This window comes from Lygodium microphyllum, chromosome 16 (assembly GCF_053477565.2).
Source record: "Lygodium microphyllum isolate KBCC chromosome 16, Lygodium_microphyllum_v1.1.10, whole genome shotgun sequence".
Lineage (NCBI taxonomy): Eukaryota > Viridiplantae > Streptophyta > Polypodiopsida > Schizaeales > Lygodiaceae > Lygodium > Lygodium microphyllum.
Genome location: NC_141150.1, coordinates 125,082,199 through 125,154,287, shown reverse-complemented (window position 1 = coordinate 125,154,287; position 72,089 = coordinate 125,082,199). Strand labels below are relative to the sequence as shown.

The 72,089-nt window shown below is 40.5% G+C and overlaps 1 protein-coding gene and 1 pseudogene across 1 annotated transcript; one reads left to right on the top strand and one right to left on the bottom strand.

Moving 5' to 3' along the window:
• The first annotated feature begins 42,748 nt into the window (after positions 1-42,748).
• Positions 42,749-50,371, top strand: LOC148023389 (uncharacterized; annotated as a pseudogene).
• Positions 50,372-52,781: 2,410 nt separating this feature from the next.
• Positions 52,782-60,951, bottom strand: LOC148023388 (uncharacterized). The gene is made up of 6 exons (XM_087695394.1): positions 60,628-60,951; positions 60,445-60,533; positions 60,147-60,345; positions 59,523-59,584; positions 59,193-59,406; positions 52,782-53,060 (listed from the first exon to the last, which is right to left on the bottom strand). The coding sequence occupies exons 1-6, from the start codon at positions 60,949-60,951 to the stop codon at positions 52,782-52,784; spliced, it is 1,167 nt and encodes a 388-aa protein (XP_087551520.1).
• Between the last annotated feature and the right edge of the window lie 11,138 nt (positions 60,952-72,089).

Sequence of the window (72,089 nt, the reverse complement as noted above, 5' to 3'; positions counted from 1 at the left end):
TTATGGACGCCCTCGCTCCGTATTGGCCGATATGACGCGAGGGGGAGGTTACGAAAGCCTGGAACGATCGTATTCGCTCCGTATTGGCACACCTCATTTTGACCAGCGAAGCAAGGACTCAGCCAAAAGACCACCGATACAACGCGAGAGATTAGAAACGGAGAAGACGCAAGACTTGTATCGCACCGTATCGACAAGCAAGGCGGGAGAGCTCGAGAAATGAAAAGTGTACATGTATAAAAAATTACCCCTTATATATCCACGTCAATCATGACGCGTGTCGGACACGTGTCCGACGCTGATTGTGCCACATGTCTGCATATATGGTCCGTATGCTACATGTCAACTAACGACCGGTCCACGTGTTTGCCACGTGGTTATCGCCACGTGTTGGCCAACGGCTACTGCCACGTGTCGAAGAAAAACGGATAGTGCCAGGTGGCATAATTCCACACCTACATAAGGGTGTGTCCCTAATCCGTACGACTTTTTTTGGTTTTTTCGGGACCTCTGTCTCTTATCCTAATACGGCGCGAGAGCGACTATTTGCCTTCTTTGCTTTCCTCTCTTCGTATCGTTTTGGAGGTTTTGCAGAGTCTTCTTTCAGCTTTCCTCCCAAGCTCATAGTGCCTAAGGTCGTGTGACCACCGTTGTGGCTCTCTTGCTTCTTGCTGGAATCACCGATACGGCGCGAGGGGGCACATCCATCTAAATCATTTCTCTCTTATCGCGCCGTATCGGCAGAAGCTGTGAACATGTCTGAACCCATAGAATTCCTAGGATCCAAGGTTCCTCTAGGAACTTGTAAAAGGAGAAGGCTTTCAAAAGGCTCAAGGGCATCAACATGTGATGAGCCTGTGCATTCTTTTTCTTCTCCATCGTCTGCCACCAGTGTGAGAATGCCAAGTACATCTCCAAGGAAGTGAACGTTGGTAATGAGAGGTCAAGGAGTATCAGAGCTCACTGATATCACTCCATCAGAGAGGCTACTTGATTTTATCCTTCAGAATGGAATGGATCTCTCATTCTATGGAGTTGTGAAAAATGTGTTTAATCCTGATTGGACCTTGACAAAGTTCTGAAATCTTGTGAAAAATATATTTTGGAGGACTTTTTGGAGTTTGAAAATCTTGCAGATCCTTCTGTTGAAGTTGGCACAATTGAATATGTCCATGTTCCCATTGGGTCAACAGGAAATGAAAAGTCAGTATTTACTAAAAAGTGTGGTGCCCACTCTCTGGAGAGGTTTTATTCAAGAGACATATTTTGCTCCACTCATTCCAAAAACTGCAAGATGATGAGAAAATCTGCTGCTTTTATTGTTTTCACCCTTGTCAAATACCCTGTGAAAGCTGAGGAGCAACAGTTGGAAGGAGCAAAGTTTGCCAGCTTTTGCATGTTAGATGATCTGGTAGATGAAAAGGAAACAGAGGAGGTTGTAGATACATATTTTGAGGCTTCTATTGCTGAGAATTTGGATATTGCTCACTTCAAAGCTGAGACTATCATTGAGGAGAGCCAAGGAGATACAAATCCTCAACCTGATGAGAGTTCTCACCATATTGTTCCTTCTCTACCATCTATACCTTTCAAGGACAAGGAGTATATTTTACTGTCAGATATTCAAAAACTTTTTAATCTCAGGGAAGATTATTGTCTAGCAATTATTGCAGAGGCTTCTGATGCTACAAATGGGATAGTTGACATAGAAAATGAATCAAAGGAAGAGATTCTCAAACTTGATAAAGAAACTCTAGACGATAAGTTTATTGATGCTGGTGAGGCCCTCTCTCTTTATTTTGAAAAGGCCAAAGAAGCTGAGAAAGAGTTGAGTATTACTGATGAGGACTTCAATCGCATTCAAAGCAAACTCGGGATTTCCAATTTTGGAAGAGAGGAGTTTGAATATGTTAAAGAATTGACTAACACCAATGAGACAGCATCATCAATTAATTTATGGAATCCATTTAAATTGGAGTACGATGAAAATCAAGTGGTAAGATAATTTTGAATTTGCTTTTACACATTGGTAGGTTTACATTTCATGCTCATTCAGTATGGGTTTTATTTGCAGTTGGAGATTGCTGATACAGATTACTTCTTGGGGTGTGGCAAAGGATCGAGAGCTGCTAGTAACACATTCAAAGACATTGCACTCGGCCACTACTTGGCTAGGATTGACCCTGATTCCTTTTTTGTACTTCATAGTAGCTTCTTAGAGGATGCAGCATGGCCCATACTTTGTATTAAAGCTCTTACAAGGCTTCTAGGTTTCTCAGGATTACAATATAATGCCCACAAAGTAATATTATTGGAAAAGACTGCAGCAATTAGGATTTTTGGCTATGGTCCAGGTTACTCTGCTTCTAGAGCAGGATACTTTTTGACATTTTCATCCTACGCCTTAACTGCAAACCGAAGTGATATAAAATCTATAGCTGGCTACAAGAGAAAAAAATTTCTACATTATAGAGGAAAGATCCTTGAGGAGGAAGAGAATGTGAGAGTTTTGGAAAACTAGCTTTGTATATATTCTTTCTTATATATAAAAGTGTGATTGCTCATGTGTCATTGCCATCTTTTATCTGCATTCTTTGAAGTTGTCGTCGAAAAAACCAATTGAATAGCTCCTCCAAAGCATTGCTTTTTGTAACTCCTCCCCCATGCCTTGTGCTTCGAAAATAACTTGTGCGTGCTTGATAGTGGGATTTTTCCATGCCTTGGTTACTATAAGTTGCTAAGGGGCCATGCTCCTCCACAAAGAAAGTTCCATGAATATGAAGAATATGCTGCAATACAAAGTAACACTAATTTTATACCAATTGAAAAACCTATCAAAATAATCCCATATTAAATAATTATTACTTTACCAGATAAAAAGTGATATATTTTTCTCCCCATGCCTCTTTTATCGCCTGAACAAGCTTTGTGATTGATCTTTTGAACTCTTCCGCATATGTATATGTTGTCTTATGTTGCGTGAGGAGTTTCAGAAAAACATCAAGGTGTATCCAGACCTCCATTCTAAGAAACGCAAGCCTCAGCGTGCTTGCAGCATTTGTTGTGATCTCACATAGCTCTCTCCAACACTCCCAAGCCGCATTCACCTGCCTTCTTGAATGGTTTCCTAAGAATCGTCTAGCTTTTGAGCCTCCCATAGAGACATCGGCCAAGATATCTCTTGTTTTTCCTGAAAGTATTGGATCCTTTCTCAAGTGAACTTGGCCCCCATGAAATCCCATTTTCGATAGCAATGCCTCGCATTTATCAATACACTCATCTGATAAAGATAATGGCTTAATGGAATATGCGTAGTCAAGATGCAACCTGAGAAGCTTATCGATTATTCTAATCTCTGCATGCAAAGTAAAAATATGAACATTCTTAAGAGAGATGGAAAGAATGGGATCCCAGATGTCTTCTATGTTTTTAAATTTACTCAAATCTATAGAGTCTCTATTTGGGGCTCTTCTTACTGGTTGCAAACTACTCCAATCTTTGGATCCAATACTTTCCATGCAATAAATGCAAGGATATTTTGCATTTGCACCATTACATATTCCAAGCATACATTTGATAGTTTTCAAATCAGCACTCATATGCCATTCCACATTAAATTTACCAACCCCATCAACTACCAACATTTCGGCTTCACTTTGAGACTTAATGATATTTGGAATACCTGTATGGTTGAACAACCATTTCAACGTTTGATGATTTTAAATTGGTACTTGGGCTGCACCAATCCACCAAATCTCCATCTTGGATTGGATCTTATGCAATGGAGCTTGGCCCTCACCATTGCCATGGTCCAATGCCATGTTTATGAGGCAAATGCTAATTCTTTCCATCTTCTATCCCTTTTGAATCTATGCTTCATCCAACTTCAAGGCAAACTTTAGAACACCATAACTTTCTTCTACTGTGATTTTATACATGTGAACCATTGCAATTTGCACTTTTTTTAGATCAACCCATATATTGTTAAATTCATTGTAATAAAAAATTGCCTGTTTTTTTGTTTTTCATAGGACATAGACCTTTCGATGTGAATGTAATCTCCAAAAACATGTGGAATCTTGCGATTCATGGAAATTCTTGCAGTCGAAACTGCAAGGGCTCGGGGCAATCCAAATATAGTTACCCTATTGCGTTTAAGATTTTTAAACCATAATCTAGAGATAGCACGATAACGTTTTCGACTTATACCCACAGTATCACATGTCTCTACGATTTCATTTGCTTTCACTATGTCTTTTAAATCCTTCACTAACTCTCTGAGAGTTGGACCTCTCAAATCCAATTTTCTGGTGACTTAAGAATCCTCAAAATATCTTTCTTATTCATGGTTTCCTTCAAAAGTTTGATTCTTTCCTCGTTCTCTCGGATATTTATGCCTAGTATGTAAGAGACATATTTCTTTGTAAGATTTAGTCTCCTTTTCTTTGCTCTCTCACACAAGCTGGTTATATTTTTTAATGGTCTCTTCCTCTCTCTAAATCCTACTGGAGTTTCTCTCAAGCGTGTTAGCTTATCCTGCAATGACTTGTTAACATTTTTCAAAATATCAATCTGACTTGTCAACTCTAAAATATTTGTTTGTGTAGTTTCTAGTGCTTTTTTCATTTCGTGCATTTGAGCTATATATGTGTAAGATGTAGAGTATAACCTCATACAGTAGCCAAGCATTCCATTGTAACCTTCTCCAGCATATCATATATAGTCATGGACATTCAAAAAAGGAGGTGGTTTATCTGTAGAAGGATCCCTGGGATAGATATTTCCATCCACCCACAAATCTATATGCTTCATTCCTTGTGTTCGCAACCTGTTGGCTTCAATCTCATCTATCAATACTCGATAATGTATACTTCTCCAAGATGTGTAAGTCGGATCTAGCTGAATAGATAGCTTGTATTTACGTGTGCTTGTGCCTGTGTTATTTGAAGTAGTATTGCTAGACATTCTAGCAAATGAATCGAGCAAGAATCTCACAGTGATAGGAAGCAAGTGCAACAAAAGGAATGGTAAAAGAGAATAGTGTGTAGAAAGAAAACGCGGGAGCAAACAAATGCGAAGTTTGTATGAAAATCTCAAAAATACAAAATCTCTTGAGTTCCAAGACAATAAACGGCCGAAACGGTGACCCTTGACCTGGATTAAAAGATGAGGGCAATTAATGGCCGACCTCTTCAATGAACCAAATATTCTCTCATTAATCACATCTAGACAACCAAATTTAGAGGTTTTATTCTTCCTAAACCTCAACTAATTAGCAACTTAATCACTTTCTTACAAGTGCCATTTTTGAAGCGTTTTTGGCTCTAATGAGGGATAGAGGTTATAAGTATCTTCCCATTAACAACTCAACTCATGGAGAGAACTTTTTCATAGTGCTTTATGAGGTGGAATGGAAAGAAAAAAATATGATAGCAATCATAAATGATAAACTTTATGCAATTTGTAGTGCAAACATGTCATCGGAAAGCTAACCATTTGTGAATAATGTGAATGTTTTAATAAGTCATGATGCGAATAATATCCACATTTTTAACTCATGATTTTCCTTTCCAAATAGGAAAAAAGAAATTCTATTTTCATGGGTAGTCATGAAGGCAAAAGATCCTTCAATGTCACATATGGCAAACCCTAAGGAATTCCAAGTGTATATATAGGTGTATTGATACCAGCTTCTTGGGGAGTCCTTATTACTTATCGGATCATTACACATGGATGGCATTGTTTTGTTAGATGGGTTTGAGGCATTTTCTAAAATACAAAGGCACCTCCATGCACTAAGACATTCTCACATTTTCTTGTGGACGTAAAGAATGTTGCCGACTCAGAGAATATGACAAAGTTGACATAATCTAGCAAAGCTTCAGTGTACATATAAATCCATTTTTTTGAAAGTTCTAGAGTAAAATCTTTAAATATTTGGTGCATGTTCATTCAATTCAAATAGTTGTTTGATATTGTAGATAATTGAGAGGCCTCTTGATAAATGGAAGTATTGTGGCCCTCCCTCCTCTCTTGGTTGAGTGGCTTGATCTTCATAATAACAATTGTATGTTTTATAAGATGGTGATAGAATGGGGGCTTATACCATCGGTGTATCAAGAGTGCGCATGATGGTTGAAGTACCGATTGAATTATACATCCAAGAAAGAGATTGATCTTTGGGAAAGTGAGTTATTTACCGTATTGAATAGAGGTGTTGTAGTCATGCATTAGCAAACATATTGCTTCTCTAATAAAGAATTTAAATCAAAGATAGGTCAACACATTGTGCCTCAAGACACAACGAGGTCAATTGATGTAGTTGAGGCTCCCAATGCACGAAAGGTGCTCATCATGAAAAAGGACCTTTAAAGAGGTGGATGCAAAACCAAGATCAAATGGAGCAAAATGAGCTCCATATTATTGAAAGTAAGTGTGTTTCCTTACAAGTATTCCATATTATTTATATAAGTGCATTGGCCCATAGTGGGTACTTAAATATTACATTGTCTTACATATGGCTACTAGCAACATTCACCAATGGAGCTAGATTATACGTTGGATATTTTTGCAAGGTGTGGAGGGCTAGGAAAAGCATGCACAAAATTGCATTGCACTATATGTGTCTAGAAGGACTTTATTGTATGTGTCCAAAGGGGAACTTTAATGCATACAATGAGTGCTTGGTATATGTGGCATGCCAACCATCCTTGGATCATAGCATCGATGTGAGTAGTGCCATGAATAGATAATGACAATCAGAAGACAAGAATAGAATAGGAGCACTATTTGCAATCTTCAATAAGACCCCCCAAGTATAAAACACATTGCGGATCATTGCACATGGCTATTAGAGCTGTCTGCTAATGGGCCTATTCAAAAAGATACAACCATCAATGCACATGACAATTGTGAAAACATTGTGACCCTTTCGAACACACTAGGATCAGTTTTCAAGGTCATGTGAATTGTCCAAAGGTGCAAACTCATCCAGAAGTAGTTGCACTTTCAACGGACTAACTCTTGCTCCTACTCCACTATGTCCGCCCACCCCTAAATAGGAACTAGAACAAGAGCGGGGGACGTATTGGAGTAGGAGCAAGGGCTAATGCACACAACATGACAATTTTATATTGTAAGTAGTGTCAACATGGTTTAACAGTGAAAACTTTTGTGTGGTATCTTTTTGACACACCCATCTAAAAAAGTTTACTAGAGAGCACAATTGCAACTTCCAACCTTGGTAAATAAATACTTAAATCCTCATGTAACCAGATACAAATGTTATGATAGAATAGAATAGACCCCATATACAAGATACATTGCAAATCATTGTGCATTGTGGTTAAAGCTACCCACCAATCACATTAATGTTTTAAAAAAGGTACAACCATCAATGCATATGAGAATTGGGAAAACATTGCAACCCTTTACAACACATTGTGATTAGTCTTCCATCTCACTTGAATCGCCTAGAGCAAGCTCATTTGAAGCAGTTGCACATCAAGGATAAATGTTGCTTGTGTGCACGGACTTCTACTCTTGCTTCACTACACCCTCTTGATTATAAATAGGAGCGAGGGCACGTGGTGGAGAAGAAGAACGGGCCAAATTCATCTAGCATTTGTCCCTGATGTGCAAGTGCTCCAAATGAAACATAGAAAGGTAGTACGTGTACCCTTTGGACTGTACCGAAAAATACGTTATGTATGGGCTATGCGGTGAATCCTTTCACGTATGTTTTCTAAGGCTTTTCAAAGTGTGGTGGATCCTCTTCCAAACAAAGTTTGGAAGTCTAAGGAGCTTGCAAATCCTGATTTAGATTTCTGTCAAGGAAAGCTAGCCACTCGGTGAATCTTAGCCCTGCAAGGTCAGGAGTACCCTCCTCCGAAAATCTGAAAAACATGAACGGGGAAGGGACGTGGACTTTCTGAAATATTGGACGAATGCGTAGGATGATTGATTCGTCATTTCCCTGCTCGAGAGCCTCAATCTCTTAGACATTCGCGGGGCTGCAGTATCCGAACCCTACAGATGCGTTTCACATTAACATCGTTACAAGAGCACGAAAACATTCAAACCTCTCTCACGTCACGCTAATTCCACCAGCATCACTCGCGTGTACAACCGTACTCAAAGTGTCACACGGCATTCCTTCACTACGGCTCTCATGCAGGATTGGAATTTCGCCCACAAGATGACACTCGCAAGTCGCAATTCAGGTTGAATTCTGTACACACAAGTTGTAATTCAGGATGAACCACATCATCGAGAGAACGTCTTAACTGAGGTTGCCTCCGAAGGGGGCGCTGGCGCTTTTTAGTGTTTTTTGGCCTCTTCCTCTCCATTTTCAAGGAAAGAGCGCGTCACTGCTAATAAAAGTGCAATTAGCTGCTGACCTTTCAAGTTTTAGGCTAGCTCGGTTCAAAGCGGCCAAGGCGCCATGATCCTTATCCACAGCAGCACATTATAATAAACGTTGACTGACTATCGAAGTTGTAACTTGTCTCTCTGATCACACGCGCGCGAGAAACACTCTCCAGTATGAAAAGCCGTTTGACTGATGTCCGTAGGCCATCGGAATTAATAAATTAACGCGTGCCCATCCATTACATACAATTGGAGCCAAGGCCGGAAGTCCAACCGACGATCGTCATTGATGAGTGCGACTATGTATTAAAATAATACCATTACATACAATTGGAGCCAAGGCCGGAAGTCCAACCAACGATCGTCATTGATGAGTGCGACTATGCATTAAAATAATACCATTTTGAATATGGCGGTCTCGCTCCTTAGAACTTCCGATACAAACAAAAATGCCAAAATTGACTTGTAGAAACCTCTTGCAAGCTCCCAATATAGAGTTGGCCCACTAAAGCTGGTCACACACCGCCATTGCCCGCCCAATCTCTGCACCCAGTTGTTTGGTGGGCACAGGAAAAGTTGACTTGGGTGGCGGTCCGACCTACCTACATGCTGCGCAGCAGACGTTTTTCATTGTCAACAAGTGTCTGTCCATATTCCGTCCACAATCGTTTACGCACTGGCCAACACCTACACACCAGACACTTCCCGAATCGCATGTGAATGAAGGGATGCTACAGATGTTGATCATCATTCTCATAATTATTATTATTAGAATACTTGATTAAATACTTGAAAACGACTAATAAAACTTTTTAAAAAGTGACTAGTAAAACTAGAAGCATTATAAAACTTTTTTTAAAAACTGACTAATAAAATTAGTAATGAAAAAGAGAGCAGGGGAGTTGAACCCCTTCACCATGTTGTTGAGGCATGGCTCTACCGAGCTCTCTGTGGAAAGGTAGAAAGAGGGAAAAATTTTTAGCACATCACCCCTCTTTCTACCTACGCTGTAGATACTACAGATGTTTACTCACCGTTGTCTTCGTCGTCGTCAATCTCCTCCGCATAGTCAGAATCACCAAAGACTGTTCTCACATTTGCATTCTCCCTCTCTAAAAAACATGGCTCGAGCAATGTTGTCTCTTCGAGATGCCCCACCCTCCCCCGGCGGATGCCTCGTCTCCTGTGTTGGCTCTGCTGCTCAAGCTCTTCATATTGCTTGCGTGGTACCTGTGTTAGTTAGCGTGGCAACCTCTGCTAATCCATTCCTCAAACTATTTTGTTGGTCCATCTCTTGACGAGGTGCATTACTTTCTCTCACAAGTTCCGCTGTTGCTTCACATATCCATGTATCATCAAAACTATCTCCGTGCACAATGCATATATTATGTAGAACAAGGCATGCTGCCACCATTTTATAAAAGCATGTTACATCTCTTCAACAATATAGGAAATCACACTTTAAGGATGTCAAATGCCCTTTCAATTGGCATACGAGTACTTGATTGTATGTAATTCCAAAAAATAACGTTCCAGAGATAGCCCATCCTTATTACCCTTGAAAGGAGGAAGCATCCAAAAGCATGCAAGATAAGCACAATCGCCTAGTAGACGGTATTGTCCTGGAGCTTTGTTTGTGCATCCTTTTCCTAGGTTTGAACCTCGGGGAAGTTACTATATGTATATCCTTATCTACATCATGTGCATTCAAGGCCTATTTATAAATATCCTTATCTATGAATTTCTCTTGAATAAAACATAACCATTTTCTATTCAATTTGTAAATAATCTCTTTATATAAGACCCTTCTGTATATAAAAAATGTATAAAAATAGTATTTTAAAAACACCTTATTTTGAATCCACGTGATGCACACATATATTTATGAGTAACTTGCTCGAGGTCAGAACGTTGAAAAACATTCCAATCATACATAGAACCTGCCCAGTCAACATCATAGTCCCAAACAACACAATTGGCTGCCACTCTTATTTGTAGAATAATTGAGTGGAAGCTTTTTCTATTAAAATAATCTTCATGGTTTTCTCTTGGGGAAATGATGGGTATATGAGTACCATCCACTATAGCAACAACATACGGTATACCTCAAAGGGCCTGAAATGCATATGTATTTTTTGCATTTGTTGTGATGTTGGCCACTTTATGTGCATACCATGCAATCCAGATGCAGCCAATGCATTGCAAAAGTCCACAACAGCCAACTGTGTAAATGAAGTTGAGACTCAATAAAAATCAGCTATAAGTCCCAAATTCGAGCTGCTCGCTAGGCGTTGCAGAGCCATATAGGCCCACTTCTCGACATATATTGCTCTTCTATAGCTCGTGTTCTTGCATCGCATTTGTGGTGCTAACTTCGCGACGAGATATATCAAATCTACTCCTGCTAACTCGTACCCTACTTTTAAACATTTAGTTCGAATAACTCCCTAGAAGCCCCTGCTCCATAAAAGTTTATAGTCTTGGATAGGCCTAGCATGACCATCGATTGTGCTTTCGCTGACCTATCCTAGCTCAACGTGCAACGTAACCTCGAGCCATGCACTCCATCAAAGTATGCAATTGCATACTGTCATCATCTGCGTCATCCAAATCCCTTAACAATAGCTGAAACATTGCCATAACAGCAACTACAACATCGATGACACACGTTATCAAAAGACTTTCGTCGTCCATTCACCTATCAAAAGATTTGATGAAACTTTATGAGACAATTGAAGAGAGATGTATAGGTAGACTTAAAAACATTTTTTAAAAAAAAATTTCAAATTCATCTATAGATGAAACCATCATTCCTTTTTAAGACTTTGATTATATCTAACAGACCAGATACAAAGGAGGCAACGAATTGATGCATATTGCATATTGCATTATTGCAAATTGCATATTGGCTCATTTGAAACACGAATTGATGAAACTCCTCCATGTGAGTGCTCTCTTGAGAATCCATCAAGCTTCACCTTACGCATGAAAATCAATCCATCATTTACAATACGTGAATGGACAAACAAGATTATTGTTCTTTACATAATTGATCCATTATTATTATTTATGTAATAATAATTATGACAGCTCAAATAGACAAGTCCCTACAAATAGGCACCACATTCGCATTGGTATTACGCTAATCAAGAGAGCTCAAACATACTAAATTTTGAAGCCATGCATAAACCATTTGTATACGCATGACCCTACTCTATGAGAGTAACTTTTGATCAACTGCAAATTCCGTATATCACCACTACCACATCATCCGAGAGGAGCCTCATCTCATGACTGATACCAGAAGGTCCCGAACAAGTGGACACATGAAGCCCTAAGATAAGCCCATCCTTACCTAGCACCAAAAACGAGCAACTAGTGCATGATGGAGAAAAATCATCAAACCAGTAAGTGCTTCACATTTTGATGGAAAGAGCCCATTTTCCACTATTTGGATGTCTTCTTGGACATATGTGTGTTTGGAGTCGGACGAACGTAAAATTGCACGCTTGCCCTCCTTTTCTTTTCGAAGCAAAGATGCGAGGAAAATTGTGGAGTCCTCAGAATGGAGGTAACGAGAGCCTCATCACACCAGGGCCAACAAGGGGGGGAGGGGGGGTATGAGGAAGCGTTTTTGCAAACAACATTTCTTTGTGGTCACACCTGCTCCCTGAACACAAGGGTTTTAACAACAATGACAAAATCAACCCCATCAATATGGTGTCAAAGTGTCGTTGTCACAATTGATTGAGGTTCAAAGTCAAAGTGTCGTCACAATTGATTGGATATTGAGCCCCACAGACCCTCCATGGATGAATCACCTGCATTAACCCTCTTTGCAGCGAGATCGTGCTACTTCTTGTCAACCGTGTATGTACTAGGGCCAATTGAGGGGTATGAAGAAAACCCCACTACCCCTGTTCTTGATGGGCGCAATCAAGGAATAGTGGGGGGAATGGGATCTCGCTACCCCCGTTCACCCTAGACACGAATTACAAGCCCTAAGAGAACTCAAAGGTTTGAGCACCTCCATGGACGAATCACTTGCATTAACCCTCTTTGCGGTGAGATCGTGCTACTTCTTGTCAACGGTGTATGTACTAAGGCCAATTGAGGGGTATGAAGAAAACCCCACTACTCCTGTTCTTGATGGTCGCGATCGAGGAATAGTGGGGGGAATGGGGTCTCGCTACCCCTATTCGCCCTAGACACGAACAAGCCCTAAGAGAACTCAAAGGTTTGAGCACCTTTTTCAATCGATTTACTTGAGCCCCTTGCTGCGCTAGAAATCTTGTCTCATGAGTTGTGGGTGAGGCGAGAAACTCAAGGGATCGAGTTGATTGTGGGCTCCAGCCTCCCCCACAACTCGTTGCATGACTGACTGGGAGCATGAGCCGTCCCCCCAGTCGGCATTTCGGGCTGGCATTGGAGATTCAAACCTACGACTCCAAGTCTGTTGAAGCTATCCATAATTTGTTATGACGTCATGAGTTGAGTGCATTCAAGAGGCTGGCTATCTAGTAGGATGGTCATTGGTGTAGGGAGCCTCGAGAGTCGAGAGCCCAAGTTTGAAAAGGAACTGTGCGAGATCTTATTCCTCTCAGCTCTGGTCAAATTATACGGGCTGATGATTGCTCGAGTCAGAAGTGTGTCGTGTGTACTATAAAAGGGCATGGATATGACAAGTGCCGCATCTGCAAGTACTGAGATTAAGCCCACTACACAGTGTCACAGACACACGCACCCACTCTCTCTCTCTCTCTCTCATATTGTTGTACGTATACTACGCACTACGCACACTCTCTCGAGTTTCTCACTCATATTTCTAAATTCTAATATTATGCGTAATCTCGTGCACAGTATGACGGTCTCCGTCCTCATCATTTTGGCGCTCGGCGCGTACTGTTCTCCACTGGTCCGCGGTATAAGTGGGAGCAGGCGCAGCTTACTTGCAGCCCACCCGCTCGCCAATCAAAACTTGACATTTGGCGAGCGCCAAGCCGAGTTCACCGCCTGGGTTGGTTACGTGGCCTTCAAGCACCGCAGCGCCAGCACTACTACCACTTCTTCTTCTACTACGTCGGTCGATAAGATTCAGGATGCCACGTCATCGTCGGCAGGAGGAGCAGTTCTGACGGTGGGCAAGAGCGGCCAGTACGGCACCGTCCAGGCTGCCGTGGACGCACTGCCCAATCACAACAGCCAGCGTGTCACCATCCGCATCGCAGCGGGCACCTACACGTGAGAGCCCCAACTCTTAACGCTCCCCTTAATCCTTCTGGCAATATTATTCACTACCATTAGGTTGTCGCTTCGCATTTTCACCAGCAGCCTGGATTCGTATGGGCCATCACCCAGCTCGCCACGATAAAAAGATTAGATTTTCATTATCCCCAGGGACGTTGAGCCACACGCATATGGGGGCTACGAAGTTTGGAGACTCTATATTAGCCCAATTATAAGTAATTTGTGCTCCGCGATCATTAGCCGAATAACCTGCAGTACCTTGGCACTCTTGGTGTCATAGTGCTTTACTGTTTTAATCCCGAGGCTATCGATTTACACAAGGAACTTTCAATCGATCCCCATATAGGAAAAAAAGAGAATTCCCCATGGAATTCCCTAGTTGAAAATACATATAAGTGGGGAAAGTAAAAACTAGGGAAAATGAGATATTTCCTAGTGAGAATAAGTAGGGAATCACATAAGACCTTTTCTATGTAGGAAATATTTCCTACACATAGAAAATATTTCATACATAGGAAAATATAGAATTTTCTATGTAGGGAATAATTCCTATATAAGAAATATTCCATGTGATTCCCTAGGTACTCTCACTAGGAAATCTCTCATTTTTTCTATTTTTTACATTCCCTACTTATATGTACTTTCAACTAGGGAATCCATGGAATTCTCTTTTTTCCTTATCAATTTATCTACTTTGCCCTTACTCTTAGACATACTAATGTCAAACAAGAAATTACACAATAAATTTTTAACTAGAAATTTATATAGAGAATGTCATCATTTCTAAGTAAGGATCAATAACATACATCTAATGATCAAAATAGATTAAACAAATTAAGACATCAACATCTACTTCTAGCAACCAAATGAAAAATGAAAATACTTTTAAAGGAGCATAGAACTAAAAACTAATTAAGCAACATGTGTTTTGAATGTTTTATCCCTTAAATCTCCAATATGTTCCAAAGTAATAAACGTTTGAGTAATTCCTCAAATCTCCAATATGTTGAAAAGCAATAAATTCTTAACTCAAAGTAGAAGTTATGCTAAAACTTCCACATCATCTAGACTAAGCACATTGCTATTTTTGTTTAATACAACTTTGCCATTTCCTAGTAGCCAATAAACAATCTCCTTAATCATATCATCACTTGTTGGCTTCTTTGTATCCTTAATCAAGACTCGAAAGCTAGCTTCAATCTTTTTGAGATTCATGTATGTACTCTTTAAAGAAAAGTACATATCATGAATTGTAAGCACACCAAGTTACTTCAAAAGTATGGTTTCCATGTTCTCTTTTGTCATATTAACCTGCATTGAATAACAAAAAGAGAATAAGTAACTTATTATACTATGTATAGATAATTAAATGACACGAATTATAATATGAAAAGCTGTAAATTTAACTACATGACTATTTTATATATATATATATATATATATAAACTATAAAGCTACCCTTTAAGCATCATTTGAAATGTTAATCTCAAAGCTACAAATTCAACTACATGACTACAATTATATATATCTAATTAAAATATAAATTAACAATAAAGTTACCCTTTGAGTATCATTTGAAATGTTAATCTCAATGCCTTGGTTTGGGAGATCTTTAAATTCCTAATTCAAATAAAATAAAAAGATTAGATTATGCTTTTCATGTATGACATAAACAAAAATATAAACATTTACATCTAGCACCTTTGGTTCTTTTTCGTTGATACTGGTATCTCGTTTCATGTTCCTTTGTTGCAAAATATCCTTCATCTTTTCACTTGGCTAGTCAACACGTAAAATAAATAGTTATATAATAAATCATATCTTTAGTTATTCACCAAACTATGACGCTATTGTTCTCTCACAAACATATATCAAATACCTTCCTCTTTCTTTGACTTTTTCGAGATGTTTCATTAATGTCATCATCTGGATTAGCCTACATTCAAAACTAAAATTAGTAATCACATTAAAAACATTTATATAGAAAAAAAAGTTACATACCTTATCATTGCTTGAACTATGGATACTTTGTTCTAGAGTTTCTTGACGTTTAGTTGAGTACATTATTTTGTCTAAACCATGTGACAATAACTTTGAAAAGCTGGCACAATTTTCCATATCAAGTGTCTCATCTTCATTTTCAACATCCTACATTTTAAGCATGTAAAGGATAAGATACTGTTAAGAACATGAATCATATGGTTAATCTTAAATTTAATATAAAGCAAAGAACCTCATCGGATGTATAATATTGAAATTCTTCAAAGCTCTTTTCTTCCTCCACGAACATATTCATCTATGGGAAATGAAAGTTAATGTATAAGTATCTGTATAAGAGACATTCTCAAAGAAAGTTATTAGATATGAGCTCAAAAGCATTACCTGCAAGGATAAATCTGTTTGCTTGTATTGTTGTCCTTCAAAGAAGCTACTTTCTTCAAGAGGCTACATCAACAAAATAAGATCATGTGTATACATCAAATGTCTCCAAAATATATGGAATCAAGTACAAAAATGATAAACATATAAGATTATAAGATACCTTTTTCAAACCTTGTTCATTCGCAATATCATCCATGCTAGGAATGTATACATCAAGTTGATTAGAATCAATAGTAGCAACATATGGTTCACTTTGCCATCAATAGACACCCCTAAATGAGTATGGGAGAAAAAGAGCCAACCCTACACTTATGATATCAAACTTATAAATCATATCATCTTACCATTGATGATGTTATGTCATTTGATACATTTTGAAGCTTATCTATATCATCCACTCCAAGAGATGTGGATAATTCTCTCTATATGTCATAAGATTAATAGTTCAATAACTAAGAATCTACACCTCAAATATTAGGAAAGCCAATTAAAAAAAGTAACAATCAACTTACCTTCTTTTTTAAAAAAAATTTCTTCAAATACTTTCTTTCATCTTGCTTTGTACCCTTCCACCAGTCATATATGTCATTCTCTCTCCATATGTACTCACATCCAGTAAACTTCAATGGTAAAATCTCATGGTGATTCTCTGATATAATTTTCATGATATACTTTTTATCCGCATTTTTATAGCGTAGATAATCTGGATTTAAGGATTCAAACCACCTACGTACTCGATGATAATTTTTGAGCATGACAGTGTGTTGACTTTTAAAGTATTCAGCCAAGAGCTTTTTTCCATAAAGTCTACCCTCTTCTCTAAATTTCAACATGGGTGGCCGATAGATATCATCATATGATGGTATGAGTATCACTCTTATTGATACTCAAGTGATCAAATATCATTAGTTAGTATAACCATTTCAAAAAATGACTCATTATCAACATAAGAAAGCTGATAATACCTGATTCTTGGCTTGAAGAAGTGTTAAGGCAAGCAATCTCAATGTCTTCCTTTCTTACATTGTCTCTTGTGTCATCTTTAGTAACTTGTTTACCTATATATACATAGAGTTAACCAAAGCTCACGATAATACAAGGTTATGAAAATTTTCAATAACACAAAAGAAAGTAATTAGATATTGTGTTACTATTTGGGTCACCAAATTTGTACAAGTTTTTGATCCTTAAAGTTGGTACCTGCATCTTGACTTGAAGAAACATTATCGCAAGTAACCTCCTTATCTCCCTTTCTTACATTACCTATTTTCCCACCTTTTGTTGTTCTTTTATCTATGTTTATATATATACACACAATTACTCAAAGTTTAAAGATATGAATAACTATGAACATTTTAAATTTGGCAAAGAGACTAATTAAATCTTGTTAATCTCAAAATGAATCACCTAATAAAGCAAGATGCAATATATGTACAAATTTAAATTTTCAAAGTTTAGTAGAAATAAAGACATATACCTGTATCGTGATTTGAAGAGACATTAGGGCCAATGACCTCCTTAGCTTTCATTGTTCCATTATCTCTTGTACCTGCATTTGTAATTTTGTTACCTTTATGTACACATAATAAACCAAAGTTTAGAAACATAAGAGACTTATATTTTTTAAAAAGAAGTACTATATTAAACTAAATCACTTAATTCCTTAGCACTTGGATTGGAACACATAAAATAGTAATAAAATTAGGTATAAATTTAGTTATTAGAGTTAGTTACCTTTCACTTCTTCCACAACTGAATCCACAAGCCCAAGCAGTTTGGGATCCTCACTCATCATTTTTTTCAAAAGAGCCATCATCTCTAGATTAGAAGTCGACATGGCAAACCTACATAGGCATGGTAACAATAAGAAAGTTTTTGCAATGTATGTTTGAAAATATATATCACATTAAGCAATACAAAACAAAAGACTTCAATAAACATACTGTCATAATGTTTGAAAATGTAAATTACATTAAGCAATACAAAACAAAAGACTTCAATAAACATACCGTCATAACATTGTTGCCTCATGCTCATGTGAACGCCACATAGTAGGTACAATCTTTCTTTTGTTGTCAATTGCAATTGCTTTTGTTTTGAGTACTTGCCATTGCTTTTTCGTGGATACACATAGCCACCAATCCTTCCAATCTTGATCCTCTATTCTCACATTCCAAATATTTTCTTGCAAGTGTACATTAGTTAGCCATCCCACTTTTACTTGCTTCATTTCATAGTGTACTGCTCTTATAACCGCATATTTGAGCTCATTTGGCTCACATAAAGCATCTAGACGAGACTTCATATAGACAACATCATTTTCCTCTAGCCAAGGAGGAATGCAATCGATGCAACCTATCTTAATCAAACGTGACCTTGGTCTCAAATCTTATCTCATATGCGATGATATTGTTTCCATGTTGAAGTGGAATAAATTTGTGTAACAATGATTGTATTGGTCTAATACAATCCCATGAAAATGGAACAAAACCATTTTGCAAGACACTCATACCTGTAGTGGTATCCACAACTAGACTTTCATGGCCACTTTCAACCACAATACATTGTCTGTAGTAATAAGCTCCAAAAAATAGTTTCACTTCACCATTGCATTCAAACGAAAAAAATGATGATATGCATGCTTTCCAATGGCCAACATCTATGTCCACTCTAGAGTCTTCATCGCATCTTACCACCACTTTATCTCCCACTTTATAAACTTCTCCCTTTAGAAAAACCTTTTTATATTCTATCACTGTTTCCACCTCTATGTTGAAGCTATGATGAACATATCTCTTTTCTTCATTAGTTGCATCTCTGTGTCTTAACTTCTTTGATCCTATGGTTATTCCCTTTGTTAAAGCTACTCTTTTGCATGCACAATCATTAGCCTTTTCTAAAAAACTCCATATTTCTTTTGCTTTCTCCACACATGATACATGCATGAGACCTGATGCATGCCATTGTGGACATTCATCGTACCTATTAGAATCCACTAAGTATCCATCAGGTGGTAGTAAAGCTTTGTGGAGTTCTCTTGTCATCCTTTGATACGGCATAAGTCTGTCACATTGGTCTTTTGTAATTTGCATAAATATCCATGTAAAGAATCTTTGTCTTTGGTAGTTTGCATAAGAAATCTCATTATCTTTGTTATTTGTTTTGATATTGACATATACTGAGACCATACGCTCATAAATATAACACCAGAAAGCATCATAACTACCATGTCGAATAATGTCATCCAAGAATTCTCCAAAACCTACATTTAGTAAGGCAAGAAAATATATACGATTAAAGTGAAATATAATTGCTATATAAATGAAAAGAAAATAAAAAATATTTATACCTGCAACATGTTCCAAAGGAGCTGAGTTTGATCCTAAGAGCTCCTCCGAGCTTACTCTCCATGAACCAAGCAATTCTCTCTAAGTGTCTATATTTTCTCTAGACCAACCATTGTCGCGAGTGTAGTTGTAAAAAGCATGAGCAATGTCTATCAGAATCAATCCTAGGTCATAGAATACCTTCGGAATACCTTCAATCTCACATAGTACATAAGGCAAACACCATTGAATCCACTTTTGATTTTCCTCAGCCTTGTAGCTCTCACAATACTTACTAGGATATCTTGGCCAATGACCATAACGAATAGAGTATGGTGTTACTTTAGTGACACGATGTGTTGTCTCATCAATTTTTACTTTCATCCTGTTATCCACAGTCCTTACTAGAGCACATATATATTTTGAGAACAAATTTAGAGCCAAAATATGCATGCAATCATATACAAGGTCCAGGGATAAATCAAAGCCATAGAGTTCATATAGTCTCCACAAGCATGATCTACCAGAAAGTCCCGCATCTTTCAAAATCTCTTCTCTTTCTGCTTGGGTGAGGGCTCGCTCTGCCATAGTCAAAGAACTAAGCATTTCATTGGTTGATCTTTTAATTGGTCTATATCTCAATTGGAATCTATTTTGATCATAAAAGTAACGTCGTGAGCCCTCACCCTCCAAAGTGGCTATTGCTTTGTCTCTACGACAAAACGATTGACCACCATCTTTGAAAGATCCAATCTTGCACTGAGCTGGATGGTCTCCAGTTACCATCATTAGCATAGCACGTGCAATGAATCTTCGACTAAGAGAATTTTCATGCTCAACAATCTGTGTGACTGGATAATTGAAGTCTACTTCAAATCCATCAACAAATAGACTTTCTAATTCATCTATCAATGGCTGCATGAATATGTGAAAGAGTTTACTAGAGCTTCCAACAACTTTTTTGCAACTAAATGGAATAAATAAAACTAGTATAACTCCAATAAAGGAGCTCTTTCCAACATTGAGAATTTTGATTTCAACAACTCCACAATTCTTCTGGGTTGTCTTTGAGGCTTGGAATCCATCCCAATGTAATAACAAGGCAAAATTGCGTGGATCACCCTATTTATCACAAAACACACCATATTTTAGTAACCTGTATCAAATTTCATTTATATTAATTAAAAAGATGAGCATGATAATTAAGTGTACCTTACAAATCCTTTTGTATCCATGCATATGAGTTCGACATGATTTGTAGATAAACTTGTAGGCACTCTCAATATCATCCCATGAATGATCAAGCAATGGCGACCTTTGGGTAGAAGGCCAAGCTGTATAGACTTGTTTGCAATGCATGTTATTACATATCAATGGAAGCTCAAAGTATGATTCAGGATTCCAAAAATCATTTACACTTTTGCATTTTGTACCATTCGAAAACTCATTTATTGTAGAATCACAAAGTGTATTCTCCTGTATTAACCATTTGTTTTTATTTCTCCACATTTCCAACAATTCATGGCATAGAGTTCTACTTCTAGTTAGTAGACGCAATTGTTCTCTAATGGAGACATAGTCAAAAGAGAGCATATATTTTCTCGGTAGAGAACACTTGGAACACTTTTCACAACATTGTGAACAATCACGCTTTAACTTCTTCCTTCCTCCTTTTCTGGTGTTACACAAGCATTCAATTGTGTCTCTAATGTAGTTATCCTCCTTGCTTGGCTAATAAAGCAATGGTGCATGAATAGAGCTCTCACTTCCTTGGCATACCCTGTAATGTTGGGAGTTAACCATACCTAGCCGTGTGAACATGATACCAAGTTTCTCCCAACAAGTAGGAATATTTATACCATTCAAGTCTCCATCCCATGTGTTAGGCATTTGCACTAGTAGTTTGGCCAAGCTTGGCATATATATATTGTCCATATGTGCTTGGGGGGGATTAGAACTGACCATATCACCAAAAAGAATTTTAAGCATTTTATCTTGAAACTCAATTGAAGCTTTATGCTCATCCCAAAGTGCTTGCAATTGAATTATTCTTTGAACGATTTTGTCAAATAAAGATGGTTCAACATCATCCATATCGAACGCTTCATGTTGTGGTTCCACCTCATTATCCTCCCTTTCGTCTAAATTGTCAATCTCATCTGATGGGTCATTATGGACCTCATCTCCCATGTCATTATGCTCTAGTAGAATGTCATCTTGTGGTAGTCCTTGAGAGTCACGTAAATCAAGATTAGTAGTGAGACTCTTAAATATTTCCTCAATTTTCATGTGTCTTGCATATGTTGAGTGAGGAACCATGCGTCCACCTCCACAATATGTTCTGCATGTACACCACAAACGCTTGCGTCTAGGCAAAGAGTGAGATGATGGTTGATCCATAGGAGGGTTATCTTCACTCATAGGAATATCATTGGTAGAGGCATTTTGACCTTCTTGATGAGCTAGAACTGATGAATGTATTATCCCATTCATATCCTTGTGACTGTGTGCATAGTAAGTTTGTCTAGTAACATTCTGATAACCAAGGGTTGAATGCCTACACTTATAATTGCATTGACATCTCCTTAAATTATTCATTATGGCTTCCTGAAACATAGACATAAATAAAAAATAATCAATCTATATATTAAAGTTACATATCAAAGGTGGAAGATTGATATGCTAAAACATATAGAAAAGTTGATTTATACTTTAGAAAAGATAAATACTTCTCAATAAGTGTATGAACTTAAAGCACATAAGTGTACGAACTAATTCATATATGAAGCTACTTAGTAGTCTGTCACAACAGTTATCCCTTCTGTGTGTGGTTTTACAATCTTCCTTATCCACACTTATGAAATGACATATTCATATTGGACTAGACTAGGAAAACTAGAGATATGGTCAGATACACAAAGATCAGTCCATATGGGGGCCAATTTTACTTAGCACTAGGAAATGTAAAATGCTGACAAGCATTGAATTTGAGGACAAGTCAACATTATTTTATGTAATAACTAACCATGAAGACCATGACCATCGTGTAAAGCACAACTATACCAAACATACAAGTAGGTTGATACATCTCAAAGAGAGTGTATCTCATATTATTAGATGCAAGAAAAGTGGAATTGTTTAGGAAACTCCACCAAATAGAAAACTTGATGAGGAAAACTTGACCTACGATATAGATAAGTAAGGAATGTGAAGAGTTAGTAACCTAGGAGTAGACACCCACTACAAGATATAGACCTTATAGCGACGTTTAAAGCGACGAAAATACAAACAACAAAATTTGCCCCCGTCGTCGCAAAAAGCGTCGTTATTGACGACGCCATAGAATCGTCGCTATAACCGTCGCATATAGCGACGCATATAGCGACGATTACAGAGAATTTGCGACGCTGATAGCGACGGCAATAGCGACGTGTGCAGTAAATTTGTGACGCAAATAGCGACGGTAACAGAGAAAAAAAAATTTTGTGGCAGGGCAGTAGCACTGTGTGCTGTATGAGAGCCATACAAAATAGTTTCTGCACTGCTTCATACAAAGCGTTTGCAAACAAAAAGAATGTATACTGAAATCATAAAACTGATGGATGAAATAAATACATGATATCGCATAAAATGCGATTGGTACAATCATAAAACAATATCACTAATACATAGAAAATGTCTACATAGATCGGACGACTAAAAACTAAAGGTATGTGAGCTCTAAGGATCCAAGGGCGAGCTACAAATCGTCGTCCCCCGAAAGCTCTTCCCGCTGTAAAGGAGCATCAAACGGATTCTGCAGAAAAAGAAACAACATATCAATCCACCATACAATAATGCATTCAAATATCTCATGGTAACTACGGACAAGAAAGATGAGTGACTTACTGGGCCGCCGCGTCTATACAATCGGTCGATCAATGATCTGAGACCGTGCCTCTCCGCATATCGAGTCTCAAGGCCTTGCGGATAGCGATTTGTAATGGAGTGCTGCAAAGAAAACAAAATGCTAACTGTTAGAAACATGATTGTCAGTACAAAGAATATCTCAAAAAAACAAATAAGCAAAACAAAAGAGAATCTTACAAAGTCCTCCAAATATGTCATGTGGCCGCCACTCCCAAGATGATGTACCGATCCGGCCTCGATTCGTGCTGCACATTGAAACACTCAAATTAGATGTAGCAAGCAAATTTAGATACGACACATTCTAAACCCCTCATTACCTTTGGACTACATCCCCTCGAGAACTCCCACTCCTCCATTGAGACCTCTGTCCCTTCGCTGGATGCTGCGGTCAAGGCTCCATGCAACCATCGTGTTGACATAAACCGCGGCATCTCCTCCATGCCTTCGGGATATCGAATCGGTCGGTGACGCGTACTGCGTCGGAATTCGGCTCGTGCTTCCTCTCGATCTTGCCTTGCAATCTGGTACTTGGCAAGCCACGTCTCCATGGAGGCATGGTGCAACATACAAAAGCGATTCACCTTCTCTTCCATTGAGGCATCCATTCTTTTTTCTACCCCATTTCCAACCACCACATCTCCAGTCAGCCTGTCATCGTCCTTCAGCGTCCATAGCATTTCATTGTCTGGTTCCACCGTTGGTAGCCATTGTGAGATATGCACTAACGCCTCTGACACCAACCAACCTTCCGCCATGCTACCTTCCGGACGAGCTCGTTGTCGCACAAAGCCTTTCAGGGTTTTCATGAAGCGCTCCAGGAAGAACATCCATTGCGTATGGACAGGTCCAGCAATCTCCACTTCATCCACAAGATGCACAAGAAGGTGAACTTGTATCGTGAGCATACTAGTGGGCAGGTATTTCTCAAAGAGACAGACCGTCTCAACTGCTCCCCGCCTTGCGGATTCAATAGAGGACGTCTTAATCTCTTTCTGTGAGATCCATTGCACCAAAGTCGACAGCTTGTAAATGGCCCCGCGAATTTCTGGAGTTAGGCATCCCGTGATCGCGATCGATAGGACAAACTGCCAAAAATGAGAAAGCATTAAGAATAATGGTCACTTTTCAAATTTCAAAATGTCCACGCTAATTAAAATCCATTCTGTTCACAAACCTGACATATCTTATGCCAATCATGGGATTTTAGCCCAGAAATCTGGTCATCTTTAGAAAATGCGGACCTGAGAGAACGCATCATACCCGTCGGAGTGCGGATAGACTTGATTACTTGCTTCACAATGCGCTCTTCTTTGGTAGATAAAACCCAGGGAGCGCGAGGAAGCTGCACTCCCCCTTTAGCACTCGACTGCGGCCAAAGCGCCTCCATCTTACCTACCTCCTTTAAATCCATTCGTGCCCCTATAGTGTCTCTCTTTCCTGTGATGTGGTCCCATAGCAAGCTGCCCACATTTTTGAAAATATGCATGGGATCCAACAAGTGGTTGACCTGTAAGTGGGTCCAATATGGCAACTCGTAGAAAACTGAGAACCGCCGCATTCCATTTGGATGTGAATCCGGGTTTGCCATTTTCAGCCCGTACCAGCTTGCAGCATTCATACGTGCTGGAGGTCGTCCAAGAAAACCTTCCCTGAGTTCATGATCCTCCGGTAAGAAAGCAGTGTGTCCTTGATATACCATCTTCTTCATGGTTCGTGACCTTCGGGAGTCTAATTGTGGCCCACACAATGGACATGCATGATAACCTGAGGTAACGAGACCTGCAAGGCTATCCACGACCTAGTGAATACTTGATTGAATGAAATAAAATATAGATATTACCTGCGAGAACAAAGGTCTGCTCACCTGAGTACTCTCCCAATCCCGGAAAGTCATGCATCGTCCACATGAGAATGGCTCGAATGTTGGCTGACCGCCGACCATCGCGCCTGCTCATATCTTGCACCGTGACCCCCTCCTCCCACAAAATCTTAAGCTCATCGACTAATGGACGAAGATACATGTCCATATTTTTTACTTTGTAGCGGCCCGGGACGAGCAAGCTAAGGATGAGATGTCCTTTCTTCGTAGAAAGCCATGGAGGAATGTTGTAGTTGACAAGCACTATAGGCCACACACTGTAAGAAGTCGAGCGCAGACCGAATGGGTTCACACCATCCATGGCGAGACCGAGCCGAAGATTCCTTGGCTCTCGCGCAAAGCGTGGGAAGGTAGAGTCAATGTGGCTCCATGCACGCGAATCTGCTGATATTCGTTGAACTCCATCCGTGGACCTATTCTGCACATGCCACGTTGTCAAGCTTGCCATGGCAGACGTGCGAAACATGTGGTTTATGCGGGGGATGAGCGGAAAGTGCCTGAGAACTTTTTGAGGGATGGTTTGCCCTTGCAAGTCCTGTCGATACCTGTGAGCACCACACTTTGGGCATGTCTCCATACTCTCGTATTCATCTCGAAACAATATGCAGTCGTTGATACATGCATGGATGTTATTGTAGTCCATGCCAAGCTTCCGTAAAACATGTCGCGCATCATCACGAGACTCAGGCATGGTGTTTGCAGGTGGCAATATATGATATTTCAATAACCTGAAAAAATCATAAAACACCTTGAAAAATCTATCCATGTTTGCAATAATACTGTTAAAAAAAAAAACAATGAAGTCTGTGTGCAAGGTACCTGAATAACTCAGTCACACTCGTATCGCTCCAACCGTATTTTGCTTGCACACTTAAGAGTGCAAGTAATGTCTTCAACCGAGATACTCGGCACCCATCATATAATGGTATACATGCTTCCTCTCTGAGCGGGTCAGATGTCTCAACATCCATGGGAATCAATGCATCGATCATTGCCTCCATCTCAGGCTCCAAGATTGTAGGCAAGTCGGGAAGGTTGTCTGTCTCCTCTAGCATTGACGGTATAGATGGGCCTTGCGAGTGGTCGATTGGCTCCTGCAATCCATCCATCGCACGTCCACGAACTCTTCTAATTGGCCGCAAAGGGTGCACTCCCCCTTGGGTCGAGACATCACCCCCCTGGATACAAAATTTACCAACAAGACCCAATCTTATTGTGTATGGTTTTCAATTAGCTTGAGAGTACAATGCATGAAAAATGCTAACTTCAAATTACCGTTTGCTGAAAGTCTGCAATCGCCTGATCAATGATCTCGGATTGAAACTCGCCAAATCGTCGTACGTGTTCTATAGACAATCGGCGTTTTCGTCTAATTGCCAACTTGCATTGAGAGCAAGGACATGGGACACGCTGATTAAGATACGACTCGCGGTCTTGAACAATAGGACCTTCTTCGTTTGCCATCTTATCTACATTACAACAAACAAGGCTTAAATGGATAGCTTTATGGAGATGTACGTCAAGTTGCAAGTTGACCATAAACCTTGCATTGTATATAGTAGTCAAGAGATTTTCCGATGTTATATCTCGGCCTTGTATCATGCTCAACGATTTGTTTGTCCCGGTAGATAATTGTTTGTTATATCTCGGCTTTGAGTATAAGTAATCCATTTTAAAATTAATGCGCGCCATCTATGAAATTTTATAACTATAGTAATAAAATTTATTTCAATCAATTCTACTCATAGTCATAAGACCTGAGAGAAATTATCCTATACTCAATTTAAGGGTTTCTTTTTCTATAACAATAATTTTGGGTTCATTTTGATGAAGTACGTGGCCGTATGCAAAGAACATTGCATACCATTATCAATACGTATATTATCTTAAATTTTCTTCCCTTCCCTCTCCCTCTCTTTCTCTCCCTCTCCCTCTCTTCCTCTCTTTCTCTCACCCTCACCCTCTCCCTCTCCCTCTCGTTCTCTTTCTCTCCCTCTCTCATTTCCTCCCTCCCCCTCCCTCTCCCTCTCCCTCCCTCTTTCTCCCTCTCCCTCTCCCTCTCCCTCTCCCTCTCCCTCTCCCTCTCCCTCCCTCATTTCCTTCCCCTCCCCCTCCCTCTCCCTCTTCCTCTCCCTCTCCCTCTCTTTCTCTTTTTTTCCCTCTCCCTCTCTATCTCTCTTTCTCTCTCATTTCCTAAACAAGCAAAAAGTAAAGTGATTTAAACATCCTCCAAGCAAAAGGGAGAGGGAGAGATACAATGCACTCTCCCTCTCTTTCTCTTTCTATCCCTCTGTCATTTCCTTTCCCTTCCTCTCCCTCTCACTCTCTTTCTCTCTCATTTCCTCTCCTAAACAAGTAAAAAATAAAGTGATTCAAACATTAAACAAGCAAAAGGGAGAGGGAGGGAGAGAGAGAATGCACTCTCCCTCCTTCTCCCTCTCTTTCTCTTTCTCTCCCTCTCCTATTTCCTCCCCCTCCCTCTCCCTCTCCCTCTATTTCTCTTTCTCTTTCTTTCCCTCTCCCTCTCCCTCTCTCTTACTCTCTCGTTTCCTCTCCTAAACAAACAAAGAAGAAAGTAATTTAAACATTAAACAAGCAAAAGGGAGAGAGAGAGAATGCACTCTCCCTCTCTTTCTCTCCCTCTCCCTCTCTTTCTCTCCCTCTCCCTCTCCTTCTCTTTCATTTCCTCTCCTAAACAAACAAAAGAGAATGATTTAAACCTTCAACAAGTAAAAGAAAGAGAGAGGGAGACTCACCAATGAGATATGGCGAGCGTGGGCGGCTTCTCTTTCCAACGAGGGCTCCTCCTCTCCTTCACGAACAACGACGGTGGCGGTGGCGGCGACGGCGGCGGTGGCAAGTCTCTTCCTCCTCTTCTCCCACAAAGCCTTGGCTCTCTCCCTCGCTCTCTCCCTCGCTCTCACTCTCAAAAGGCAGGCGAAGAAAACAAAATGAAAATGGCGCTCTGGTTTCGGCCGCGCTTTTTTCCCCTGCGGCGTCGCAATTGGCGTCGCTATATGCGTCGCTATTTTGTGACGCAAATAGCGACGCCAATTGCGACGCATATAGCGACGCCTATAGCAACGCCGACATCCGCCGTCGCTATTGCCCCATTCCCTTGTAGTGACCATATGAACAAAAGAAGAGTATCCCATGAAAGATTTACATAAAATCAAGCAAGACACAAAGTGGATTGGTGAAGGATGCATAAAATTAGGTCTCTAACAAGATGGATATACAAGAAGCTACTAAAATCTCAAGTCTACAATGAAGGAAACCACCAAAAGCCAAATGTAAGGACCCCTATTGAAAAAGAACTTGTGGAAAGAACCACACTAACAATGATACTAGGATTTTTTACAACCCTAGAAAGAGTAAATCTAGTTACTCAAGGCAATCTCAAGCATAACTTTATATATGTGACATCATGTTTTATTGGTTCACAATAACTCTTATGCTATTAGGAGCTTCATGATATGATAGATCCCTCACCCAACACTAAATGACTTGTAAGTGAGATGTGCCTTGTGCCACAGTACTTAAGATAGCTAGGTAGATAGATAGGAAATACATAAATAGAGAAAGAGGCACATGAAGATAGAGAAAATATACATGCATGTGTGAAAGAGACCTCGTGCTTGTACTAGCTTGATCAGGAAAAAGGATAATAATTTCCTTGCAAAGCATCCCACCAAAAGTTTCATACATTTAAGAGCTTAGAAACTAAAATTAGGTTTATAAATCCAAGTGAAATTTACACAATATTCTTAGTGAAAATGATATTGACCCCTATCTAGGTTATAGTTGTTTCCTATGTTTAATTGGTATGTTTGGTATAGTTGTGCTTTACTTGTAGATGATGACCATGACCATGAAAGTACTCCTAGCAACCTACTACAAATCAAAACATATCGCAAGACTTATTTACAAGTATTCATTCTAGTATGAATTAAGGGAGGGGAGGGAGGGGGGTCAGGTGAAGGGGAGAGAGAGAGAGAGAGAGAGAGAGAGAGAGAGAGAGAGAGAGATGAAAAGATAGCCATGCATGAGAGGTCAATATATCTTTAGATTAAATTAGATGTTCATGGGTCCTTTCAGGCCTAGCAACACAAGTTAAGAACATTGGTCAATGTTTACATTGAGTTTACACTTACATCTATATGCTTAATAATCTTAGGAGCCCACTACACTTGTTTAACATGGCATTGCACTCTACATGTGATTAATCAACTTCTGTAACACCAAGGTAACACGTATAGAATATGTGGATCCATGCATATATATGTGCATGTCTTTGAAGAGGGAGTGAGTGAGAGTACTTTAAGAACAAGGTTTCATAAATGCACGAAAGCTAAACCTTAGATCAATTAACTAAGTTTCACTCACATTAATATTTACTCATTGACTAAGACAAATAGAAAGAAGATGCTCAAACAAAAAGTTGTAACGACTATTGACTAGTATTGAGAATAAGAAAGAGAAAGAAGTAACGAGTATAGACACATGTGGGTGGCTTCTTATTAAGAAAGAGAAAGAACTAACCTTAACTCAGTGACTGGGAAGGTGCGCCCTGCGCCGACGAAAAGCTGTGCGACTGGGTGGATCAGAGGGGCCCCCTGCTGGCCGCATCTTGTTCACCCTACTGGCCTGTCGAAGGGAATTCAAGCCTTTTGTTGTGGATGAGCACCCAACCGTCTCATCTGCATCAGTGCCATCATCAAAAATATTGCCAAGAAGGTCAGTGACATCATCGTCATCACTAGTCCAAACTTTCAAAGCTCATGCTAAATCTGGCCAGAATAACAAAGGATTAGCTGGAGGATGACGCCATATTGCTCATCAGTACAAAAATTATAACCGCAGAGCCTTAACGGCAGGGTTATAATGGACCCAATACGTTAAGGCTGCAGAGCCTTAACGGTAGAGCCTTAACGGCAGGGTTATAATTGACCAATGTAAATGCCATATTGAAGATCATGCACCGAGACGTACCGTAGATGAAGCTGCAGCACCATTCCGTGTTGATTATAATGGACCCAATACGCATCCACCCACGAACAACATACTAATTAACTGTCTGGATAGGTCCCTCCAAAGTCGATGCTGTCGTTGGAACTCGATCAACTTTTTGATCAAATGATCTGTACTGCCCAGTCCTCCTTCCCCTCCTGGGTCTCTCCACAAGCCAGGACGCTTATCGACAACAAGCTGCTTACTGTGGACCCTCGGAAGCGCATAACCATCCATGATCAGATTCGACGGGACCCATGGTTCTCAACTAATAACTCGTTATATGTTTCCCTAGCTGATATCGCCGCACTGATCCATGACGCCGAATATTGTGGCCGAGTATACCGTCCATGACAGTCTGTGGCTCTAGCCGACAACAAGTCCAAGTTTGCCCTCTCGGTCTTCGATCTCGCTAACCCGGCTATGCAATCGCTAGTGCATTTTCCTCCAACTTCTACTCCTGCTGCGATACAGAGCAAAATGTTGGTCCAAGAAACCTCTCTCTCTCTCTCTCTCAATATTGGTTGAGTTATAACAGGTCTCCCTCAAAATGGCGGCAAAATGAACGTTGCTACCAACCCTACGCATGCATACTAAAAGCACATTAAACCCCTTAATAATTTAATGAAATACATAATGTCTCCCCCTTTTTCATTCTATTATTAGACCTTAATAAAGGATGCATCATCTTGCATATGTACATATGCAGTTATGCCACCAAGTCCATTTGACATTGGAATATGTCTTTGTCGGGTTGAAATAAAATCCACCATAATCTCATAGCCGCTAATCTCTTAGCCATGCAAAAGCACGTGACGTATTTAGTCCTTTCCCCCGGTCCGCAAACATTTGTGTAGCTGTCCCCTTGGATCAAATATAAAAGTAATATTACTCTCATCAAGCTCACCAATAATGAAAATTAGATTTTGGTGTTTCTTGGTAAAAGATTACATTTATATAATGGATCAATGTTTGATACCTACATGCTTACACAATGTAATTCTATATTGGATTTTGATGTTTCTTCTTTTACATTGCACATGCTAAAAAGAAGAGTCTTCACCCTTTGGAGATTCTAAAAATAGGCAAGTAGCTTGTAATCAGAGTCATCATCATCAATGTCATGAAATTCCAACTATAAAATGCAAGTGGCTCCTCACAATCTCATGAATCATGTCATTAATTTTGGTGAACATACGCTTAGTGTTTTTTGTAACAAAGTAACGATCTCAAGTCCTCTCTTAGATTTGAGGAGCTTTGAGAAAGACAACACAGAAGTTTTTATAGAGGAGATTGGTATGTACATTATAAAGTTGACTTATACTCAGAAGACAAAGTTCATTGCTAGATGTCATCATTAAAGTAGAAACAGATGAGTGGTTGCAAAAGAGGAGGCATTTTGAAAATAAAATTAACTTTGGATACTTTTCAATGTTTTTAGCCTCCTCTTTGCACTATATAGAACTCCACTAGATCCTCTAAAACTTGTGGATGAACTCAATTGTACTAATAATAAATTTAAAACTAATACATATTACTTTCCCTATTGTGTATTATGGAGATGTCATATGTGTTGGGTGAAACGATGATGACGAGGCTACTTACCTAAGTGCCAAATAAGTTATTTGTGCAATAGAAGCCATAACATCTCAAGAAAGTGCAATTCTTCCATTAGTAGTGCCCAAACTAGTAATATAAGGTAGCCTATTTTGGTTTAAATTTTCTTTCCAATCAAAAGCACCCTCAATCCAGGATTCCTCTTGAATAGTGGTTTTCTCTTTTGTGAAGATCCATAGCTTGCCATGTGACTTTAGATGCATTGGCACCAATCTATTTTCCCCAGAACAACCCTCTTCTACTTGCGAATTAATCATTCAGACCGGCCCTAGTTTCGATGGCTACAACCCTACTTGCTTTTTGTATGAAATTACTACCGCAACACTTTATAAACCAAATGGAATCAATTTCTATCTTCAAACCTTATGGAGGTGATTGAGAGCAATCATGGTGGTGTAGGTTCAAGCTCCCGGGTGAGTGAGTCTTTGCCTGGATGCCCTCTAGACCTCTATTATAGGGTTCTTACAAGGATTTGAGGTCCAGCAAGTCAAGGGGGACTAATTACAATCTTGAGGGACAAACATAATGATATATTTTATCTTTCATGCGATGATCAATGAATGTGATGCAAGTTTGAATCATGTCACATCTCACATCTAGAAAGCCATCAACTAGGGAAAATAGTATGATGAAATTAAAACCATTCATGATATGAAAATCCTATAAAGAGGTTTTTCTCTCAAGGATCAGGTTTTTCGATTTTTGTTGGAATTATTTTGCAACTTTCACCAACATCTAACACAACCTTACATCTTCCAATTGGCACACCACAACTCAAGTGTGAGTAATTGTTGGGAAATTTCTAAGGCAATTATCTTGATTCCATTGTAACTCAAGAGACTCCTCAACATTCAGAATTCTTTGTATTTTGATTTCTTTCCCAATTGTTGGGCCATTGCTAAGGCAATAATCTTGACTATAATAGCTTTAGCTATTAGGATATCCCAAGATGTTGGGCCTATCCACCACAAATCTACTAAAGTATGGTAGGTTGCCACCCAATTCTTTATAATGATAGCCCATAGTTGTTGTGCATCCAACCTATTAAGTAGTTGAAACACCAAGAAATATGTTCCCTCTTTTGTTTTCATTAATCCAAGTCCTTTTGACCTCTCAACTATTAAAAACTCCCATGCTACAACATGCTATCAATATTTGTTTCCTTCATGTTCGAGTTAGTCTCCATATTAAAAGCCATCCTAGCTAACCTACATATTTGAATTTTAAGTTGTCCATACTTGCATTGTCACCCCTCATGCCAATCTCAAGAGCTAGGTACCTCATTTCTTGAAAAAGTTTTGAACCTCCACATTATGTGCCTCAAAAGAGCATCCCTCTTCTTATATTCCCACATTACAAATGCATAGTTGTTGTGCATCGAACCTCTTAAGTAGTTGAAACACCAAGGAAACAATGATAGCCCATAGTTGTTGTGCATCCAACCTCTTAAGAATTTGAAACACCAAGGAATATGTTCCCTCTTTTGGTTTCATTAATCCAAGTCCTTCTTTTGACCTCTCAACACTTAAAAACTCCCATGCTACAACATTCCATCGATATTTGTTTCCTTCATGTTTGAGTTAGTCTCCATTTTCAAAGCCATCCTGGTAGACCTTTATTTGAATTTTAATTTATCCATACAAATGGCAAGAGGTTGACAAATTGCTGAAGGTTCAAATAAGAAATATACGCCTTAGCTATCTATATCAGTAAAAACATGCAAAAAATTGATTGTTGAATATATTGTATGCAAATCAAGAGTAGCTATACTAACAAAATTTCCCACTTCTCATGTACTTTCTTCCTAGAAAATTAAATTGGATCCGAGAGCACATAATCTACCTTCAATAACCACCAATACCTTTCATGGCTTCATTAGCACATGAAACCCGATGCGATCCATTTTCATTTTGTGAAGCTCACGAGAGTAGTGCAGCAGAAACCAAGCACACTCTGCCTATAAGGCCTCACTCAAGACGGGGACCCCGGGGACAACGAACGATGAGGCATAGTCCCGACCCACAAGAAACTCACCCTAGGCACACTAGCGAGCACAGCACGCACTCGAGCACTACTACCTCCCGGTGCGGGGTTGTGTGGTGCGGACGCTATGCCCTGCGGTATGACTAGTGGTTGAGTCGCCCGGAAACGGGAGTGCCTCCCCTCCATGTGGTGAGGGTAGAGCGGGCCGTCCCAAGTGAGGCCGCTCAAAGGGACATGGGGAGTCCCTTGGATGTGTAAAGAGCTATGTGATTCAAGATCTTCCGATGCAAGTCGAGCCACGGGCCGCGAGCCCGCGGGCCGACCCGAGTGAGCCGTCCCGAAGGAGGCCACTCTTCTTGGATGGAACGCAAAGAGGTGAGGCGAGTTTGATCTGAACTCGGCGTCACCACATGGTGTTAGAGGGTCCCGAGTACATGTGGGCAAAAACCTCAAATCTACGCCCATGACACTTGGTATCAGAGCCGTGTTGAGCTCTTGGAAAGGAAACGAGAACCTGAGACGGGGAGCCATGGTGGAACCGCGAAGACGGAGCGGCGCCGATGTGCAAAACAGTTTTCAGCCACGACACCAGTGCGGTTCGCTGGGGTCCAGCCAGTGGAGTCGAGTCGTGGTCTGAACCTCGGTCCAGCCCCAGCGGTCCAGCCGCTGGAGTTTGAGCCACGTTCCAGCCGGTGGAATTTCTATCCGGTGGCCAGTGGTGCTTGGGTAGTTTTCCAGCCCGCACCAAATTTTCACAACTATAAGGGAGTAGGTGCTCCCTCAAGCCGCACGAGACGGTGTGAGCCGAGCGGGCCGCTGAGCCGAGGCGAGGCCGGGGAGCCGAGTCGAGCTGGCATGTGATGCGTTTGAGGTGAAAAAGAGAGTGTCGCTTGTTGAGATATCGAGCTCCACTCATGATACGCCAGGGTGACCATTGTGTATTTATGTCACCGACTTGTCAGTTGCAGACGTGGTTGGTACACTGCCCATGAATAATAGCTACATGACAGCTATCCTTATCTACTCTAGTTCGTGGCTCAGTTAGTATGCCACCTTAGTTAGTTGAGTTTGGTTTAAGACCCATATATAGGGTTCTTCTATTTCTTTGTATGAGAGTTATTTTGGCTTACACAACTAAGAAGAGGAAAACTGTTTTTCAGCCTCCACCCTTGTGTGTATTCCCCCATTGTGCAAGCAAGAAAGGTTCAAGTGAGACTCCTTCCTTCTCTCCCACAATCTTGACATGGTATCAGAGCCTTGTTCGTGGTAAGGAGCTCAAGGAAGCAAGCCAAGCTCGTGGTGTTCTGGTAAGAGGAGCAGTGTTGCTTTCATTTTCTATTTTGGGAGCAAGTCTCTGCAGGCAGCACAGTCGAAAAGTGCAGGAGTGCATTGTCTCAGGTTGAGACGCCCTTCGCGGTGAAGCAAGAGGGCAGTATATGCTGTGGGAAAGGGATTTGGCCCTTGGCGACCTTGTTTTTTTTATTTGAGGCCATTTCGGGGCCTGTTTTGGAGGCGGAAGTTATCTGCACGCACTCAGGAAAAGGCCCAGTTTTATGCTATGCAACCATTGTTCTACAGGTCGGTGAAAAGCTTCTATAGAAATTGCATTGTATGCTTGTGCGCAGAGACATTGGGAGTTACAGAATCATCCCTGTTGCCTATTGATGCAAAATCGTCACTAGGAAGTGACTGTGTGGTCAAATACCACTTTCGCCACTCTTGCAAATTTTCCCTTGTGAGGGTGAAGCTATGTTTTTTGCAGTGACAGAATTTTTTGCAGTGTTCTGTAATGGCATCTGATTCTCTTTCACAGATTGTCACTGAAAAGCTTGACAAGAACAACTTCCAAGCATGGAAGTTTAGAATGACGAATTTCCTTATGGGAAAAGGATATTGGGAATTTGTTGTAGGAAATGAAGAAGAACCAGTTCTTCCTAATGTTCCCAATCAACAGCAAATGCAGACATTTAAAGTATGGCATGAGAGAGCCAGGAAAGTTATGTACTGGCTGTCTATCAGCATTTGAGACTCTATGATTGTGCATATTCAAGATGCAATTATGCCAAAGGAGGCATGGGATACTTTGTCAAAAATGTATAGCACAAATACGCAAGCCAAGAAAATGCAGCTCAAGCAAGAGTTGCATAATGTGTAAAGAGAAAATATGAGCATCAATGACTACCACATGAAGGTGAAGAAGATTGCAGATGCACTTGCCTCCATTGGGTCGCCAGTGGAAGATGATGATTTAGTTTCTGTGACCTTGAATGGTCTAGGAAAGGATTATGCACAGTTTCGAACATCCATTTCCATCCGTGAAAGATTTCCTGATTTTGAGGAGTTGATTACTCTTCTAATTTCTGAGGAGCAGAGAAATGGTGGTGCATCTTCTTCAGGAGGAACTTTAAAAGAAGCTCTCTTCTACTCAAATGCTGGAAGAGTTAGAGGCAGAGGTAGAGGAGGCCGATATGGAGGCCGTGGTAGAAATCAGAATATGCAGCAAACTCAAGAAAACCAATCCTATGGAGGAGGACGTGGTAACTCTAGAGACAGGGGGAGCCAAAGAGGTCTTGGTGGATGGCAAAGAGGCCAAAATGCAAACAGTAATGTTGAATGCTACTACTGTGGTAAAATGGGTCATATGGCTAAAGACTGCTATAAAAAGCAGAATGACATCATGAATGGAAAACTGGCAACAAGGGAATTATGCATCTTCTAGTAGACAAGGTGATGACAGAAATGAGCACTTGTTTATGGTGCAGCACATGAACAATTCTGTGATAAGTGCAGAAGAAAGCAATGATGTATGGTATGTTGACTCAGGTGTATCAAACCACATGACAGGTCATGCAGAATGGATGGAGGATGCAAGAAAAATGGAAAAACCAGGATTTGTGGAGACTGGTGATGATACTGCACATCCTATTGTGCAGATTGGAAAAATTCCTTTGTCTATGCAGGATGGGAAAAAGAAATACCTGTCCGATTTATTTCATGTCCCGAATATCACCAAGAATCTGGTTTCTGTTGGTCAAATGGTTGAGCAGGGCTTGCAGGTCAGATTTAATCCTCATGGATGCTTTGTTGAGGATATGAAAAATAAAGGTCGCTTGATAGCAAAAGGAAAGAAGAAGGGCAGAATGTTTAAATTGGATGCAGACATGTCTGAATTGAGTGCAGCAATGTTTGCACATGGGACCGGTGTAGTTGCACATATTGATATCTGGCACAAACGCATTGGTCATGTTAATGTACAGCGACTTAAATCAATGCAAGCCCAAAATATTGTTGCAGGTTTGCCGAAATTCAAGGTTGCAGAAATGCATAAGGTATGTGAAGCCTATCAGTTTGGAAAATAGGCAAGGAAACCATTTCCTAGACATGTTCAAGAGAGTAAGAAGCCATTGGAATTAATCCACTCTGATGTGTGGACAACTAAAGCTGCATCTCTTGGAGGTTGTCATTATTTTGTCAGTTTTATTGATGACTATAGTAGAAAAGTTTGGGTGTATTTTATGAAATAGAAAAGTGAAGTTTTTGGGCATTTCAAAACCCTTAAAGCGATGGTTGAAAAAGAAACAGGCCTGCAGATAAAATGCCTAAGGTCAAATGGAGGGGGAGAGTACCTCTCAAATGAGTTTGCAAGGTTCCTGCAGGAGCATGGCATAAAGCAGCAATATTCATGCAGTCATATCCCACAACAAAATGGAATTGCAGAAAGGAAAAACAGGCATATTGGAGAGGTATCTCGTGCCATGCTCAATGAAAAAGACTTGCCAGATTTTTATTGGGCTGAAGCAGTTGCTACAGCAGTCTACATAATGAACAGGACTCCCACTGCAGCAATACATGGAATGACTCCAGAGGAGAGGTATACTGGTAGGAAACCAGATATTTCTCATTTGAAAATTTTTTGTTGCATTGCCTATGTACATGTGCCAGATGAGTTGAGATCCAAGTTGGATCCAAAAGCTGAGAAGTGCATCTTTATTGGTTACTCTCTGCAGCAAAAAGGGTATAGATGCTATAACCCTTCTACTCGTAAGTTTACAGTGAGCAGAGATGTTGTTTTTGATGAGATGAGTAGCTGGTATAAAATAGTAAATGTGATTGATGATGTAGATGCACAAAATGGTAATGCTGCACAGAATTCACAGCAGCAGTCACAAAATATTAGTGGACCTGGAGCGTTTTCTCTAGCAGTGGTTCACATTCTTCGCCATGGACAGGCAGATTGAGATCAGGAGAATCTTCTCAAAGCAATGCAGATAGTGGTATGCAGGTATCACAAAAAGGAAAAGAGAAGGTTGATCAGCCCATGTTTGATGTGAATGCAGGTCACTCTTATGTGGATGGTGAATCCAGTGGCTCAGAACAGAGCATTGATGATGAGTTGGGTATTCCTTCTATTGTTACACCTGGAGTAAGGAAGACCAGGGATGTTTTGAGAGCACCTGGGAGTGAACCTACTTTGCGCAAGTCTACGAGAGCTAGGTATCCTGTGGATAGGCTAAAATATGATGGATTTACAGCCATTCACTATGCATATATGGTCAAAATGATACAGGAACCAGAACCCACTTCTTTTAAGCAAGCCATGGGAAAAGAAAAATGGGAGAAAGCCATGGATGAAGAAATGGATGCCTTGGAAGCAAATGCTACATGGGAATTGGTACCTTTGCCTAAAGGTAAAAATGCAATTGGCTGTAAGTGGGTTTATAAGGTGAAGCACAATGCAGATGGTTCTGTGAATAGATACAAGGCAAGATTAGTAGTCAAGGAGTATGCACAAACATATGGCATTGACTATGAAGAAACATTCAGTCCGGTTGCAAGGATGGCAACCGTAAGAGCAGTCATTGCTATGGCTGCATCAAAGGAGTGGTCTTTACATCAGATGGATATAAAGAATGCCTTCTTGCATGGTGATTTGCAAGAAGAGGTATATATGGAGTAGCCACCAGGTTATGTGCATGCTGTTCATCGTGAGTTTGTTTGCAGGTTGAAGAAAGCCTTGTATGGCTTGAAGCAAGCACCTAGAGCATGGTCTGACAAGATAGGATAGTATCTTGTCAATATTGGCTTTCAGATTTCCAAGGCAGATTTCTCACTTTATGTGAGAAAAATAGAGAAAGGTATTATGCTACTTGTCATTTATGTTGATGATTTGATTATGACAGGTGACAGTGATGAAGATATCCTTCATGTGAAAATGCTATTGAAGCTAAAGTTTGAGATGAAGGATTTGGGAGAGCTGCGTTATTTCTTGGGCATTGACGTGATTAGATCACCAAGTGGGATACAGCTCTTGCAGAGGCAGTATGGATTGGACATGCTGTCCAAATATGGGATGACAGGCTGTAAGCCTATTTTAGTTCCTTTGGAGCAGAATGTGAAGCTGAGCACAGATGCATGTGAGCTTCTAGAAGACCCTACTATGTACAGACGCATAGTAGGAAGTTTGATTTATATGACTATTACCAGGCCAGATTTGAACTATGTTGTTGGATTGGTAAGTCAGTTTATGCAGGCTTCAAGGAAACCACATTTGGATGTAGCTAGACGCATACTCAGGTATGTGAAGTCCACATTGCAGTATGGACTATTTTATGAGACTGGGGTTCAAATACAGTTGCATGGATACACTGATGCTGATTGGGCTGGTAGTATTTCTAATAGACGATCTACCAGTGGATATATGTTCTCTTTTGGGAGTGCTGCAGTCACTTGGAGCAACAAGAAACAGCCTACAGTTGCCTTGTCGAGCATAGAGGCTGAGTACAGGGGTGCAACAATGGCTGCATGTGAGGTAGCTTGGTTGCATAAGCTACTTTATGATATGCATCAGTCTACAGATGGACCAGTTGTCATTTATTGTGACAACATGAGTAGTATAAACTTGGCAAATAACCCAGTCTATCATGCTAGAACAAAGCACATTGAGGTGCATTATCACTATGTGCGAGAGAGGGTTTTACTAGGTCTTATTGATCTAGTTTATGTCAGCACAGAGGATCAGGTAGCTGACATATTTACGAAGGCATTGGGCGCAGAGAAGCTGCGCAAGTTCAGAGACCTGCTTGGTGTGCAGGAATTGGGATTGAGCTCGAGGGGGAGTGTTGAGATATCGAGCTCCACTCATGATACGCCAAGGTGACCGTTGTGTATTTATGTCACCGACTTGTCAGTTGCAGACGCGGTTGGTACACTGCCCATGAATAATAGCTACATGACAGCTATCCTTATCTACTCTAGTTCGTGGCTCAGTTAGTATGCCACCTTAGTTAGTTGAGTTTGGTTTAAGACCCATATATAGGGTTCTTCTATTTCTTTGTATGAGAGTTCTTTTGGCTTACACAACTAAGAAGAGGAAAACTGTTTTTCAGCCTCCACCCTTGTGTGTATTCCCCCATTGTGCAAGCAAGAAAGCTTCAAGTGAGACTCCTTCCTTCTCTCCCACAATCTTGACATCCCTCATGGTGGAAAGTCCCTCCCGGAGGGGGGGAAAAATGAAGAAAAGTGGTATGTGGCCTGAAACAGGGCCGTGGTCCGAGCCGGTCCGCCTCACTAAGACGGGGGGTGGGCTGAAATTTTACATGGCTGGAAATTTTCAGCCCTCAAGCATGATGCGCGGGGGCTCGAAACGCAGTGAAGAGCATGGCGGGGGTGTGCCCACCATGGCCGGCATGCACCGATGGAGTTTCTATAAAGTTGACCCGCCGAGCTAGAGGGCAACTCAACATCTTATGGGCTGAAAATGGGACAACTTTGAGGGTGAAATCTTGTCGGTGAGCCGGTGGGGCAGATTTTGGCAAAGTAGCCGGTGAGCCCAACGATGGCTTGAGGCGAGCCAGTCCCGGCCCGAATGTGACCCGAATCAAGCCGGGGGGCTCTCACATGAAAAGTGTGGCTCTTCAGGGGCTGTTTTGGGAGTCGAGAGACATCGGCAATGTGAAGCGAAGAGGGCGACCCAACATGGAAAACGGGCATCCCGGAGGGTATGAAGACCCACCGACCTCTCAAGTGCAAGCAAGGGGCGGCATGAAGGAAAGCCATCAACCGAGGCTCTTAAGTGAAAATGAGGGACCTCATCTTCTACATGAGACAACACCGAACAAGTGGCTAGTCTCCCGAATGAACCGGGCCCTTGCACATGTGACGTGCGGAGTGATGCATTGTAGGCCGTCGAGCCACCTAAGAAGGAGCCGACCTACCGAAGGAAACTCAAGCAAGTGAGCTACCTAAGGAGGAGCCACTTAGCGATGAGATGCGCCCGCGCCACCTAAGGAGGAGTTGGGTTGCCAAGGATTTTGCGGGGCTCGTCTCAATGATCAACGAGCGAGACCTCGCCTCATGAGCAAAAACTGGCTTGGTTTGAAAGGCATGGCAGATACATCCCGAGGAAAAATTTTCCAAGGGAACGCAAAGTGCTTCAAGCTTGTGTGGCACAAGCTAAGGGGATGAGGGGCAGCTCACCTCTTCTATTCTTGCAAGCATTATGAGCTCAAGGGTTCATGGAATCCAATGAAGGTACAAGGGAGTTTTCTCAAACTGTGCGGAGGCAAAGCAAAGGTTGAACGATCAAGGAGCTTGGAATCAACCAGCCAGCGGTGGTGGTCAAATTGCCAGCATGAGGCTTAGGAAAAGCACTCCCCGAGCAAGGCCAAGAGCTGACTTGTGACCAACGTGCAAGAGCCGAAAGCGGAACTGTAGTGCCTTGGAGGGAGGGCGTGTGGTCAATACTCCCCTCGGTGCCTCGCGGGAAGTCAGGTGTGAGGAACGCTCTTATCAAAGGCAAAGATCAGAAAAGTGTACAAGAATGCAAGTATCTATGACAAAGCAAAACGGAGCCACCTATGGAGGAAGTGCCTGTTATGGGACGCATGGCTTATCATAAGGAAGCTCGCAACTTGGAATGGGACTTGTTGTGGGGGTGGTGTCATGAAAGAGACAGGAAGCCAACCGCTAGCCAAAGAAGGGATGGACCAACACGGTTCAAACAAAGGATGAGAGCCGGAGACTACCCCCTTCATTCCTCAGAAAGGAGGACCTCAAGAAGAAAGAACCATGAACCTAGACCCAAGCAGTGGGATCCGCCTTAAACAGGGCAAGGTCGTGGGATTGGATATACATTAAACTCCTCCACCCACCACTATGCCAAAAGTGAGTGGGACAATAACGTGGGATTGGAAACACGTAAAACTCCTCTACTCGCCATCAAAGATGAAGATGAGTGGGCATCATGCAACACCGAAGGAAGGAACGGGTGAGGCCAAGAGAGCCTATAGTCCCTTAACGTCTGGGTGAGCCCAAAAGTGGCAATAGTCCCTACAGGTTTCAGGGTGAGCTCAAGATGAGCAACATTACCTCAAGGTTTTGGGTGAGGCCAAGAGAGCCAACAATCCCCACAGGTTTGGCTGAGCTCAAGAAGGAGCAACAGTCCCTCAGGTGACGGGTGAGCCCAAGAGCGGCAACAACCCCAGGGTGAGCCAATATGTCAACAATCCCTTTATCATGGATTAAGACGACCGGGTCTAAGAGGGCCCCATTGGTCAATTCGGCATAGCAATGCCTAAAGCTATCTCTTAGCCAGCATGTCTCACGGGATATTGAGATGTTTCACCCACACTCCTTGGCTGAAGCAATCTCTTTAGCACTAAATAGTGAAAAGAAACTTAGGGGTAATCGCATGAAGCAAGAGCATCAAAATTTTAATCAAGGCAAGAGGCCTGCTTCGTCTTTTATAAGTGACAGGTATAATAAATTCAAGCATCCCTTCTTTAAAAGAGAGGAAGTACAACCACACTCTTGGGAGGACAAGAAAGCAAAGGTCGTCAATAACAGTCAAGGCAACCACAACGGTTTTAACAGTCAAGGCGCTCATCCTAACTTCAAGAAGACCAACGGCACTTCCAACCAAAGGGCCGAGGACCGCTTGAAGAGGGTAAAGTGCTTCAATTATCATCGCCTAGGACATTATGCAGACAAATTCCCAATGAAGAAAGAAGAAAAAGTTCAAGTCAACATGGTCGAAGATGAGCCTATCCTAGAAGAAGAAGCGGATTTGGAAGACAACGATGACTACGATGATGATTACGATCCAAACTATGAGGGTAATGACGATCAACCGAATGAAGGTAACCTTAAACCCTCATCCATTTCACCTTACACTCTTTTAAAAATCAAAGGCATCATGCAAGGAAAAGAAGTGAGTATTTTGTTTGATGATGGAAGTAGCCATGATTTTATTTCGAATTGCATTGCTAAATCTCTTAATCTACCTCTTACATCATCTGGATACAAAGTTAAGACTGCTTTCAATAACCAAAAGTACAATTGCATTCAACAAGTGGAAAACTTAAAGATTTCAATTGAGAACTCTCAAGAGCGTACTTTTCTTGTTGCTCCATTGCATGGGATAGATATCATCTTAGGAATGCCATTTCGTCATGAATTAAATCCTAAGATTGATTATAGCAATTGTTCTCTTACTTTCATGTATGAAGGTCATCAATTTTGTTTACATACTGCATTTGAAAGTGATCAACCATTACTATCTCACAATCAAGCTAAAAGGGCCATTCGCAAACGAGATAAAGCATTTCTTGTGTACATTAATGAAATATATGCTGCACAAGAATCACATTGTAATGATGCACAAAAAGAGTTTCTTGCTCAATTTCAAGAGTGTTTTATGCACGATTTACCGCTGGTTTACCTATGTCTCGACCTGAGGACCATAGCATAGAGACCATTCATGGTAGCGCACCCCCTTGTCGAGCTCCCTATCGCATAAATCCTCTTGAACAACAAGAGATTAAGTCTCAAGTTCAAGAGCTACTCAACCAAGGGCTCATAAGACCAAGTAGTTCACCATATGGGGCACCCATTCTCCTTGTCAAAAAGAAGAATGGTACATACCGCATGTGTATAGACTACCGCGCATTGAATAAGATCACTATCAAGAATAGGTTTCCTATTCCACGTATAGATGATCTATTGGACAAGCTTAAGGGGGCCACCACTTTTAGCAAGATGGATCTAAAATCGGGATATCACCAAGTGAGAATGACTAGTGAGGATATTTATAAGATTGCGTTTCGTACACAAACCGGTCATTATGAATTCCTTGTCATGCCGTTTGGCTTGACAAATGCACCGGCCACCTTCACAAGGATGATGAATAGGATCTTCATAGATCACCAAGACTTTGTTATAGTGTTCTTTGATGATATACTAGTCTTTAGTAAATCCGAAGAGGAACACAAGAAACATCTTGCTAAAGTGTTCCAATTACTCAAGGAAAATCAACTTTATCTTAACCCAGAGAAAAGTATGTTTTTCCAACAAGAAATTGAATACCTAGGTCACATAGTATCTAAGGAAGGGATAAAGGTTGACCTAAAGAAGATACAAGCTATCAATTCATGGCCAAGACCCAAAAACTTGCATGAACTTCGTTCTTTTCTTGGTTTATGTAGTTTCTACAGGAAATTTGTGCGCAATTTTTCATATAAAGCTCACTATCTCACCTTGTTGCTAAAGAGGAATACACCTTACACATGGACTAAAGTGCAGGATCAGTCTTTTCAAGCACTTAAATACGCTTTAACACATGCACCAGTACTCCAATTACCTGATTTTAATCATCCCTTCTTTGTGGTTGTTACTGATGCTATTGGAAAAGGTTTGGGTGTTGTTTTAATGCAGGATAACCATCCACTTGCTTATGAAAGCACGAAATTTAGACCAGCACAGGTTAAGTATAGCACTTATGATAAGGAATTCTCTGATGTAGTCCATGCACTTAAAATTTGGAAGCATTATTTGATGGGTACTGACTTTGTTATAAAAACTGTTCATCAAAGTTTAAAACATTTATTCTCACAGCCATTGATTTCAAATAGGCATATTAAGTGGGCCGCATTTATTCAAAGTTTTCAACCAATTCTTCAATAGGATCTTGGTCAGATGCTTTGAGTAGAAAGCCAACTCTTAATCACCTACTATCGGTCATTCATGGTATTTCATTTGAATCTATGCGTGACACTTATGCACTTTATGATGATTTTAAGCATTTTTGGACTCAAATGAATCAACCCAATGCACAATCAATTGTTGATTACTCTATTCAAGACAAATTTCTCTATTTTCAAAAGAAATTGTGCATCTCTAAACCATTTCAAAACCCTCTCATAGAGAAATTGCTTAATCCACCTTATGCGGGCCATAGAGGTGTAGCAGCCACATTTCAAAATCTATCTCGTGACTTCTTTTGGCCTCTTATGAAACAAGATGTCAAATCCTTTGTTGCTGAATGTTTGATTTGTCAAAAGGTTAAGTCTACCATAAGCAAGAAGTTAGGGTTACTCCATCCACTCCCTATTCCCGAGAGACCTTGGGAACATATTTTTGTTACGTTGTTTCCTCTAACGATGCATAAGCATGACATGATTTGGACCATCATAGATCGTTTTAGCAAACAGGATTATTTCATTCCTTGTAATAAGAAATTGTCTGCACCTCAAGCTGCTAACTTATTTTTGAAGCATGTGTTCACTCACCATCGGTTACCTAAGGTAATAGTATCTGATAGAGATTCCACGTTTTGTAGTGCATTTTGGCAAACTTTATTCTCTAATCTAGGTACTACCTTAGACTATTCTACTACATTCCATCCACAATCCAATGGTCAGAGTGAGATCACTAATCGCACAATCATTGATTTGCTCAAAGCTTATGTTCATACACAACCAAAAAGGTGGGATGACTACATACACATTTTGCAATTTGCATACAATAACACCACTCATTCTACTACTAGAAAAGCACCTTTTGAAATAATATATGGTCACACACTCCCTACACTTGTTACACGATTATCAAATACTATTCCTGCTGCTACTAACAATTTAACTATTGATTTTGATAAAATTTATGCTGATGTTCATGTTGCCATTTCCCACTCACAAGAATTGTTTACTCGTCAAGCTAATAAGCACAGGAAGCCTTATCTTTTTAAGACAGGAGATTATGTGATGCTTCACATTTAAAAGCGTCGTATCAAAAGTGTTGGCACTAACCCCTTTGTGAAGCTAGCACCACGATTTTATGGACCTTTCAAAGTCATTCACAAAATTAATGATGTTGCATATCGTCTTGAATTGCCTAATCATTGGAAGATACATAATTCTTTTCATATTAGTCTCTTGAAACCTTTTAAGGGTACTGTTCCATCTCATCCTGTATATGATGAAGCTCCTCAATTGGTGGATCAAGAGGAACAACTACTCCCTGATGCTATAGTAGACCATGAGACTACCACCACACGTGTTGGTTCTATGTATAACCATTATCTTGTGACTTTTAAGAGCCATCCTAGAGAAGATGCTAAATGGTTTCCCTAAACATTTTTTCGTACTTATCCCGAACTTCTGGACTCTTATAATCACACACTAGATAGTTGTGAGTGAAGCAACTGAGGACAGTTGCTATCCTGGGTAGGAGGGATGTTACGGTGTGTCTGTACCCTCCTAGTGTGTAACATCCATGGTTAATGGGCGCTATACTCTTATGGATAGCTGGATTGAATTGATCGATTTACTGTCTATTGTTGGTGTATTAAATACTAATTGTGTGTGATGGACAATTGTAGGTTGGAGAGAGTGATAATGAAGTGAAGGGCAGGATCGCGAGAACACATTTTGGACGGCTTACTAGCGGCCGAGATTACCCTGATTTTTATTATGACTATGGTTAATAGTCACTTGTAAATAAATACCCTAAGAGGGTGCACTTGTAAATAGCCTTGAGATAAACAAATAAGACATACAATAAAAATAGGAGCTTTCTTTTGGGATAAAAGCTCCTTCTTGTAAATAAAGAAGTCCCTTGTCGTGCACCCTAGTTTTGGCACAAAGGGCACCCTTTAATATATAAATACTCAAGATGGAAAGGGTGCCGCCATTTGGAGGGGGAGATTGAACCCATTCTTATGTTGATGCTTTTATTTGATCTTTACCCTATGTTACACTCTATGCATGGAGATTTCAATTGTTATGCTTGATCTTTGTGCAATCTTGTGTAAGTTTGTGCGTACTTGAGGGATCTTGTCCCTTTCAAAGTTAGTGAACTTAGAGTTTCCTAGAGAACTATGTAAATTTAATAGTATGAATTTTCTTACTCAGAAATTACCTCCTTGGAGTTTTTCTCTCCCGGAAGGTTGACATACCCGAATTTGAGTAAGAAATGCAAGTTTCTCTTCCAAACTATTGTGGATAAGGAGAAAGAATGTAAGTGGAATTAGCACGAAAGGAAAAAATGTGAAAACTTTCCACTCTAGGAGCACCCAATGGAGAAGAGAGAATGTAAGAAATTTAGCAAGTCCTCAAAAGAGGGGTAAAACGCATTTTTAGCACATTCTCAGCCAATCAAACAAATAACTACAAGAAGAGAGGCGCCTCTTGTTGCTAAAATGAGCCCTACATAGTCACCTGGCCCTCTAGAGGCTAAAATAAGCCCTACACAATCACCTGGCCCCCTAGAGGCTATATAAAGACCCCCTACCTACATCATTGCCTAACCCATATGGAAGAGAAATCTTGTTTGGCAACCTCTATTTAATCATTTTTGCTAGTAGGAAAACGTAATTTATCATTTTTCGCTAGTAGAATATGTCATTTTTCTCTTTTATTTATTCAAACTAGAGATTCTTTACTCTAGAAACATAAATACTCACTCCTCTTTACATGGATTATATATATATTTATTTATTTATTTTTTGAAAAAATGCTTAATTACATTTTTAATTGAGAAGGTAGTGTCGTTATAATGATGAAATTTTGGGAAATCTAATTAAAGAGTTACTTTAGAAAATTGAGTAGGGGACTAGGAGAAGATAAATAGATGTGTAATTATGGAATTTAAAATTCTAAAATTAGTGAAAAAATAACATAGAATTTATGGGGAAATTAAGTAAACACTTAATTAAGCTAAGAGGATTTGTTAATCACTTCCTCTCACTTAGTATAACCTAGGATAATTTTCCCCTTAATTTGTGAATTAAGAGTATAGAGAATTTTCTAATTTAATGAGTTTTTAAGAATAAATTTATTAGGGAAATTATTTAGAAGAGTTGGAAAATTATGAAATTTGGAACTGAGGCCTCTTAACACCTATAATATTGATTTGCTCCTTGGTGCTCAATATTGAAATAGACATAAGCTAGCTTGATCTCTATGTCCTTCTTCTCTTGTAATGAATTGATTCACTTGAGCCTTAGATTTGTCACCTTGATTTGCTTTAGGATTATATCTCACTATTTGAGATCCAACATTAGACTCTGACTTTCATTACCCTTGAATGCTCCTTGCGGTCCTCTAAATCCACCTATTTTTTAATGTGCTATTACTAGAAGTTCCTTTGGGAAAGATTCATAAAATTCTAGAAGCTAGAGGATTAGTTCGATCTGAGAAGCCTTTATTGGGGTTAGGTTCTTGGTTAAAGTTCTTGTTAGGGTCCCAAGAGTTGTGAACATTTGAAGGATTTAGGTTTGAGGGTTGACGTAGATTAGGGTTTGGAGGACAATCTCTATCACAATGTCTTGGATCAAGACAATTAAGGCACAAATTCTCTCTGAAGGCCTTCTCTTTAAGGAAAATAGGTAGCTAACTTATCTCCCATTGAGGATTAGATTTGAAGCTGGAATGATTCCACTTAACATCCCAATTTGGTAGAGGTTCCTCCTTGCACTTCTTGGTTAAATTCACTTCTTACTCCATTGGCTTCCCACCATCCAATACGTCTATGAAAGTAGCCAATCAAAGAGATTGCAAATGAGAATTCAATGGAGGGTTCAAAGCTATAATGAATCTAGCCACCTTGACTTCTTAAGTCATTCTTGGAGGTGCATATTGCAATAAGATGAGGAAGTGATGATAATATCCCTCCAAATCATTAGGGGAACTTTGAGGTCATTTTTTTGCCTTTTAGCATGTAGAGAGAGAGTGCTCTTAGCCAATGAGAGGAAAGCTTACGCTATGGAATCTTTCTTTTTGAAAATAAGAAGTGCATTTCTTTTGCTAATTTTATTTAGGGGCAAATTTGTGAAAGGGTCTTTTTCATGTCAGAAGCTCACCTTTTTTCTCCTCTAGCTCTTCCTTTTTCACCCCCAAACCATCATGACAAATGTCGAGATCAGCCTTCTCTCTTCACGAGGCCACCTACTTTCTTTAGAGCCAAAAGCCCCCCCCCGCCTCTTTCTCGCCATTTTGAATTTTGTTGTTCCCCCTTCTCCTTCTCTTGCTCATTCTTCTTCTTCATTTTTTGGCTATAGAAAACTATGCCAGATCTAAACGTCCTAGTACCTCCATTGAATATATATCCACATATAATACATTTGATATGCAGGAGGGTAGATGGATTCCTATTACCATAGCTAAGGGTAGTTGGATAACTATGCAACAAAACAGGAGAAAGAAACAGGTAACCACCAATCCATTCATTACGTGTTGGAAAGGAAGAGTGAAGGATTTTAGACACGGCTCAAACATGAAGACAATCAAAGAGGTGCTGGTACAACATGTTTTTATGCATACCATCTTCAACCAAATACCTGGGATCTTCCTTTACACAAGCCTAACTATAAGTTCTCTTTGCATGTTAAAACTGAAGTTAGATTTATGATTTTATAGATTTATAGCATTTAGCTTTTGATTTTGTAGATTTATATCCCTCCAACTTAGAGGAATGGCAGCCAGTGGAGTGTATTGTTGATATTATTGATGTTTTTCATGCCTCTGTTGGAGAGGAACTCTATAAAGGAAGAACAAGAGGGTCCCTTGCAAAGAATGGTGTGTTCTTTTATGACCATTTCTATGTCTCTCCTAACTCACAAGGATCATGGGGTTCTTTGACCAAGCTTCCACTTCCTGATTTTGGGTGTGAGGAGTGGCCTTTACCAAATTCTAGCACAAGTGAGTGCTATAGATGTAAGCTATTCAATGAACTTCAGAGATGTATGAAACCTAATATTGCCAGTAAACAGAGCAAAATTGTCCTCTTCATGCCTATCCTTGTGTTTGTAGACTTCTTCTCTAATATGCAAGCTAGAAGGTGTAAAACTTTGTTCTTAGTGAGAAGCTTACAAGCAAAAAATGTTCTTCAGTTTGTTGATGAAGGCTGGGACACAAAAGTAGTTAGTGGAATCACATGTAAGGTGCATCAAGAGTCAATTTCTTGCAAGTATATGATTGCTACACAAAACTTCATTATGACTTTTTATTATAGTAGATGGCACCATGTGGGTGGTGTCCTAATAACTCTAGACCAAGACATGGAAGATTTTGGCGTGAATCCAGTCATTGATCTTGATTTGTGACTCAACAATGAAGTTATCACTATTTTAAAGATAAGGGCCATGTGTACATTGCAACAAGTGAGACAGAATCTTCTAAATGAAGAAATTGAATCGCCAAAGTCATTTGCTTTCAAAGTGGATGACAAAAAGGCAAGTTTTTTTGACACTAACATTAATGTTCTTAACATTTCATACTAGCATGCATATCTTCTTACTTTACACTCTTTGCAGGTCTCTAAAAGGAGTGAAAGGAATATAAGATGCAAAGAAATCCAAAATGCTGCTGTTTAAGTAATTAGGTAAAAGAAACATGGAAACATAATCAGATTGATTTCTTCAAAGACTTACATATCAAATTACTTTGAATTATATTTACAAGTGCAAACTTTTGTTTGCCTTTTATGTAGGAGATTACATATCTCGGATTAAGAAGGTTGCTAGAGATTACTATCAAGGATTTACAAAATGCTGGAGATATACAAAAAACTTCCACCTAAATGTAACCCAAAAGGGAAAATGGATGTACAAAGTATTTTTTTAATGAGAAGAGTCAATCTATTTCTTGTGTCTTGGACTCATCCTGGTAGAGGCAGGTATTGGCTTTGAAGGGGTGCTTGGTGGTGTTCTCTCTTCTGCCTTTCTTGCTTTCTTCTTTTGCTTCACCTTCTTATCCTTCTTCTCCTCCTCTTTCTTCTCCTCTTGTTGTTGTTTCTTCTCCTCCTCCTCTTCTTTGTCCTCCTCCTTCTCTTCCCTCTCCTCTTCTTTGTCCTCCTCCTTCTCTTCTTTCTTCTCCGCTTCTTTCTCTTCCTTCTTCTCTTCTTTCTCCTCCTTCTTCTCTTCATTGTCCTCCTCCTTCTCTTCTTTCTCCTTCTTCTTCTCTTCTTTCTCTTTCACCTCTTCTTTCTCCTCCTCCTCTTCTTTCTCCTTCTCCTTCTCCTCTTCTTTCTCTTTTTGCTTCTTCTTTCTCCTTCTGCTCCTCCTCCTTCTCCTCCTTCTGCTCTTCCACTTTCTTCTCTCTAGCCTTTCTGGATTTCCTTGGAGTCCTTGGCTTCTTAGGAGTAGGGACCTTCTCCTTCTCATCCTACTTCTTGGAGATCCTCGCTGCCGTCCCTTCTCTTTTGCTCTTTCTCTTCTTAGATGGTTTTTTCTCTTCTTCTGGCTCCTGTAGAGGAAAATTATTCACAATCAACATTACAATGATTCTGGCTCTTACAAGCCAGACTTGTGTATCATTGTAACAATCCAAGGAAAACTAGCCAAAACAAGAAAAGGGGGTTAGAAAGTAAAAGGGTTGTAAAAATAAGTGTAGAATTTTTTTGCATTACAAAAGAGGTGGATTGAAATACTCACTTTTATATTCTTCTGTTCATTGTCATAAATGAACTTAATCATCCTCTCAGCATTTATAACAACCCTCCCTCCATCCACATGAGTGGGAGTCAGATTGGATTGGACAGTGCATGAATAAGGAGAAATTAGACTACTCTTAAGAAAGGCAGAAAACCATGATTGTATAACATAACTAAGAGATCAAGGTACCTTGATTTGGTGATGTTCAACTGTAGATAAGATTGGAGGCATTGGTGGACAACTCTCTAGAAGCTGCATGAATCTCATTGCACATCTATACAAAACACTTTTATATTCTTCTGTTCATTGTCATAAATGAACTTAATCATCCTCTCAGCATTTATAACAACCCTCCATCCACATGAGTGGGAGTCAGATTGGATTGGACACTACATGAATAAGGAGAAATTAGACTACTCTTAAGAAAGGAAGAAAACCATGATTGTATAACATAACTAAGAGATCAAGGTACCTTGATTTGGTGATACTCAACTGTAGATAAGATTGGAGGCATTGGTGGACAACTCTTCAGAAGCTACATGAATCTCATTGCACATCTATACAAAACAAAACAATCAATGTATTAGAAATTAGTGGTTGACCTAATATAGTATTTGAGGTAACCATAGTGAAGGTTTTATGAAATTGCTTATAGTTTTGCTATACCATGTGATCCTCTCATAGAATTGAGATAAAAACATTTCTTGTCAACTATGTCTATGATAATAAGACTCCAATGGCTTCCGTAAATCATTATTATTTGTAAATGTTAGACTCCAATGGCTTTTGGAAAATCTATATCAGTCTTGTAATTACAGAAGCTCTGGTTAAAAGGACTTACCCTTCATTATAGGGCAGTAAGACCACTTCAAGGGTCTCCATATCAATTTTGGCCACCCAGTGCTTAAATGAAGCAACCTTAGTGTCCATCCTCCTAAGATACACTGATATGGAGGGATCAATAACCTCCACCTTTTGTTGCACTCCCAGCTGGAAACTATGCATCAATACCCTTCAAGAACATAGACATTCAAATAAGATGGGATTTTGATATTGTGAAATAAAAGAATAAAAATATTTAGCATAAGACTTCTCCTACCTCAATGATGCTAGCACAATGGTGTCATTTATCTCCCTCTTGATGTCCCTAAGTAGTGTCAGGCACTCATGGTCCAAGACAATGTAGTCCTCTCTCTTCACAATATCATCTGGAGGGAAGGCAACTACAAGGAATCCATCTGCATCAACTTTGGTGAAAAGTACCTTCATTTCCTGCTCCAGGTAAGCTAGCTGCTCTTCACTCTCCTCCATTGCCTTTCTCTCTTCTTCCATCCCCCTCCTTGCATCTTGCTTAGGTTTTCCTCTTATGTCCCCCTTCCTCATCTTTGTACTTGACCTCCTCCTCATTGGAATTTTTATCCTCTGGCTTTGGTTTCCTCCATGGAGGTATATTCAATATGTTGAAGGTCTTTTCATCCCTGAATGGTATGGGCTCAAGAAATTTACTAAATCTATACATCAGTCCTCTAAGGACAACCATGTCCTTATCCATGAGAGTGACTTTGTGAGCATGGGCAACACAAATGTAAGAGTCCTGGAAAAACTCAATGATGAAATCTTCAGCTGCCTCCTGGAGACAATCAAGGGCTGATCTCTACCATCTCATGGAAATACTCCTCTGGTCACAAATCTGCCTACATAGCCTTTGGAAAGGTAGCCTTGGTATTGCAAGGTTCAATGCTTTCACTGTCCTCCTTATCTCGCTAAGGGAGGTGACATACTGTTTGAACTTTTGCTTTGTCATGGGTGGCTTCTTCTTTTCCTGGCTCTAACCCTTGTATATCTTGGCTGGTATGCCTCTAGGGTCAACCTTTTCCTTCCTTGCAGTTTGCTTGGTTCTAGCCATAACAAAGAAGTGTTGATGAGCTATGTGAAATCAGTTCACAAGGAGATAGAGGTGCCCTTCCTAATTTTCACACCTTATCAATGTGAAAGACTATATCTAAAAGCAAAGGAGGTAAAGAATAGCAATGTAAGTGGCAAAGCTTAGCCTTGGGGAAGAAAAATTTCCATTGATGAGCAGTGCTAAATTTGTGTAAAGAAAATGGCGAGCCTTCTTCTAAATTCGCGTAGCTCGTGAATGGGCAAAAATATGTTATTTAGTGGGTGTGGGCTGGGGAATAGGTTGAATATGGGCCTTGCTAAGCAATGAGGGTGAAAAACAGACAGTTGATGAGCTGTGTGAATTCAATAGTGAACAAGGGTGGAGTGTCCTTCTTAATTCACGTAGCTCATCAATGAGAAATAGTATGGTTTTTAGAGGGTGTGAGTTGGACTTGCTTGGCAATAAGTGTGAATCAGGATATGTTGATGAGCTACGCGAATTCAATGGAGAAGGTGGGGGGAGTGTCCTTCTAAAATCGCATAGCTCATCAATAGGTGTGTGTGCAATGTATGTGTATAGGCAAGAAAATGGAATTCGAAATAGGAAGGTATGGGTTGGAATGGAGAGAATATAAAGTAATATTGCCCTTCTCCTCGCCTTTTTATAGGTGAGAAATGTGATCGTTGCCTCACACATGTGGCGCCTTGGGAAATGTGCTACACACGTGTGAGGCAACGGTCACATTTCTCACCTATAAAAAGGAAAAGGATTTTATGATGACACTTTACATTCTGCATCATTCATATCTTGCCCATTTTCATCCACAATAACACTCCACACACACACACATACACCTCCTGGCCTTTCAGGCATATGAATCTCTATTGACGAGCTGCAGGAATTCTTCAAATAGCTTTTTTGAGCTTCCCTTCTATTTTTGCGCGGCCCATCAATAGTTAACTACCAAGATTTCATGCCCATTAGCTTTCAGTATTCCAATTACACCCAAGATTTCATGCCCATTAGCCTTCAGTATTCCAATTACAACCCTTAAAGCATATTTTTTTACCATTGTTGAGCTGCGTGAATTCTTCATATAGCTTTTTTGAGCTTCCCTTCTATTTTCGCGCAACTCATCAATAGTTAACTACTAAGACCTTTTCCAAGATTTCATGCCCATAATCCTTACGTATTCCAATTACACCTCTTATAGCATATTTTTTTACCATCGTTGAGCTATTCGAATTCCTCATATACCTCTTTTTACCTTCCCTTCCATTTTCGTGCAGCTCAATAATATCTACCTTTCCTCAAGATTTACAAGGATGAGTAAGAGTAAGCTCTCATTTGCAGATCTAGAGGTTGAGGATGTTGAAGATGCTCCAGAGGTCAAAGTTTTTGAATTCCTTATGAGTACTGGAAATGTATCTAAATTGTCAACAGATGTTCAACACACCAATGGACCTCAATTCTCTCCTTCAATCCCTTTCAAATAGGTTCATGGATTTGTTAGAGGTATTTCTCCTCTTCACAAGGGATCATAGTGTGAGAAATGCGGGATCTAGAGCATGGCAAAACCGGAAGCTATGGAGGATGAAATGAGAAGTGTGGACTCATGATGGAGAAGACAAGGACACTGTTTGTTACACAAGTGAATTAGGTTCCAAGATTGAGACTTAGACTCATAAACACAATCTTGTGTATGTGGACAATGACATTGACACTTCACTGAAAAGAAAAGAGTACTATCATTGCATTAAGAAAGGAAGCAAGTACAATGCTTTATAGGAAAGTAGGAAACTGCAGTAGGCACCATTGTGCATATGGGATAAGTTAGCCTGCATATTCTTGACCCTGAGACTCCATACAAAGAGGCTGTTTGAGTGTGATTGCTGATTCTCAATACCCCTCCTCAATCACAACTAGAAAAGGCACAAAGTGTGTAGAGGCTGTAATGAGAACCACCTACAAAGTGTGGGCATACCACAGACATGGCAAAACACCAGAGGCTGTCACAAAAAAGCTAAGTGTGGGTACCATAAACATGGTGGACATCCAGAGGCTGTAACAGGGGCCTCACAAAGTGTACAGGGATTGTAATGCCAAGTTACATAAGGAGTTTACAAAGCTTATGGCAGGAAGCATTAGGGCAAGGAAGTACAAGGCTTTTAAAACAGTCTATCAGAATTATGAGAGTACAAGGACTGATGAGTCTTGTCCTTCCGATCCTGGTGGTCTTCATCTTCATCTTCTTCTTCCTTTGCTCCATTTTCTTCTTCTTCTTTGACTGCGACTAGATAGGCCTTTTGGGATCTCTTTCTTGCGTGGCAGAACTTCTCGGTGTGTCCGGTCCTTTTGCAGAAGTCACAGAAGAGCTGATCCTTCTTGCCTTTGTACTTGTTGCCAACATATAATGCATGCTCATCTCTAGAGGTACTTGGTTCTTTAGTTTTTAGCTTTTTTTCTTCTTCTAACAGTGATGCTTGGATATCAACAAGTTCAGGATTTGGCATGTTGATTAAAGTTGTTGATACATTATTATATTCAGGAGGCAAGCTCTTAAGTAGAACACCGATGCAAACATCTTCATCCATTTTAATGTTGATTCCTGCAAGTTGGGTTAGGAGTCCTTCCATGTAATTAAGATGTGTGGCAAGTGATGTGCTGGACTTCATTTCAAGCCTGAAGAACTCAATTAGGAGAACATACTTTGATGGTTTAGATTGTGCACCGAACAGGGTGTAAAGTCTTTTCCATGTATCCTGTGAGGTCTCACAGTTATCCACATGATGGATATAACTGTCGTCTAGCTCCAGTTTGATAATGGCCTGTGCTCTGTCATCATTCTTTTGCCAAGTAGTTGCAAGGTCCGCGTCCCGAGGTTTCTTCTCTTTGCCATTTGTGATGGCCCAGAGACCCTTCTTCATCAGGATGAGCTTGATGCGGGTTTGCCAAGTGTGGAACCCGACTCCTTTGAATCGAGCATTTGGAGAGTCTTTGCCCATGTTAGACTTACGGGAACAGTAGCAAATCAACTTCAGACTTACTAGATTTGAGCAACAAAAGAATTGGTTGAGAGACACAAGTGCTAAAAAACACTAACTGAGTGTCAATGAATACCAAATCTGCAAAAATCTTTTACTCTTTTAAAATCCAAGTGATCTTCCCCTTCTTGATTTGATGCTGATACCTTCAGATCTGAGTGACAATATTTTAATGAACTTTAGAGAGCATTGCTCAATGATTAAAATCACTGTTGATAACTTCAGTAAGAGAAACAGTGAAAAATGTCAGAATTTTGAAGCTTTGGCTATGGTGGAATTAGGGTTTCTGAGACAGGGGCCTGGTTTTTTTCAGTTTGCAGGAGCTACACTTGATCATTTTCAAAAATTTTTACATGCCTAGGAAGCTGACTTCATGGGCTACCAAAGCCCTATCATAATCGTCAAGATTGTGGCCTGTATGAAGCACGCAGACACGTCGAACAGAAGCAGGCGCAGTTCTGACAGGATTCCGCGATTTCCGCAATGCTGGAGCCAGGGCGCAGTAATGCAGTCAATTTTTGTGCCAGGATGAAGCGCCTTGAGCAGAGGAACAACTCCCTAGAAGAAATCGTGGGCTGAAATGGCCTGGTTGAAGAGTTATGGAAGCTCCAAGTAAGGTAAGTCATGTCTGGCTATGGCAGACACAGAGTAGAGATTGAGGATTTTCACAATGCTGAGCTCCAAATGGTCCAATGTCCTGGATTGATGTGATACAGGGAAGCTTTGTGAGTTGGGGAATACTTTTCCAGAAGGAAGCTTCAAGAGATTTGACGTGTGGAGTGAGATATAAGCAGCTCAATCTGACAGGGTGCTGCTGGCTATGGAAGCTTCAGTGAGAGTAGAGTTGGGAGATGAAGTCATGAGCTAACATTGAGCTAGACTTAGGTTGAAAGGATTCAAGAGAGGCTAGACAAGCAATGCCATGCCCAACTGGGCTCTGATACCATGTGAGAAATGCGGGATCTAGAGCATGGCAAAACCGAAAGCTATGGAGGATGAAATGAGAAGTGTGGACTCATGATGGAGAAGACAAGGACACTGTTTGTTACACAAGTGAATTAGGTTCCAAGATTGAGACTTGGACTCATAAACACAATCTTGTGTATGTGGACAATGACATTGACACTTCACTGAAAAGAAAAGAGTACTATCATTGCATTAAGAAAGAAAGCAAGTACAATGCTTTATAGGAAAGTAGGAAACTGTAGTAGGCACCATTGTGCATATGGGATAAGTTAGCGTGCATATTCTTGACCCTGAGACTCCATACAAAGAGGCTGTTTGAGTGTGATTGCTGATTCTCAACACATAGGGTTGACAATTATGTCCACTTCTCCGATGTTGTTGAGGCAAGCTATATCTCTAAGTCATCTTCCTGTCCCCACAAGTGGAATCTCCTTGAAAATGATTTCAAGAGGATATTGGAGAAATGTGAGTGGCATGTCAATGGTAATTACGAGATTCTAGAAAAGGATATGGCACTTCTTGTATTCTTTCAATGGATATCAGAGAGTCTTCCCAAATCTGAAGCAAAGGGAGAGGTAGAGACAGCTGATGTTGAGGCACAGGAGGTTGATGATGCAGCTGAGGAGCTTCAAAAGGAATAGGAAGAGAGGAGAACTTGGAGGGTTTTTGATATTGCAAAATTCAAGACCCATAATTTAACCAAGGTTGAGCAGAATATCAATGATGATGATATCGACTTGGAAAACCCTTTGCAGGCTATTCCAACATTTCCAAGCTACAGAATCAACAACAAAGATTATGTCCTGCTCAATGACATACAACATCTTTATGACTTGAGGGAAGACTATTATTTAGCCATCCTTGCAAAGTGGGGCCAAAATGATAGAGGCTTTATAGATAGTTCAATAGATCCCATCTCTACATTGTATACCCAGGGTGATAATTTTATTGGATAAAGCTACAGTAGGGCAATATTTCACAGATCTTTGAGTGCCTTATGAAAGCAAAGGCCTTCCATTAGAAGAGGAATTTCAAGAAATTCAAAGGAGACAAATATTCAAGATATGGGATTTGAAAATGCTAAGGAAATAGTGCCACAAGAGACTCAACCAAAGAACTCAATAAATCTTCACTCAACTGAGCTGATAGAAAATGATGAAAATCCATAGGTATAAGTTGTATTTGATATTTTTTCACATGAAGGATTGAAACAAAGTATCTAAATTAAGATTTTTATTTTTGTAGATTGACATTGAAGACCCAAATAAGTTCTTGGGGAGAGCAAAAGGTTCAAGGCCCATGGCACAGGCAGAAATCAAAGCTTGGGTCACTACATAGGTGACATAAATACATATACAGTTATAATTTACCACAACAAATTTAGCACAAATCCAGGAGTTCCATTTCTAGCTTTGCAGGCCCTCTCAAGGGTTGTTGGATCTCAACCCTTGCATAGGGGAGTGGAAAAAATAATACTTGTAGAGAAGCAGGAAGCTATTAGGGTCTTTGGCTATATGCCTAGTGTTGTAGCCTCTAGGGTAGCATACTATGCTACTCTAGGTGCATATGTCCTTGCACATATAGGTAGTGAAGAGAATATGAAAAATCTAGTGGGATATAGGAAACAAGAGCTTTTGAAGTGCAGAGGATCGATAGAGTGGGAGATTAAAGACAGCACCAAAGAAGAGCAAGGAAATCCATCATCAAGTCAAGCTCTGCCTTGAAGTCCATCTTTTGCCTCCTTTGCTTAGTTTCAAGCCATTGTAAAAACTTTTCTCTTGCATCTAACCTCCTATATGCTCTCTGTCTATTTTCAGTAAATTTGTATAGTCCTTGTTGTATCTGAGCTCTCATATAACACTTTGACCTCCTTTGACTTTGTTTTATGCCAGTATTGTCTGTAAAACCATTGGAAGACTTCTAATAGATTGTTTGCTTTGTTTTTTCCACCACCATGTCTTGTGTGTCTGAAATATCTGGATCTTGCTTGATAATGGGACTTCTCCATGCCTTGAGTTGACCAGATAGATAAACTTCCATATTCTTTCACAAACCAGGGAGTATGATTGTAAAGTATATGCTGTAAACCAGGGAGTAAGATTCGGAAGAAGCATGGAGTCACTTGATTGAATCATAAAATAAAATTGAAATTATTCATTTTATAAGTAATCAAAGGTAAAGTAGGAAAATACATCTCATGTAGTGTGTAAAGTGCTGACCACTCCATGCTTCTATCATGGATTTTTTGAACTTATTGAGCTACCTCTTATACTCAGACAGGTCCCCCTCTTACCAAAATGACTTATCGCAGAAGAAAAATATTGTGTCTAATGCCTTCCACAGTGCTGCCTTCCTATTACGGGCCTGGCCATCATCACCATGATCTTTTATTGCATTGTGTAGTGATTTCCACTGATTCCACTTGATGTTGGATCCACCTGTTCTTGAGCTAATCTTTCCTATTTCTCCATGGAATCCTAGAAATCTCCTTGCCTTCACACCACCAATAGAGGGATTTCTAGGAATAGCATTTACTAAATAGAACAAAAGGGCAAGGTACAAGAAAGAGCCTCTGAACGGATCAAGACTCAAAAAGGTTCATCCATAAAGCCAAAGCATAGTAACGAAGAAATGGATGAGAAAGTCATTAATCAACACACAACCTGGATCTACATATATGTGGATCCCCAAAGGCAAAGCTTCTCCACCCAGAAATAACGTTAAACGCTTGTAAGAAACACTCCTCTTCAAGGGAGGGCTTTCAATCGAAGAAAAGAGCACAAGAAGGACAATGGATGCCAAAAACAAAGGTCTTTCGCACTTGCAGGGACATGGCATGGGTGCCCACAACTTTTTTAATGGCCTCTTGTCTAGCAGATAATGGTTGGAGCTTCCATGTAAAGCCTATATAGAGATGCACTAGCTTTTCTATAACCCTACAAAGGGCATGTAATGTGCATATATGAACATGTGTAAGAGGAATATCAAGAATTGCTTGGAGCCCATTGTCCTTTACATGTCTGTCAATGGGTTTTGCTCCTATTTGAAGACTTACATTCCCCAGCTGCTACTACTGCAGACATACAGTACAAACATTTGCCCCCTTTGACACATTATACATAAATTTCAAAGTCTTTAAATCACCTGCCATATGCCACTCCACCTTGTATCTCCCAAAACCCTCAACATACAATTCTTCTCCTACTTGCTAGACTTTGATAACCTCTGGTATAGTTGTGTGATGGAAATCCCAATGCAGTATGTTGAAATCCTCAGAATCCACCTCAAAAGCCCCAAGCCACCAAAATATGCTGCTTTGTCTGAACACTAAAGTGCTTTGGATCCTTTTTCAAGAATAAATCACCTTTTGTTAAAAGAGCTCTATTCATAAGAGTTATTGAAACCCTTTCAAGCTTTCTAGACTTCAGAATCTCAGACTCATTTAGCTTGATCACAAACTTTGCAACCCCATTGGCCTCTTCATGGGAAAAGTCATAAAATTTAATCATAGCTCTTTGTAAAGTAAGAAGATCAAAGAATATATTATTGAATTCATCAAATTTAAGGTCTTTTTTCTTACCAACATAAGTATCTGTGATATGGAAGGGCTTCCCCAGCATCTCCATAACCTTATTATTAATAGATTAACAAACCTATCTAATTGATGATGGCTTTGGCAACAAAGAGGCTTTCAGCTTCTTCTCCTTCAGTTCTTTGGACTTCCCCTGGCTCCAAACAAGAACTTTTCAAGAAAGTATTTAGACACACTGCTTCTTTGCCTTCTTGAACATTTCTCCTCCATTATATTCCCAACTAGCATTGGAGGAAGGACATCATATAGTGTTGTGATGCTCTAAGCACGTCTTTCTATTCCTTATATGGTTGGAGTAATAACCTACAAAGAACAACATAAATACTACATTAGAAACAAAAATATTGACCTAAAAAGAACCACCAAATTAAATAAAATAATCTATTTAAACCATGAAGAGAGAAATGTCATTACCTTACTGCTTATATCTGTTTGCCACAACCTCCACCTCCACGCTTTAGATTCTCTATATTCTTGAGTCTTCTTTGCCTTTGTTGATATCCAAGCTTTGTTTGTTTTCTCCTTACTGTATTCAAGCTTTTCTCAAGACCCATAATCTTCTCCTTGCACTCTACAAGTTGTTGACACAATGAGTCCTTCTATTAATTTAGCAAGTGACTTTCCAATCTTAAGATATATCTCTCAGCTGGAAGATTCTGTGTATAGCCAAGAAGCCCACCATAACCATCGCCAACAAACCGCATCAATGATGAACTATTAAAAAATGGGGGGCTAGTTTTTCTAATAGGATCTATGGGATACAAGCCACCATCTGCCCATTAATCTAAATTCTTACTCTATTGCAATCACAAGGTATGTAGTGCAGACCTTGGGACAGTATAAACTTTACTCCTTTTATGAAGAGGCTCATATTCTCTTTCTAGCTCAATGTGAAGATGATAAAGGGCCCTTTTGCTAGAGTTCTCTTCTCTTTCCACCATACTAATAGCAAGTTTGCAGGTTTGAGAGAACAAAGAAGAAGATGGGCTGAATAGGTGAAATTTTAAAAATCTCATGGGGAGCAAAGAAGAAGAGAGAGAGAGAGAGAGAGAGAGAGAGAGAGAGAGAGGAAAGTTTGAATTTCGAGAGAGGAGGGAAAAAGATCTTGGAATGTTTTGATGTGACACAAGATCTTTGATGTTTTGAATTTAGAGAGAGCATTAAATGGCCGAAAAGCTGACAAACCAAGGATCTCACTAGTAAAAATTCAAGGATTTACCCCTCTAAAAATATAATGTTATTATAACTTTCTATTTCTTTATTTCCATTTGATTTTCTCTCTCTAGTATTTCTTACAGGGCAAAAAAATGACCTCAAAGTTCCCCTAATGCACAATTTCCTTTAGCACAATCCAAAAATTTGTTGATTTACTCTACTACATACGCCCTATTCTGATAATTCTTCTTCAACTATGTCTTGATATCCTCAATGGGAGATAAGTTAGCTACCTATTTTCCTTAAAGAGAAGGTCTTCAGAGAGGATTTGTGCCTTAATTGTCTTGATCCCAAACATTGTGCTAAAGATTGTCCACCAAACCCTAATCTACGTCAACCCTCAAACCTAAATCTTTTGAATGTTCACAACTCTTAGGACCCTGACAGGAACTTTAACCAAGAACCTAAACCCAATAAAGGCTTCTCAAATCAAACTAATCCTCTAGCTTCTCAAATTTTATGAATCTTTCCCAAAGGAACTTCTAGCAATAGCACATCAAAAAATAGGTGGTGTTTAATGTAGAGATGATTTCGGAGTGGAGTAGAGCATTTGTGCCAATGCTAACTATTGGTACCTTACGCCCCACGATCTCATTAGAAATCAATCTCACATTAATCCAGTAGACACGACATTTTTCGATGATCGTAGGTAGATTGTACAAACAAGGGAGAGATAAAGTTCTTAGACTTTGCATAGAAAGAGAGGAAGCTGTTTCGTATCTGGAGCAAGCTCACATAGCAATAGGAAACATTCATGTGGCTCCTGAATAAACCTTCAAAAGAATAGACTGAATGGGTGTCTACTACTGGCCTACCATGAAAAGATATGTGTATAACTTTGTTAGAGAATGCTCATGCTAGATGGGGCCAAGCCCTGTGGAATTGAATTGCGTCACTCTCTTTCAAATGTCTACTATCACACCGAAATGGGCAGAGTCATTAGTAGAATTCTTGTCTACTAACGTCTTCCCAGAGAAAATGAGTAAGTTACGACAACGATGCCTACAAAAACAGGCTCAAGATTTATGTATCATTGCCAACCAACTCTATTTCAGAGGAAAAGACGGTATGTTGAGAATATGTGTGACATAAAATGAATACTTGAGAGTGCTTTACTATGCTAATTCAAGTATCTCGGGAGGTAATTTCTCAGCAGATGTGATAGCTAAAGCAATAATGCACTCTGAATTATGGTGGCCAACCGTTTTCTATGATGCCAATGAATACATGAAACGATGTGACGAATGTCAAAGATATAACGCACCAATACGAAGAGATGAGATGCCTTTGAGACCAATGATGGGAGCACAAGCGTTTGCCAAATGGGGCATTGATTTTGTAGGACCAATAGACCCCCCAGTAGCTCGCACACATGCTCAGTACATCATTGTTGCGACAGACTATGTAGTGAAGTAGGTAGAAGCTAAGGCTACGTAAAAGAATGATGCCCACACCACAGCAAAGTTCTTGTATGAATATGTGTTCACAAGATACGGTCTACCAATTGAGATTATGAGTGATCGAGGCTCGCATTTCTTGAACAAAGTAATTGAAAATTTACTAAGTGAATTCATGGTGATTCACAAGAAGCTTGGCATTTTATCACCCATAAGCCAATGGCCAAGTTGAAAGCACCAACAAGATACTTGGAGCTGTATTGACAAAGATTGTAAGTGGATCAAAGAGTGATTGGGAGTTGAAGCTACATTCAGCCATATGGGCATATAGAGTAGCCTACAAAACGATGATCAAAACAACACCATTTAACATGATGTACGGCCTCGAAGCAATATATCCCATGGAATTTCTAATTCCTACTTTATGAGTGGCCAAGGAGTTGAATTGGACTGGACACGAACTGTCTATGAGACTTGAAAGACTCGATGAAACTAGACTGGTCGTGGTAGGAGGGATGTATGCATTGAAAAGACAGTAGAAGAAGTTCCACGATAGTCACATCATCAACAAAGATTTTAAACTAGGCGATCTTGTTCTGGTTTATACTCTTAAACAATTTTAAGCCAAAGTCACTAAGAGAGGACGAGGTCTGTATGTGATCTCAAGACTATCTTCAAGTGGGGCAGTTAAATTATCGACCTTGGATAGAGAAGAAATGCCCAATTGGATCAATGGATGTCGTATTAAGAAATATTACACTCCGTTTCACACAAGCAGAATTGGACAGATTGCATAATGCTAAGTGGCAACAAGAGAAGAAGAAACTTGTGGTAGATATGGCTCAAGAAGAGGCCAAAGAACGAGCTAGAAAGAACAAGTTGAGAGGAGTGATTCCATTAGCAAATGGAATCTCTAAGCAGAATAAGTTTACTATGGTTGAGGAGGACGAACTTGAAACATCACATGATGAGACACCTCTACCATTCATTGCTGTACAAATTGGCATTGAAAGAATACAAACTTATGCGTTTATTGATTTTGGAGTAGATGGAAACACCATCTCCTACGAATTGTTCCAGAAGTTAATGAATGTGAGCCTCAAAGAAACTAAAGCGATGTTTAAAGCTTTCATAGTTCATACGACCAAAGTGCATGGAGTATGTGATTCATTGTTGTATGTCAGTGAACTAATTTGCAGGGATAAGTTCTTTGTCACCCAAGTTGGAATACAGGACGTTCCAATTATACTAGGAAGGATATGGCAACGAAAACACAACTGCTTCTCCAATTGGGGAAAAATATTGATTCATTGTCAGAGTGCCGACAAACAGGTTGTGGATACCACTAAGGGAGCCAGATGAAGCTTATGTAGTAGCAGTCAAAGAGATTGCTAACACAAAGGAACACTCCCAAGTGGACTCTCTTCGCATACAGGAAAATCCTAAAGCAAAAGCACCACAAATATCTCCATCAGCACCACTACGAACCAACAAGAGTCAAAGAAAAACCACACAGAGGTGGGTTCGAAAAGGTGAAGAGTTGTCCACGCCTACACCAACAAACACAGGTGAAAAGTCTACCACAGAAAACAAAACAGCAAGGTACAAGAAAGATCCTTCGAATGGACCAAAGCTCAAAAAGGTTCTTCCCCAAAGTGGCAAACCCAAGTAACCAAGCAATGGTTAAAGAAGTCATTGATAATAAGACAACCATGATCCACATACAGATGGATCCCCAAAAGCAAAGCTTCTCAACCCATGGGAAAATCTAAACAAGTGCTCGGACGCTTGTGGAAAAGGTTGGTCTTCAAGAAGGAGCCTTCAGTCAAAGAAGAGTGCACAAGAAGGACAATGGGTGCCAAAAACAAAGGTCTTTCGCACTTGTGGAGGCATGGCATAGGTGCCCAAAGAACAACTTAAAGCGTCCTTAACAAACAAGACAAAACAGATCGAATTGACAACAAGGAGCAATCGATCCAAACATCTACGATAATCTGGACAAGTCTGGCGCAAAAAGATAATAGACGAGAGTAATCAAACGCAGGTATATTCTCCAAGATATACAAAACAGGTACAACAGGATCGCAAACCAAAGGATTCATTGCCAAAGCCATCAGAGATACAACCAGAATCCAAGAAATCCAAGATGGTATGGCAACCAAAGCATAAAGCAATCTTCGAACCATCAAAACATGTACATTAATTGACAAAAGAGGTTACAAAAGCCAACAAACACATGCGCTTTAGAGCTTTGGACTTATAACTCAAGTTGTTTGGGTTCTCGTCAGTGCTCCTACCCAGCAAAAATGGTTGGAATTGGTAAGAACATAATAAGGCTACGAAAAGCTAGCCACAATTCCAAGAACCATAAGAAGTCGCAAAGCAGTGAATTTTTCTTCAATAGATCAACTGTAAAATATTACACGGCGCAGCGAACAGAATCTGAGAAAGAGATAGAGAGTACACAACAGATAAGAGGAGAATCAGTAAATTCTTTAACTTCAAACAACTGATACAAAGATGGCTCTGTCCACCCGTGCGCTTCCACTGAGTGAAGCTTAGATGGCGATCTAGACAGAAGATAGGTGAAGAGTTTAAGGCTAGCTGGAACAACAACTCTGACTGGGTGAAAGATTAGTGAATGATGGCCGCGAAGGGGTTTAGCTTTTATAGCCCGCGAAGGTCGTTAGGTCGGCCTGCTGACCGACCTACCATATGAGCCTCCACTAGTCGGCCAAGGAATATTCCAGGGAATATTCCCTTTACCATCGGGCCGGGGGCGCTGCCCCCGGACCCCCGCCAGGGGGGCCGCTGGCCCCCCTGGGACCCCCCAGCCAGGGGCCGCTTCCGCGGCCCCCGGACCCCACAATAGGGGCCCCTTTTAACTCCCTTACCACGCAACTCAATGCAATGTGCCTCGAGTTGCTACCAGCTTAACCACTCCGTCTAACCCAAAGATTAGACCCACAACAGTCACCTTTTTGCCATCCGGTCACATAGACCTCATCTGATATACAAGTCAGGACTCAACCAATGTCCGGGCTCACATTTGGCTTCTCCTCATAATGGGGGCCTTACAACTTTGAGCACCATGGATCATTGGTAGCACCTAATGAGGGTGGGGGCATTGATCATATCTAACACCCCCCCTCAATGTCCACCCATAGATGAACTATCTCCTCGGCCCAATGCCGAGTCTCTGAAGATGAACTTGAAGCAGATCCTTCGTAAGTGCTTTGGTGAAGATATCTGCTCCATTCTCCTCTGTTGGACAGTAGACCAATTCCACTATCCCATCCTCCATCAAATCACGCACATAGTGATACTGGATCTCTATATGTTTGGTGCGTGCATGAAACACTGGATTTTTGGCAATGGCGATGCAACTCTGATTGTCACATCTCAGCACAGTTGGTTCTTCATCCTGCACTCCCATATGCCATAGAATCCTTCTCAACCATACGGCCTCACATGCAGCAAAACAAGCTGCCTTGTACTCTGCTTCGGTAGAAGACAATGCCACTGTTGGTTGCTTCTTACTAATCCAAGAAAAAATTCCTGAACCCAAAGAGAAACAATAACCAGAAACTGACTTCCTGGAATCAATGTCTCCTGCCCAATCTGAGTCACAGTTCCCCACAAGAGAAGTTCCGAAACTGTATGTGATACCATAGTCAAGAGTTCTCTTCAAGTATCTGAGCACCCGCATCCCAGCCTTCCAATGACTCTCATGAGGTTTGTTTGAGAACCTGCTCAAAACACCAACAGCAAAACTGATATCTGGTCTGGTGTTACACAAGTAGATTAGACTGCCGACCAACCTCCTATACCTCCCAATGTCTGCTAGTGCTGATGTATCCTCAACGGATAACTTTACATTCACCTCCATAGGTGTAGCTATCTCCTTGCACTCGGTCATGCCAAATGCCTTCAAGATCTCCCATGCATACTTCTTCTGAGAGATGAAGATCTTTCCTGGCTCTTGCCAGACTTCAATCCCCAAACAATAGTGCAGCAAGCCCAAGTCTGTCATTTCAAACTCAGAACTCAAAGCCTTTCGAGTTTGGTTGATCATATCTTCATAGTCACCTGTAATAAGAAGGTCGTCCACATATAGGACAATCACTACAGACTTTTTACCATCCCTGTAAACATACAAGTTAGCATCTGAGGCACATCTTTTGAAGTTTAGGTTTAAAAAGAACCTATCTATCCGCTGGTACCATGCTCTGGGGGCTTGTTTCAGCCCATACAATGCCTTCTTCAGTTTACACACTTTGTTCTCAGAATGGGGGGCCTCAAACCCTGGTGGCTGAGCCACGTACACCTCCTCCTTGAGGTCACCATTTAAGAACGCTGACTTAACATCCATTTGGTACACTGGCCACTTCTTGTGGGCAGCCACTGCAAGTACCGTGCGAATAGTGGTCATTCTGGCAGTTGGGGCAAATGACTCTTGAAAATCAAACCCTTCAACTTGTGAAAATCCTTGGGCAACTAGTCTAGCTTTGTACTTTTCTAAGGTACCATCAGCCTTGTACTTTACCTTCCAGATCCACTTGGTGCCAATAATCTTCCGCTTTGCTGGCCGATCCACTAGCTCCCAAGTGTCATTCTTCATTATGCTGTCATACTCCGCCTGCATAGCAGCCTTCCATGATGGATCTGCAAGTGCTTCTTCTAAGTCAGTTGGCTCCTTTACTTGTCTCATAATCTCAACCATCAAGGCCATGTTGACTATGTGAGCAGAAGCCCTCCTTTGCTCCTCTATTCTTTGAGACCTCCTTGGTCCGTCTGCCTTCTCCTCAACAGATGCAGGCATAGGATTATTGTGGTCATAGAGCTGCTTCACCCAGCGCGGCAATGGCTTTTCCGGTGGGGTGATGTCAGGTTGGTGAACTTTTTCCTCATCATCTGAAGATGATGCTTCCTCCTCCTTAAGGATAGGGATAGCTCTCGGGACAGGTTCATAGTGGACTACTTCTTCGCTTGATGATAAAGTGGAAGACCTTGCCTTCTCCTCCTCCACTGTATGCGGCTCCTCCTTGAACACCACATCACGGCTCGCGATGATCTTCTTTGCCTCTTGGTCATATAACTTGTAAGCCTTCTGCTCATCACTATAACCCAAGAAGATACATTTTCTGCTTTTTGGTTGTAACTTGTTTCTCTTCTCATCTGGAACATGTGTATAACATTCACATCCAAAAATTCTGAAATGTGAAACAGATGGTTTCTTACCAGTGTAAGCCTCATGAGGTGTTTTTCCCTTGAGAGCCTTTGTGTAGCTCCGATTTAGAATGTAGACTGCAGTATTAACAGCTTCAGCCCAAAAATGGTTAGGCAATCCCTTGCCCTTTAGCATGCATCTTGCCATCTCCACAATGGTACGATTCCTGCGTTCCACAACACCATTCTGCTGAGGTGTGTGAGGCGTCGTCAATTGACGCTTGATCCCTTTGCTCTTGCAAAAGCCTTCAAACTCCTTTGAGTTGAACTCACCACCACCATCTGTTCTAAATTTCTTCACACTTTTCCCTATTTCATTCTCAACAAGTATTAGCCATTCTTTAAACTTACCAAAAGCTTGAGCCTTATCACGAAGGAAGTACACCCACATCTTCCTACTGTAGTCGTCGACAATCAACATAAAATAAGAAGATCCCCCCAAGGCCTGTGTAGGCATCTTACCACACAAGTCAGCATGCACCAACTCTAGAGGAGCATGTGCTCTATTCTTGCTTTCTTGTGGAAATGCCTTTCTCTGTTGCTTGCCCATCATACAAGCTTCACATGGTTCCTTCAATTCAGTTATTGTAGGTAGGTGAGCAACCATACCTTGCTTTTGCATCTCCTTCAATACTGCAAATCCGATGTGTCCAAACCTTTCATGCCAAAGCTTACTTGTGCCCACTCCAGCGGTGGCTGTAAGAGCACTTAGCTCATACAGGTTGTTCCTTCTTTCTCCTTTGCCAACAATTGTGCCAGCACTATCAATAATTTCTGCACCTGTCTTCTTGAACCTCACTTCATGACCAAGATCAGTTATGGCAGCAACTGATAAGAGATTTCTCCTGATTTCGGGAACATACAACACATTTGAAAGCTTTTTGACTTCACCATTTGCAGCAACAAAAGAAATAGTACCTGTGCCCGCAGCAGGGCATTTAGCATCATTTCCAACCGTCACAGTGATGGATTCTTGTAGAGGCTGCATAGAACTGTATAGACCTTTCTTGTTGGTCATGTGACGGGAGGCCCCACTATCCAACACCCAAGAGTCAGTGGTAGATTCTTCTTGCGCCGAGGAGCACACTTCCTCAACGGTCGCCATGAATAATTCCAACTCTGCTTCAGTCGTATTGGCTGTCTCTTTCCCTTTAGTTTTAAGGGTACCATTCTTTTCATCTGCCTTCTTGACACGACAATCTGCAATTGCATGTCCTTTCTTCTTACAGTAGAAGCACTCTCCTTGAAACTTCTTCTTGCCGCCCTTTTTCTTTTTGTCACCATCATTTTTGGTGGAGGAAACACCTTTGCCTTTTGCATTGGCAGAGAATGCAGCATCTCCATTGTTGCTTCCTTCTCGGGCTTTCAGCCTCAACTCCTCCTCCATTAATAATGCACAAAACTCCTCAAAAGTCAAAGCTTGAGGTCTCACCTGAGTATTAAGGGCAGTTACTAGTCCATCAAACTTTTGTGGACAAATCCGAAGACACCTCCGAGCTAGCTCTTCGCTAGTCTTTTGTATCCCAGCGCCAGCCATCTGGTCGCGCAGATTCTTAATCCGAGTGATGAATGCTTCAACCGTCTCTCCTTCAGCAAACTTCTCCGCTGCTAGTTGATTCTCCAAGTTTTGAATCCTTGTTTGGTTTCGTGTTTCATACTGACTCCTTAGTACATTCCAAGCCTCTGACGCTTTGGTTGTATGCTGAATCAGAGTCAAAACACTGTCAGAACAGCTTGTAACTAAGGCACACAATGCATCTGCATTCCTTCGTTTCCAAGCTCGTAGAAGATCTGCATTCGGAGGAATCATCACACTAGGATTTGATGGGTCGGGGGTAGGCTGTGGTTCTGCGTCAGTCCCCAGCACAGTCTCCAGAAGCTCATAAGAATCAAGGATAGTTGTAATTTTGAACTTCCACAAGGTGTAGTTTGTACCATCTAACTTGCCTTCGCTGAAGGTTGGTGGACGAATCCTCAGTGTTTGAATAGCCGGTACAGCAGCACCACCTCCTGCACCGCTTCCTGATGCGCCAGAACTGCTTCCCGGAGTCGACATCGTTTCTCTTTGCTGTTGAAGCCTTTGCCTCTTGCACGCTCTCCGATCTCTAGAGCCCCCTGGGCTCTGATACCATGTAAAATATTACACGGCGCAGCGAACAGAATCTGAGAAAGAGATAGAGAGTACACAACAGATAAGAGGAGAATCAGTAAATTCTTTAACTTCAAACAACTGATACAAAGATGGCTCTGTCCACCCGTGCGCTTCCACTGAGTGAAGCTTAGATGGCGATCTAGACAGAAGATAGGTGAAGAGTTTAAGGCTAGCTGGAACAACAACTCTGACTGGGTGAAAGATTAGTGAATGATGGCCGCGAAGGGGTTTAGCTTTTATAGCCCGCGAAGGTCGTTAGGTCGGCCTGCTGACCGACCTACCATATGAGCCTCCACTAGTCGGCCAAGGAATATTCCAGGGAATATTCCCTTTACCACGGGCCGGGGGCGCTGCCCCCGGACCCCCGCCAGGGGGGCCGCTGGCCCCCCTGGGACCCCCCAGCCAGGGGCCGCTTCCGCGGCCCCCGGACCCCACAATAGGGGCCCCTTTTAACTCCCTTACCACGCAACTCAATGCAATGTGCCTCGAGTTGCTACCAGCTTAACCACTCCGTCTAACCCAAAGATTAGACCCACAACAGTCACCTTTTTGCCATCCGGTCACATAGACCTCATCTGATATACAAGTCAGGACTCAACCAATGTCCGGGCTCACATTTGGCTTCTCCTCATAATGGGGGCCTTACAACTTTGAGCACCATGGATCATTGGTAGCACCTAATGAGGGTGGGGGCATTGATCATATCTAACATCAACAACTAGGTTAGAAAGCCTCGTTAATGAAATCCCATGGAACACATTGTCGCATGATTGTCTTTCTCGCACAGCATGTCTTTCCAATTACATATCTGTTCAAAAGCATGAATAGGGTCACACTACATGGCCTTGCATAGGCACAGATCTTTTCGACCATTGCACACTCCTAAGCCTAAAGCGGGTCGTCACACATAGTGCTTCGATTAGGTGGTGGGAGCATGAGTGCGAGACAGGTAAATTGTGAGATGGGTGCGTGAGTTATATAGAGAGAATGTCTTGAGCATTAGGCTAGTTCATCGGACATGTGGCCAAGTTGTTGCTATTTTTGCTTTGATGTACTTTCAAATTGTAATGATAACTGTGCTTTATTGTAAATAATTAATATTTGCTTTTATTTCTTTTCAAAACAAGCCAAATTATGCCCAAAACACAGCACGTAATTATGAGCAAAAAGGACCCAAAC

Excerpts from the sequence above, each read along its gene's own strand:
- LOC148023388 (XM_087695394.1), bottom strand. The coding sequence starts at position 60,951 with ATGGAGATGCTGGGGAAGCCCTTCCATATCACAGATACTTATGTTGGT. Across the intron at positions 59,407-59,522 it reads CAGCACTTTACACACTACAT|GCATATACTTTACAATCATA; the intron begins GAGATGTATTTT and ends CCCTGGTTTACA. Across the intron at positions 53,061-59,192 it reads ATAAAACAAAGTCAAAGGAG|GAGGCAGCTGAAGATTTCAT; the intron begins GTCAAAGTGTTA and ends GATTGTCTCCAG.